A 72,089-nucleotide genomic window follows, 5' to 3' on the forward strand; every position below is an offset into this window, starting at 1 on the left:
GGAAATAGTGACTTGAAAAGCTCTCAGGCTGGTGTAAGAAGGCCAACTTAGGGTTTGAGATCTGGCTTTGGTCTGAAATTTCTCAACTGTTCATTAAGAAAGGAGACCCTGAATGCAGGAAGGATTGGGGGAGATTTGTTTTCTCATCATCAAGGCAGTGAGACAGTTGGGATAGCCAGTGGAAGGGCACCAAAGATGCATAGGTTCAAAGCAGAGACCTATGAAGTTCATGTTATTGTTAATGGTGGGGATTTGAGAACTCTTATTTCAATTTCTATTTTCCTCCCACACTGGTTCTATCTTCCTTGGGCCTCTTTTCCAGCAGAGCAGGAAATAGGTCTCCCTAAACTGTCCCTTCAGTTCTCCAGATGGTCATGAAGGTGATGGTGATGAAAATGATGACAGTAAACACATTATCACAAACTTACCTGGGATTCCATTTGCCAGGAGCTGAGCTAAGATTTTTCTGAAGCTTATTTTCTTTTATCTGCATTCCCACTCCCAGAACATGCGTTATCATCTCTTACAGTTGAGGATAGGAACACAATATTTTTATGTAATTTTTATCAGGCCCTATGTGGAATAGAAGAGAAGGCAATGGCACCCCACTCCAGTACTCTTGCCTGGAGAATCCCATGGATGGAGAAGCCTGGTGGGCTGCAGTCCATGGGGTCTCTAAGAGTCAGACACGACTGAGCGACTTCACTTTGACTTTTCCCTTTCATGCATTGGAGAAGGAAATGGCAACCCATTCCAGTGTTCTTGCCTGGAGAATCCCAGGGATGGGGGAGCCTGGTGGGCTGCCGTCTATGGGGTCACACAGAGTCGGACACGACTGAAGTGACACAGCAGCAGCAGCATGTGGAATAGAAAAGGGGTAAAGTCAGAGTAGAATGCAGGTAGGGAAAATTCATTCATAGGGTACTTATACAGTATAGGTGGTGGTGGTTTAGTTACTAAGTTGTGTCTGAATCTTGCAACCACATGGATTGTAGCCTGCCAGGCTCCTCTGTCCAGGGGATTTCCTAGGCAAGAATATTAGAGTGGGTTGCCATACCCATTTCCAGGGGATCTTCCTGATCCAGGGGTTGAATTGTCATCTCCTGCACTGCAAGTGGATTGTTTACACTTAGCCACCAGGGAAGCCCCTCTAGACAGTATTCTATCCTGATAACTCAGCCTGAGCATTCAGGGAACTGACCTTAGGAGAAATGCAAAGTCTCTATAAGGAAATATGGTCTTAAAAATATGGACTTAGAGTAAATAAGCTGGGAAAGGCGAGAGAAGGTGCTGTCTCCATCTTGTTGACATACGCTACTCCTGCGACATTGTGGAGATGGGGAGCGTCTTGGGGCTGTGCTCTATGGCGAGCTGGATACCATGTTTGTGTGGCAGTGCCCCGTGTTTGCTGTGCCGATGCTATCCTAGTGGAAATAACTCCACCGTAACTAGGTTGATCTATACACTTTTTTTGCTTGTTGGAATGTGTGTAGCTTGTGTGATGTTGATACCTGGAATGGGAGAACAGCTGAATAAGATTCCTGGATTTTGTGAGAATGAGAAATGAATGGTCCCTTGTAATATTCTGGTTGGCTATAAAGCTGTATACCGATTATGCTTTGGCTTGGCTATGTTCTATCTTCTTCTCACTCTCTTAATGATCAAAGTGAAGAGCAGCAGTGACCCTAGAGCTGCAATACACAATGGATTCTGGTTCTTTAAATTTGCTGCAGCAATTGCAATTATTATTGGGGCCTTCTTCATTCCAGAAGGAACTTTTACAACTGTGTGGTTTTATGTAGGCATGGCAGGTGCCTTTTGCTTCATTCTCATACAGCTAGTCTTACTCATTGATTTTGTCCATTCATGGAATGAATCATGGGTTGAAAAAATGGAAGAGGGGAACTCGAGATGTTGGTATGCAGATTTGTTATCAGCTACAGCTCTGAATCATCTGCTGTCTTTAGTTGCTATCATCCTGTTTTTTGTTTACTATACTCATCCAGCCAGTTGTGCAGAAAACAAAGCATTCATCAGTGTCAACATGCTCCTCTGCCTTGGTGCTTCTATAATGTCCATACTGCCAAAAATCCAAGAATCACAACCAAGATCTGGTTTGTTACAGTCTTCAGTGATTACAGTCTACACAATGTATTTGACATGGTCTGCTGTGACCAATGAACCGGAAACAGAATGTAACCCAAGTCTACTGAACATAATTGGATATAATACAACAAGCACTATCTCGAAGGAGGGGCAGTCTGTACAGTGGTGGCATACTCAAGGAATTATTGGACTAATCCTCTTTTTACTGTGTGTATTTTATTCAAGCATCCATACTTCAAACAATAGTCAGGTTAATAAACTGACTCTAACAAGTGATGAATCAACACTAATAGAAGATGGTGGAGCCAGAAATGATGGGTCACTTGAGGATGGTGATGATGTTCACCGAGCTGTAGATAATGAAAGAGATGGTGTCACTTATAGTTACTCCTTCTTTCACTTCATGCTTTTCCTGGCTTCGCTTTATATCATGATGATCCTTACCAACTGGTACAGGTATGAGCCTTCTCGTGAGATGAAAAGTCAGTGGACAGCTGTCTGGGTGAAAATCTCTTCTAGTTGGATTGGCATTGTGCTCTATGTTTGGACACTGGTGGCACCACTTGTTCTTACAAATCGTGATTTTGACTGAATGGGACTTGAGGCATGAAAGTCTCACTTTGATCATCATTTATTTGAAATCAGCAGTATTCCCAACTTTTGTGAAGTTGTGTGTGTGTGTGCTTCCCGTGTAACTTCTCCAGTCTTCTGGCATGAATTAGATTTACCGCTTGCCATTTTATTCATCATAGTCTTGCCAAGTGCATCAATATGCGTTTTAGAATGAATCAAGAGTTGTATGAGTATGTTGGTGGTAAGTTAAGAGAAGTGGACATTGTTAGGTTTATTCTCTGCTCTGTACCTATGAAAAGAGTAGAAACAAAACTGCTTGGCAGTTTGATTTTTAAATTGTGTTAGAACATAAGCTGTTTCAGAAAAATATGAAAAATGTATGGCTGCCTTTTGAAATATTTGATGCCTTGTCCTACAGGATACTGCAAAGAACATGGCTGTCCTAATATTGTAAAAATTGTATAGACAAGTCACAAATGCCAGTTTTCTAAAAACTTTTCAGATTTTTCCCTTGATATGAGGTAAGGAACATATACAGGTATGGAGTATTTGATTGAAAACAGTGTAGGTTACGGTGGAGACAGAGACACAGAATTTTCAGAGATTTTCTAGTGGTGGGTACTGAATTGAATACCCAGGTAGGCTGTAATGTTCCCTGAGTACAGATAGTCTTTCATACTAACATAGTGAACTTTGCTTTGGTCATTATAAACACATGCAGATGTGTTAAAATGTGTTCAGTGGAGAAGTTAGGAACTCTGAATGATTTGGACAAAGATTTTGAAAAGGATAATCATAGGTTAGAAGGAGGTTGAAAATCACTTTGAAAGTTTGTTTTGAAAATCAGAGCTGATAAACTGAAGGCTACTAAAGCCTATTTTGCAGTTTCTTCCTGTTCTGTCAAAGTTTAACAGTGAAGAAAGTGAAGCTCAGATAGCTAATCAGTGGCAAAACTGGGAAATCCCACATCTGTCAAACACAAATGGCATTTTTTCTGGAATTTAAAAATAATTTCTATTCAAATACATGCATAATAGATTTTGCACCATTGTGAGTGGTAGATCATTTATGTGATGTGAATTGCTGATGTCTAGTATGCCTTCTACACACAAACTGAGGCCAGGAGAATGATGGACTGCTGTAAAATAAACTCCTGCTTAACAGTATACTATTCAGCTCAAAAGATGCTTTTCTATTTGCCACCATCTAATTGAAATATATAGGTTATTAAAAATCTTTCAACTTGAAAATCAAGCCGTATCACTGTTAACTTAGATAGAAACTCTCAGTTGTGTCATTCGTGTCTTAAATCTTAAAATCTACATTTGCTTCTTTTAAGATATTTATTAATGTAAGCAAAATATAACAATTCCTCATCTTTTATTGTGTTGGTATCGTATTCCATGATCTCAAATGGCTGTTTTATCTTTAAATAAATGAATTCAGAGGAAAAAAAAATATGGACTTAAGCTGGCATAAGAAGGCCAACTTAGTGTTTGCGAGCTGGCTTTGATCTTAAATTTCTCAAATATTCATAAAAGGGTTGGATTTGATGAGAAATCAACCCCTTGGAAATGTTTAGACTTGGAGACATATAAGAAGTATTACCTAGCAACTAAAATTAAAAACAGCAAAAAAAAAAAACAGATATTTTATTGTGTTCCTGGATTTGTGATCTCAAAATGTCCTTCCTTCTCTAATATTCTTTAGTCCCATGTGTAAAATGTCATGGTCCGGGTGTGGGTTGGAAAAGAATTTCCAGACATGAGACAGAATGAGAGGGAAATAAAGTTTATTAGACTGGGAGATGCTGTTAGAACAGCAGGCCAGCTCAAGGGAGAACAGACGTTGAACAGGGGTCCTTAGTCCACTTTTATAGCCAGGGTACAAGAAGTGGGATAGAGGTCTTTCAGGTCATTTGCTGATTGTATGAGGCATGTATACTGGGTAGGAAGAAGAGTAGGGCAAACACCTTCTCCCTGTGGCGTAGGAGGGGAGACAGGTTATACTGTTCCATAATAGTTACAGCATGGAGGAGGGAAGGATGATAAGGGTTTGGTTTTTCTGTTCCTGCATTCCAAGACTCTCCTTGGTTTTGTCTGCTCTTTCATCCTTGGGTCACCACATAAATGGGTGCAAAGAAAGAGGTGACTATTTTGGTCATCAATAAAGACATGCTCACAACTGAGAACTTAGAAATATTCCAGAAGTACTGGGGTGTATATTCAAGTATGAAGACTTTATTTATGGGTTGCTTAAATCCAATGTATGAACACTTATCTGGATGCCTCTACATTTGTTTTGCTTATTTAACACTCTTCTTTTTCAAAAGATGCCCCATCAACATGGAACCACAGAATCTTACATGTGTCTCAGAATTCCTCCTGCTGGGACTCTCAGATGATCCAGAACTTCAGCTCCTCCTCTTTGGACTCTTCCTGTCCATGTACCTGGTGACCATGCTTGGGAACCTGCTCATCATCCTGGCTTTTATCTCTGATTCCCACCTCCACACTCCCATGTACTTCTTTCTCTCCAATCTGTCATTGACTGACATCAGTATCAGCACCACCACTGTCCCCAAGATGCTAGTGAACCTCCAGATGCACAGCAAATCCATCACCTATGCAGGATGCCTAGCTCAGGTGTCCTTCTTCTCTCTTTTTGCATGTTTGGAGAGTCTGCTTCTGACAGTGATGGCCTATGACCGGTTGGTGGCCATTTGTCACCCCCTATACTATCTGGTCATCATGAACCCCCGCACCTGTGGCTTATTGGTCCTGGCATCATTTTTCACCAGCTTTTTGACCTCCCAACTGCACTACTTGATGATGTCACAGCTTACCTTCTGTGCAGATATGGAAATCCCTCATTTTTTTTGTGACCTTTCTCAACTCCTCAAGCTTGCCTGTTCAGACACCTCCATCAATAACATATTAATCCTTTTTATTGGTACCATTTTTGGTGGAGTTCCACTCTCAGGAGTTCTTTACTCTTATTATCGAATTATTTCCTCCATTCTCAGAGTCTCATCATCAGGTGGGAATTACAAAGCCTTCTCCACATGTGGCTCTCACCTGGCAATTGTTTGTTTGTTTTATGGAACAGGTCTTGGTGTATACCTCAGCTCAGCTGTTTCATCTTCCCCCAGGAAGGGTGCTGTGGCCTCAGTGATGTATGCTGTGGTCACCCCTATGCTGAACCCCATCATCTACAGTCTAAGGAACAAGGACATCAAGAGTGCCCTGTGGAGGATTACCCATAGGATTGCCTAATCTTAACACCTGTTCCATTCTTTTCTTTTGGTTCAAAAGACTGGAAAAGGTGGTAAAATCAAATATGTGCAACGAGAAGTTCTGAATCTCCAGTTATATAGTGTATATGCATCTCTGCTTTCTGTTTGTTTCCAGGTCCAGACTTGCTTTACTTACTGCATTGGAAGCTAATAAATCAGGAGACAAGGTGTTGAGGCAAGAAATAATAATTTATTTAGAAACCCAGCAGATGGAAAAGATGGGAGGCTAGTGTCTCAAAACAGCCATCTTATCAGGGCCTGGCTGCCAGATTCTTTTATAGAAAAGGGAAAGGGAGGTAAGGAAGTAAAGTCAATTATCTCCTGAAATGACCAACCTCAGGGGAAGGGAGGTGTTAATTTCATTTTCCTTGCAGCCATTCACAGATGGATAGGGTCAGAGTGCTTCCCTGAACAAAGACGCTTTGGTTTAACATTCAGGCAGAGGATCAGGGTTCCGCAGGCAGGCCATTATGTATAGATTGTATCCTTTTCATGAACAAAAGCAACAGGAAGCAAAGGTTAAGTAAAAGAAATAGATCCAAGGTGTCGTCAGATTTTTTTTCTTTCTTATATTTTCCCTCTTAGAATAACTCTAATGGTTTGATAAATTATTTTAGACTCCCCCACTTAAATCATATTCCCACCTGGATTTTGCACAGCACATCAATATACCATTCTCACTTTTTTATGCATGATCCAGGACTCCTGGCCATGGGCAGTCTTGTTTCTATCATTACAAAATAATCATAGCCCTCTCATTTTTGCTATATTGTTTCTATACTTATGGCAGAAAGTGAAGAGGAACTAAAAAGTCTCTTGATGAAAGTGAAAGAAGGGAGTGAAAAAGTTGGTTTAAAGCGCAACATTCAGAAAACTAAGATCATGGCATCTGGTCCCATCACTTCATGGAAAATAGATGGGGAAACAGTGGAAACAGTGTCAGACTTTGTTTTTCTGGGCTCCAAAATCACTACAGATGGTGACTGCAGCCATGAAATTAAAAGACGCTTACTCCTTGGAAGGAAAGTTATGACCAACCTAGATAGCATATTCAAAAGCAGAGACATTACTTTGCCAACAAAGATCTGTCTAGTCAGGGCTATGGTTTTTCCAGTGGTCATGTATGGATGTGAGACTTGGACTGTGAAGAAGGCTGAGCGCTGAAGAAATGATGCTTTTGAACTGTGGTGTTGGAGAAGACTCTTGAGAGTCCCTTGGACTGCAAGGAGATCCAACCAGTCCATTCTAAAGGAGATCAGTCCTGGGATTTCTTTGGAAGGAATGATGCTAAAGCTGAAACTCCAGTACTTTGGCCACCTCATGCGAAGAGTTGACTCATTGGAAAAGACTCTGATGCTGGGAGGGATTGGGGGCAGGATGAGAAGGGGACAACAGAGGATGAGATGGCTGGATGGCATCACCAACTTGATGGACTTGAGTTTGAGTTAACTCCGGGAGCTGGTGATGGACAGGGAGGCCTGGCATGCTGAAATTCATGGGGTCACAAAGAGTCAGAAATGACTGAGCAGCTGAACTGAACTGAACTGAACTGACTGATACTGTTTTCAATGGCTTTTCCCCCACACTTTAATATGAGGGTCAAGACATTTAGTATATTTTTTGTTCATAATGATCTTGGTCTAATTTTTGAGAAAGTCACCAACTCAATGGACATAAGTTTGAGTAAACTCTGAGAGTTGGTGATGGACAGGGAGGCCTGGCGTGCTGCAGACCATGGAGTCACAGAGTCGGACATGACTGAGTGACTGAACTGAATTGAAGATGATGAATTTCCTATTTTAATCAGGGTGTTTTGAAATTGAAGTGAGAAACTATTAACTGAGTTTTCAACTGGAACTTTCCTTTGAAAACTGAGCGTATGCTTCCCAAAGAGTAGATAAGAGAGTACCTACCAGAGCAAAGTCAATTCCCAATTTTTCTGATAATTCTCTTTCCCATTCCATTTAACTTCTCCCCAATAATATTATATAGCCAGATGGAAAGGGGTAAAAATTGAATGATTCCACTGAAACGAGGACCTAAAGTAGTTGAACTGCCCCTGAGAGAGTGTAGAATGGCAGCTGCCAGAGGCTTTGGGAGGAAGAAAGGGGAGTTAGTGTTTAATGGGGACAGATTTTCACTTGGGGAAGATGAAATGGTCCTGAAGGTGAATGGTGGTGATGGTTGGAAAACATGTGATGGTACTTAAGGCAACTGAACTGTACAGTTAAAATACTTTAGATGGTAGGTTTTATGTTATGTTGTGAGACATGGAGTATTTCTTGCCATATCAGAAAACAAGGATGTCACAGTCACTAGTGATTCTAGCCCTCCAGTGTGAGATGGTGAGCCCTAAGGGCACTCAGGAAGGAGAAGAATGCTTGTGATCTAACAGCCATCAGACTGCAGCTACTCTATGGTGAGCCATAGGGAGCTCAGGATGTGAAAAACACAGGATACTGGCCTCAGATAGCTGAGATGCATATGAAAGGAATGGTTTCAGTAATGAGCCCAGACTCTTGAATCTTCCCATACACAGAAAAGCACTAAATTCCTTAACTTGGGATATCTGGTTTCCTTTAATTCACAAAAATAGTTTCAACATTCAGACTACTTGCCTTTGTGTAGAGAAACTTCTATATAACCCACCTCCTCCCTCAGCCTCCTCAAACCATTTCTTTCAGGGTTACTTGAGATGTCTCCCTGCTTAAGTCCTAAAAGTTCCTGCTGAATAAAGCATAACTCTCAACTCTTAGGTCATGAATATATTTTTAAAATTTAATTTCTATTGAAGGATAATTGCTTAACATTGTTGTATTGTTTTCTGCCATATGTCAACATGAATTAGCCATAGGTACACATATGTAAATATATGTCCTCTCCCTCTTGAACCTCCCTCTCACCCCATCCTACCCCTCTAGGTTGTCACAGAGCACCGACTGAGCTCCCTGAATCATACAGCAAATTCCCACTGGCTATCTATTTTACATATGATAGTGCATATGTTTCCTTGATATTCTATTTGTCCCACCTTATCCTTCCCCTGCCTTGTCCACAAGTTTGTTCTCTATGTCTGCATCTCTATTGCTGCCCTGCAAATAGGTTCATCATCACCATCTCTCTAGATTCCATAAATATGCATTAAGATATGATATTTGTTTCTGATTTACTTCATCTGTATAATAGACTCTAGGTTTGTCCACCTCATTAGCAATTGACTCAAATTGATATCAAAAGTGATATCTCCCTGTAGTTTTGATTTGCATTTATCTTATAATGAATGATGTTGAGCATCTTTTCCTGTGTTTATTAGCCATCGGTATGTCTTCTTTGGAGAAATGTCTGTTTAGATGTTTTGCCCACTTTTTGATTGGGTTGTTTGTTTTTCTGGTATTGAGTGCATGAACTGCTTGTGTATTTTGAAAATTAATCCTTTATCAGTTGTTTCATTTGCTATAATTTTCTCCCATTCTGAGGGTTGTCTTTTGACCTTGTTTATAGTTTCCTTTGCTTTGCAAAAGATTTTAAATTTAATTAGGCCCCATTTGTCTCTTTTTGTTTTTTGTTTTTTTCCTTTACTTTAGGAGATGTACTTACTTTTAGAGACGATCTTACTGTGATTTATGTCATAGACTGCTCTGCCTATGTTTTCTTAGGTATGAATATTTTTTAAGTTGACAGTTGTTTTACCACAATAAAAAAATCTCCTGCAGGAATGAAAGATATAGTGCTTAAACATTGGATGTTACTAAGCCATCAGCAATCAACTCCTAGAGGGATCAGCCTCAGCTAGAGGAGCCCCCAAGCAGTCCACTTTTGATGACTGTGTGATGTGGGGATGTAAGGATTTGGCTCCTTTGCCCCAACTCCAGCCAACTCTAAGGATCACTGTAGCTCCAGAGCTTCCTTGTGGTTTTCAGAGACCTTTGATGGGCTTCAACTTGGCTTGATGTTTTCTACTCCCTTCCTTACTACAAAGAGTTTGTGAATCGGCAGAGTCTAAGGAAACACTCACAAGACTGCCCTCTATCAGACACCAGCACAAGTTCAAGCATCTCCAGGGCCACCCTTGTTATAGGCCAATTTGCTACAAATTTGGGAACTTCCTCACATTCAATAATTCTCAAACATGATTCAAACTGAGAGGACTCCCTCAAGTTCTGTCATTCACTAGGATGACTTAGATCTCAGAAAAGCACTCTACTCATTATAATAGTTTTATTATAGCAAAAGGATACAAATTAGAACCAGCTAAAGGGAGGTACACATAGAACATAACTCACCTGAAGATAAAAAAAATTGAGCTAGAATGTTAAATTACTTTAAACTTAATATTCCAGTAAAATTAGAACTAGAATTGGGGCTGTCATTCAAAATACCAAAAAACATAAATCTCTAAGGCATAAAATCCTAAACCCAAAACCAGGGCTATGGATAAAAAAATAGAAAGTTCTCAGAGACATAAATCTAAACTGAGAAATTAGAAATACAATCAGAATTTTGGTATGGAAGACCTAAATCTCTCTCACTTACATGACCGATTCAATAGATTTGCAGATATAAAAGTCGTATATTGTTTTCTCTAATTTAAAAAATGTGTTTGAACTTTATGAGGTAAATAACTTGGAAATCAGAGGTGAGGCATAAAGGTCAGCCCCCTCCTGAGAAGAGGACAGGTTTATATCCTTCCTAACATATTCACTTTACTTCTTTTCCTCCACCATGATATTAGCAAATCCTCAGAGACAGAGAGACCATGGACCAAGTTGGCTAATTATCTGCTATGTGCATGGAAGTCTCAAGGCTGTATCACTATAAATAATCAGCTTGGGCTTCCCAGTCCTTTATATAGCCAGCTCCAGCCAGTGGGTTCCATATCTGTGTGTCTCATGCTCCTGAAGTTATTGTCTGTACCAGAAGGCACATACATGAATCTGTCTTACTGGAAGTCCTGAGGATAAAGCCTCTGTCCTCAAGTAACACCAGGTATGGGAGGGGCATTCCTGCTCCAGCAGAGACACGGCACAGCCCAGTGAGTGCCAAGTGCAGTGGGAGATACTGAATGCAGAAGGAACTGGGGAGACTTGTTTACTAATCATCAGAGTAGTGGGACAGTTGGGACAGCCAGTGGGAGGGCACCAAAATGCATAGTTCGGCTCGGAGGCCTATGAAGTGAATGTTGTTGTTAGTGATGGGGATTGTATAACTCACTTAAATTTCTGTTTTCCTCCCACACTGGTTCTATCTTCTTTGGTCATTTTTTCTACCTGATCAGGAAATAGATCTTTCTAAAACATCTAATAAGTCCTCAAAATGATCGTGAAGGTGATGATGATGAAAATGATGACAGTACGGGCTTCCTTGGTGGCTCAGGGTTAAGGAATTCACTTGGCCAATGCAGGAGACATGCGTTCAATCCTTGGTCTGGGAAGATCCCACACTCTGAGGAGCAACTAATCCTGTGCTCCACAACTATTAAGGGCACGTGCTCTAGAGTCCTGGAGCTGCTAACTATTGAGCCCATGGATAGCAAATACTGGAGTCCATCTCTGCAACGAGAAGCCTCTGGAATGAGAAACCTGTGCACTGCAATGAAGCATAGCCACCGCCCGCCCCCATCCGGCTGCAACTAGGGAAAAGCCTGCATAGTAATGAAGATCCACCATAGCCAAAAATAAATTTTAAAAATTATTTTAAAAAATCCTTTCATTTAAAAATATTTAAAAAAATGATAACAGTAACCACAACATCACAAAACCTTACTCAATGATTCTAAAAGCCAAGTTCTGATCTAAGTTTATTATGCAGCCTGTTTCCTATTATATGCATTTTCACCTCTCAAAGAAAGTCAGATGCATTCTCATTATTTTACAGTTAGGATAGAAACAGTTTTATTTAATGTAATTTTGATCAATCCCTGGGGTATAAAGTGTAAAGTCAGATTTGAAAGCAGAAAATGAAATTCCACCCATAGGGTGCCTAGACAGTATTCCTGTCCTGCTAACTCAACTTGCATTCAGGGAGCTGAATTTAGGACAAATGCAAACTCTCTGTTGGGCTTTCCTGGTGACTCAGGGGTAAATAATCCATCTGCCAATGCAGGAGACAGTGGTTCCATCCTTGGGTTGGGGAGATCCCCTGGAGAGGGAATGGCAATCCACTCCAGTATCCTTGCCTAGAGAATCCCATGGAGAGAGGAGCCTGGCAGGCTACAATCCATGGGATTGCACAGAGTTGGACATGACTGAAACGACTTAGCATACATGCATACGAACTCACTATAAGGGAGAAATTACTTGAAAGGCTCTAAACCTGACATTAGAAGCGTAACTTAGGGTGTTTGTGTTTGTGTGTGCATGTGTGTGTGTGCTCTCAGTCATGTCCAACTCTTTACGACCCCATGGACTGTAGCTAGCAAGGCTCCTCTGTCCATGAAAATTTCCAGACAAGAATACTGGAGCGGGTTGCCATTTTGTACTCCAAGGAATCTTTCCCACTCAGGTATCAAACCAACACTGGCAGGCAGATTCTTTATTGGAGCTGGTTGTTGCTGTTGTTCAGTTGTTAAGTTGTGCCTGACTCTTTGTGACCCTATGAACTGTAGCACTCCAGGCTTCCCTGTCCTTTACCATCTCCTGGAGTTTGTTCAAACTCAAGTCCATTGAGTCAATGAAGCCATCCAACCATCTCATACTTCTCCTCCTGCCTTCAATCATTCCCAGCATCAGGGTCTTTTGGCTATTTGCATCAGGTGGCCAAAGTATTGCAGCTTCAGCTTCAGCATCAATCCTTTCAATGAATATTTAGGGTTCATTTCCTTTAGGATTGACTGGTTTGATCTCCTTGCAGTCCAAGGGACTCTCAAGAATCTTCTCCAGCACCACATTTCTTTTTAATATTTATTTACTTAGTTGCATCTAGTCTTAGTTGTAGCACACAGGATCTTCTTTCTTCCATTATAGCATGAGGGATCTTCAGGTCCAGAACCACAATTTGAAGGCATCAATTCTTCAGTGCTCATTGGAGGTTGAGGGGTGGTTTCATTTTCTGCACCAAACCTGGGGGAACAGCTCCCTGCCTGGCACTCCTGTTAATTCTACTACACCTTTACTTCTTTACCAATGAGTTACCTGGGAAGCCTCCACATGTCCTACAAATGGATATTACTGATCCTACTTCAGTGTAAAGGATACCAGCATAGAAGTGGAGAGATTTACACACACTCCACCTTTAGAAGGCTGAAAGATGTGGGTCTCACACAAAGGCTTCTTAATTCCAGTCCCAGGTCTCTGTAGCTTCTGAGTGAATTATTTTCTTTTGAAACCTTCTTTAGTCCCAGATGAGCAAATGCAATTAGAACCATGGATTGTTTCTTCTGGGATCTGGTGAGTCTATCCGTGAATTAGTAGAATGGAACAAGTGATTTGCAGGGGGCTTTTATGTGAATATTATAGAGACAGGGTTTTCTATGGATAATAATGCATTTTTCAGACAATTTTGTAAATCTGAGCCATGGAAATATCATTCTTTTTGAAAAATGGAAATGTTCATATGACTCTATCATGAAAAGCCTTGCTAGTCAAATTTCAAGAACCTTTCTGATTTTATACCTTGACAATCAGAGTGTACATTTGCTTTTGTCTGATATTTCCATTAGGAAAATACGTAATTAATAGTAAAGTTGCACAAGTTTCCATCTTTAAAACTAAAACAGTACTCTTGTATGCATATATATTTTGGAAATCCTCACTTGTGTAGGATGGTGGGTGGCATGATAATTCACTTATCTGTGTCATAATAAGAAATTGAAAAAAAAAAATGAAATTTAACCTTCAGGTAATACTGTGCATCATTTTATGTGTTGAGAGAGAGATATATATATATATACTTCATATATGTACTTAAGAGATATAGGTACATAGATACATGTCCTTAAGTATATAGATATATGTACTTAAAATGCAATATTGTGGTAAATGACAACTTAATGTCAGCTGGAATCTAGGCCAATTTGCAAGAAAACTACTTATAAACACAGAAGTCAATAGAAACATTATGGACACACTGAAAGGAAAATACATCTATTGAATTCATGACAATGTTTATCCTGAACAACACTGAAATGCAGGGGAATAGGACCATATAGGGATAGCAAACCCTCTGTGGTTTTTTTTTTTCAGTAATAAATATAAGTTCTAATGCCAAGTATTGGCTTCCCTGGTAGTTTGGACGGTAAAGCGTCTGCCTACAATGCCAGAGACCCGGGTTTGATCCCTGGGTCAGGAAGATCCCCTGGAGAAGGAAATGGCAACCCATTCCAGTATTCATGCCTGTAAAATCCCATGGACCGAGGAGTACAAGGCTACAGTCCATGGGGTCGCAAAGAATCGGACACGACTGAGTGACATTATTAAATATATTTTAATATGTGAAGTGTATAATAATGATGTTAATAATAGGTAACATGAATGCAATATCAATTGACTGCCTGACAATGGTTCTCTACCCTGGCAGTATGTTAATATGCCAAAAGGACCTATGGGTAGAGATTCTGGTTTAATTGCTTCTAGGCTGTAGCCAGTCCATAGTTAAATTATAAAAGATCAAAAGGTAATTATAGTATGTGTATGGCTGAGTCCCTTTGCTGTTTACCTGAAACTATCAGAACATTTTATGTTAATCACCATATACACCCATGGCAGATTCATGTCAATGTATCACAAAACCACTACAATAGTGTAAAGTAATTAGCCTCCAATAAATTAATAAATTTATATTTAAAAATTTTTAATATTTTTTTAAAAAGTGAAAAAAATTCACCTATACACCAATACAAAATAAAAAGTTTTTAAAAAAGGTAATTATAAAGATGAACTAACACTGACACCACTGTTGAAGTACTTTATCTTTATTTTAATTTACTACTTTACAGTAACCTGGTTAGGTCTGTGAAACTAATATACTCATTTTATAGATGAATAAACTACCCCAGTGTTTGTGATATTAGTCTTTGGTTTTCTCCCTTTTGATTTTTCCCATATTATATCTTGTTTTGACCTGGCAGGAGAAATGAAGACCTGCATTGCCTTCAGGAAGTTCAATGTTGGAGAAACACAATTACTTGATAAGAAAGAATGACTTGAAAAGGCTTTTAAGCTGGCATAAGAAGACCAGCTTAGAGTTTGAGACCTGGCTTTGGTCTGGAATTTCTTGATTGTTCTTATGAGAGTTAGATTTGATGAGAAATCAACTCTTCATATATGTTTAGGATTAGAGACTTATTTAAGAAGTGTTACCTAGCCACTGCAAACAAAAACAAGAAAAAGCAAACTCAGCCTCAGATCTTTCTCCAAGAGTGTGTAACACTGATAGAAAAAAACCTGCAAAACAATAGGTATGCAGTGTTTATTAATTATTACTGAATCACTGGTGTATCATATATTAATGTTATCTTTAAGATCAGTGATGTCATATGATTTTGCGCTTTTTTAAAAAAATTTTATTTTATTTAACTTTACAATATATTGCCATATATCAAAATGAATCTGCCACAGGTATACATGTGTTCCCCATCCTGAATCCTCCTCCCTCCTCCCTCCCCATACCATCCCTCTGGGTCATCCCAGTGCACCAGCCCCAAGCATCCAGTATCATGCATCGAACCTGGACTGGCAACTTGTTTCATATATGATATTTTACATATTTCAATGCGAAGCCCATCAAGGCTAAATATTTGTGTTGGATGTGTATGTTAAGAGACATTGATCAGACAATCTGCACATTGGAATGAGCATTTTACTCCAAGAAAGACAGATGTCAAAATTAAATAAAAGGACTTCCCTCATGGTCCAGGGGCTAAGACGCCATGCTCCCAATGCAGGGGGACCAGGTTCAATCCCTGGTCAGGGAACTAGATCCCATATGCTGCAACAGAGATACCATGTGCTACAATTAAGACCTGGCACAGACAAATAAATAATAAATATTTTTTAAACCCAAATGAAGAAACATTCTAAAAGATAATTGATACATAAAAATGGTATCTGACTATGAATATTTGAGTTTAATTTATAGTCCAGTGATTATGGGTTTTAAGTATTTAGGATTACCCTATAAATTAAGGGAATTTTTGTACTGTATTTGAATGAGATAAAGTACATTTGAATGCTTTATAAGTGTACTTTAATTTTTTTACTAGGATATAGTTGATTCATGGTGTTGTGTTAGTTTCAGGTATACAGCAAAGTGAGTCTTTAATACATATCTGTACTTTTACTCTTTTTAAGATTATTTTTCCCATATAGGCCATTACAGAGTATGGAGTAGAGTTCCCTGTACTGTACAGTAGGTCCTTATTAGTTATCTATTTTATATATAGGAGTGTTATACCTGTCAATCCCAACCTTCCAATTTATCCTGTCCCCTACTCCCCAGTAACCATGAGTCTGTTTTCTACATCTGTAACTTTATTGCTGTTTTGTAAAGCAATACATTTGTACCCTTTTTTTTAGGATTCCACAAATATAATATCATATGATATTTGTCTTTCTCTGTCTGACTTACTTCACTCAGTATGACAATCTCTAGGTACATGCTGCAGGTGAAATTATTTTGTTATTTTTATGGCTCAGTAATAGTCCACTGTCAGTCAGTTCAGTTCAATTGCTCACTTGTGTCCAACTCTTTGTGACCCGATGGACTGCAGCACGCCAGTCTTCCCTGTCCATCACCAACTCCCGGAGCTTATTAAAACTCATGTCCATCAAGCCGGTGATACCATTCAACCATCTCATCCTCTGTCATCCCCTTTTCCTCCAGCCTTCAATTTTTCCCAGCATCAGGGTCTTTTCCAATGACTCAGTTCTTCACATCAGGTGGCCAAAGTATTGGAGTTTCAGCTTCAGCATCAGTCCTTCCAAAGAATATTCAGGACTGATTTCCTTTAGGACGCACTGGTTGGATCTCCTTGCAGTCCAAGGGACTCTCAAGAGTCTTCTCCAACACCACAGTTCAAAAGCATCAATTTTTCAGTGCTCAGCTTTCTTTATAGTCCAACTCTCACATCCATACATGACTACTGGAAAAGCCATAGCTTTGACTAGATAGACCTTTGTTGGCAAAATATGTCTCTGCTTTTTAATATGCTGTCTAGTTTGGTCATAGCTTTTCTTCCAACGAGCAAAGCATCTTTTAATTTCATGGCTGCAGTCACCATCTGCAGTGATTTGGGGGCCCAGAAAAATAGTCTCTCACTGTTTTCATTGTTTCCCCATCTATTTCCACTGTTCAGTTCAGTTCAGTTTAGTCGCTCAGTTGTGTCCGACTCTTTGCGACCCCATGAACTGCAACACATCAGGCCTCCTTGTCCATCATCAACTCCCAGAATACACCCAAACCCATGTCCATTGAGTCAGTGATGCCATCAATTATTTCCACTGTAATGTACTTTAATCAGAACTATATTTTTAAGAAGGAGAATACATTTTATTCTATATTTTCCCTTCAAAAGTAGGGGGCACATAATTTGCTGTGTGTATGGACTTGTTATTTCACAATCTCCTTACTTCACTCATATTCTTTGGCCCCCTGACTCTAAAATGGGTGTATAGACAAGTGAATATTCTTGGCATCAATAAAGAAGAGCTCTTAATTGAGAAATACTGCTGCATGTACTTCCGTGTTTGATACTCAAGCCTGAATACATTACGTGTGAATTGTTTGAATCCAAAGTATGGACATTTATTCAGGTTCCTGTATATTTATTTCCTGTATTAAACACTCTCTTCTTTTTCAAAAGGTGGTCCATCTACATGGAATCACAGAATCTAACAGGTGTCTCAGAATTCCTCCTCCTGGGCCTCTCAGATGATCCAAACCTGCAGCTCCTTCTTTTGGGGCTCTTCCTGTCCCTGTACCTGGTGACCTTGTTTGGGAACCTGCTCATCATCCTAGTCATCAGCTCTGATCCCCACCTCCACATCCCAATGTATTTCTTCCTTTCCAGTTTGTCCTTGGCTGACATCAGTATCAGCACCACCACCATCCCCAAGATGCTGGTGAACCTCCAGACATACAACAAATCCATCACCTATAGAGGGTGTCTGACTCAGTTAACCTTTTTTTCTCTTTTTGCATTTTTGGAGAGTCTCCTCCTGACAGTGATGGCCTATGATCGGTTGGTGGCCATTTGTAACCCTCTACACTACCTGGTCATCATGAATCCCCGTACCTGTGGCATGTTGGTCCTGGCATCATTTTTCATCAGCTTTTTGACCTCCCTGCTGCACTACTTGATGATGTTACAGCTTACCTTCTGCACAAATGTAAAAATCCCTCATTTCTTTTGTGATCCTCCTCAACTTGTCAACCTTGCCTGTTCCAACACCTCCATCAGTAACCTATTAATCTATTTCATTGGTACTATCTTTGGTGGAGTTCCACTCTTAGGAATCCTTTACTCTTATGCTCGAATTATATCCTCCATTCTAAGAGTCTCCTCATCAGATGGGAAGTACAAAGCCTTCTCCACCTGTGGCTCTCACCTGTCAGTTGTTTGCTTATTTTTTGGAACAGGCCTTGGGATGTACGTTAGTTCAACTGTCTTATCTTCCCCCAGGAAGAGTGCAGTGGCCTCGGTGATGTACACTGTAGTCACCCCTATGCTGAACCCCTTCATCTACAGTCTAAGGAACAAGGACATCAAGAGTGCCCTGTGGAGAATTATCATCAGAAAAGCCTAATTTCAATCCTCCTGTGGAGGGTTTTCTGCAGAATAATCTAATCTCAACACCTGTGCCATATTGTTTTGGGTTCATAAGACTGGAAAAGGCAGTAAAATCACATATATGCAACAAATGATTTGAATCTGCAGTTCCATAGTGTATATATACCTATCTGGCTTTCATCTTTCAGTCCACAAAAATTTTCCTCTTAGAATAGCTGGAAATAGTAGAATTACTTAGAATAGTAATTACTTAGAATAGTAATGGAATTGTAACATCATTTGGACACTCCATGTGAGTCATAGCCCATTCAGGATTTTGCATAGCACATCAGTATACCCTTCTCAATTTTCTTATGTATTATGTCGGACCCTTGGTCATGAGCAGTATTGTTTCTATGATTACAAAATAATCATAGCTTACTTTTTTGTTATTTTTTGTTTCTATAGGTTTCATATTATTTGCACCCCCACCCATTTGTTAGGTGGATTTAAATCCTACCTTAAGTATATTTTTGTTTCTTAATAATGTTGTTCAGATTTTTGAGCAAGTAGGTTGACTAATTTCCTGTTTAACCAGGATATTTTGGGACTGAATTTGGACACTATAACACTGAGTTTTCAACTAGTACTTTTGGGAAATAGGATTATGATTTCCCAAGAATGACGAGAGACTACCTTCTAGAGCAAAGACAATTCTCAATTTTTCTAATAATTCTCCTTGTCATTCCATCTAAATTCTTCCTGGTCATATTATATAGTCAGACATAATAGGGAAAAATAGAATGGTTCCAGTTCTAGAAGTTACCAAAAGTAGTCAAACTCATACAGATAGAGATTAGAATGGTCGTTGCCAGAATCTTTGGGAGGAAGAATGGGGAGTTAGGGTTTAATAGAGACAAATTTCAGTTGGGGAAGATGGAATAGTGCTGGAGATGAATAGTGGTTTATGGCTGCAAAACAAAAAGAGGAGAGAGCGTCTGAGAGAGGGCTCTTGTCTAACACTTGGAAATGCATTGTCCAAGAAGACACACATGCTGACAAAGCAAGAGGCTTTATTGGAAAAGGGTGCTTGGGCAGAACAAAGCAGAGTAAGGGAATTCAGAACTACTCTGCCACATGGTTCACAGTTTCAGGTTTTATGGTAATGGGGTTAGTTTCTGGGTTGTCTCTGGCCAATCATTCTGACTCAGGGTCCTTCCTGGTGGCACGCATTACTCAACCAAGATGGATTCCAGCGAGAAGAATCCCAGGAGGTCAGTAGGACATATAGACTGCATCCCTACCTACTTCTGACCTTTCCCATATTCTTTCAGTTGGTCGTAGCTTTTTAGTTCTACATCCCTTACCAGGAACTCCCACTGAAAGATAACCCAAACAAGTGGTTGCTGTCATGCTTGGCCAGAGTTGGTGGTTTCAGTCAGTGGTTCCCCTAAAAATCTGCCCCCCAACCCCCTCCCCTGCCAGGACTTCATACTGAAGATAACTTCTTGAGAATTGGAGCAGAGATCTTTCTTCTGTAACTACTTTCTGTTGAGAATGAACATTGTCCTGCTTAGTAGAGTAGAAGTTTCTCTCCACCTGTTCTAAATCGAGGTATCTTATGTCTGAAACTGACATCCACCCTTGTAGTAACAAAAATTTAGCCTGAAACTGTCAGAGATATAAGTACTTGTAACAGACAGGGGCCAAACAAGAGGCCTAACAGGATGTCATCACTGTGTCCAGAAAAGGAAGGAAAAATTGGGAGTGAGGGCTACAGAGTGTATGACTTTCTTCTGATCGTTTGGTGTTGAGGTAACAGGGCAGTGCTCCAGGAATCTTGCACTCAGCCTGAAGCTACCATCCTCCTCCTGGATCAGGGATACAGTTCTTCAGAACTCAAAGATAGTGTTATATATACTCCTTGAGGAGGAACCAGCACCTTGCCCCAAGTCTGCACCACCATTTGACTACTCCTTCCATGTTTCTGTTGGCTTTCCTTGTGGCCTAGATAGTAAAGAATCTTCCTGCAATGCAGAAGACCTGGATTCGATCCCTGGGTTGGGACGATCCCCTGGAGAAGGGAATGGCTACCCACTCCAATATTCCTGCCTGGAGAATTCCAAGGACAGAGGAACCTGGAGGATTACAGTCCAAGGGGTTGCAATGAGTCTGACATGGGACTGAGTGACTCACACTTTCACTTTCCCATGTTTCTGCATCCCCTCCCTTTCCTGATTAGCAACTGTCTGAATCTGCCCTTTGAAACTCAGGGAAGATCAAGGAGGCTGAATGAGCCTACAAATAAGAAACAGGGGATGCAGAAAGGATTTGTACTCTGGAGTCCCATAGAGTCCTCTTCAGTTTCAATTCAGGGAACCGTGCAACAATAGTTCTGGTCACTTCCTGCTAAAATGGGGCAGTTATTGTTGTTGTTGTTTACTTGCTAAGTCGTGTCTGACTCTTTGTGACCCCGTGAACTGCAGCCTGGCAATCTCCTCTGTCCATGGGATTTCCCAATCAAGAGTGGGTAAAATGGGGCATAGTTCTCCCTCAATTTGGAGAATATACACTGAATTGGAAATATTTCTGAGTTCCAAATCCTGGATCTAAGTCTTGTATGATCTCAATCCCACTTCCTTGGTTCACTATTTTGGTGTAAGATATTCAGTTAGAAGTAGTTGGAGGAGTGAAAACTGGAATTTTAACAGACAAAATAAAGTTCAATCCCTGAAATAAGCCTGAAACCCAGTCTGGACCTCTCACCTTGGGGAGAATTGCAGCCAGGTAGCCAGTTGTTTACTTTTATCTAAGGAGGTTTTAACTTCCAGTGTGGTATTAACATACACATATCAGAAACCATTAGCCATTACCTGTCTCCTTTTTCTACTAGTATCTGATCTAAAGCAATTTCATTTTCCAAAAAATTCTAGTTGCAAGAGGATACCTTGAACCCATAAGGTTGCAGCTACCAGCTGCCAGCAGACATTGTTTTGAGAATGGCTGGTGACATCCCAAGTCTGCCAAAGCTCAGAAAACTGAAGTTCTTAGCTATACAAGGACTTTTCAGAAACCATGTTCATAATGCCAACTAGTATTATTACTTTGGATGTCTGAACTACAGCTATTCCATTTTGACTTTCAATTGCATTTCTCTCCTTAATGGCCAAAACAGATGTTACCATTAACGACTTCAGTACTTTTTTCGTTATGAGAAGATACAAGAATTTGAGCTCATAAAATCTTTCCTGAAAGCAACTATCTGAAGGCCTGTTCTGCAGTTCTTCCAGAACATAGAGCACCTCATTCAAGTTCCCCACCTTGGACTCATTTCAAAATGTGTTGAAAGTCAGTGGCTGTAGTGGCCACTGACCTAATCCTTAGAGAGGCAGATGGGAAATGCCCAGTTTTCAGTTATCAGGGCCCCTTCAGGGTGATGAATTCAACCGTGGTTTGTGGGGGGCATTTCATGACTCTTTTGTCCCACAACTCTAGGAATGTTCATTCTCAAGTCTGGCAGAGATTTCTCTGATAGGCCACTCAATGTGCTATTACTGGACTAGGCCTTATTAACAGTAGCTGGAGGTCTCTGGACCACCTTCTTCCTAGTCTCTTTTGGTCTAGGAAAATATTCCCTCTTGTTACTTCTTCCCCTATCTAGAATTACACTATGACAATCATCAATCTCATATGAAGTTTTATATCATCATTTTATCAGAGGCTCAGTCACACATTTGGTAATGAAAGAAACAATTTTGTAAAATTGGGCAATATAAAAATAAGATAGCTAGCAATATTAATGTGGTCATAAGTAAGAATTTTGGTCAAGAATTGTCTTTAGAAGCAGCCCAGTATATTCGAGGTCATCTGAATTTACCTGTTCTATACCAATCCTTACCTTTAAGGGAAGCTATATATTGGCATTGCCCATAAGGCATCTAGCCCAATTTCCTACTGTTATTAGACTGATTACCCCCAGCATGGTTTAACTGTCCCCAGCCTAAGGGAGTCTTTAAATTTAAATGACCACGGCCTGGGTGTTAATCTCTTGGTTGTAGACCATGGGGCATCTGATCTTCATCCAAGGATACATTATTGGGTTAAGCTTCAGAAATAAACTTAGAGTATTCTTTTAATAATTTACTTAAATTTTGCACAATGTAACATAACAGAAAGGAATTATCTGAGAAGTGAGTCTTAGTGACTACTGACTTCAATAAACAGAATTAGAATTTGATATCCATTGAAACATCTCTGCTTCTCTAAAATTACCTTCATTTTTATCAAATATAACTAAATCAAGATTAACTCATCCACAAGTTAAGTCTGATTCATTGATATTGAGATATTTTCCCCTTCCTTTTTTCCTGTGTCTTTTCTACTTCTGTCTCTCTAATAAGGATATCTGTGACTACATTTAAAGGTTATCCAGATAATCTTGTATAAACTCTTTCACTGAAAAGACTTTTTCCAAATAAGTAACATTCACCCTGTTGTCATATAAAGTAAGATTCACAAGATAGGAAAAATAGGAAGAGGACATATTGTTTTGGGAGCTACTATTCAAACTCACTACAGAGATGTTCTGGCAGACTCACAGAAAGATCTATTAAAAACTGGCTCAGGGTAGGAAAGTCAGTTTTCTATCTTTGGGCTTCATGTCCAAGTCTAACATTTTAATTTACTGTCCCCATCTTTGTGGAGAACAATCTGAGGATAAGGGCACCTCATGCAGGAGTGGATGAGTACTTAGCTCTTGTTCCTGATGATCTCTGAAGTCTTTGTCATGAAAGATAACTTTCTTTATTGTTTAATCATATTAGACAAAAGTTTCCTTTTTCTTATTACAACTAAAGTCTCCTCACTGATAAATTTCAGATATCTCACAATCACCTCAACCACCAAGGATGATGACAATTCTATAGATATTGAAACTGATTATAGTGGATGCTAATTGTGCCTCAGAAGGATGCTATTCACCAGTGACTGGTCTTACTAATTACTGATATGTGATGTGAGCTCATTTCCCTTGCCTCATGGGAGGGATAATTCTGAGGTATGATTGTCATGGCCCTTTCCATAGTCAGACAGAAGCTAGTCTCAATTCAGGACCACAGCTTCCTTCATTCCTCCCTCAACCCCCACCCCAGCCCCCTGCCTCATCCACCTCCTACAACTTTCCTTTCCTGAGAGTCATCACAAACAAAAATCACTCAAACTAGAACTCCTGGGTCATACTGCTTCTATAGAACATGAGCAAAGAAATAGAGTATGGAGAATTGAAATGTTGTGACAAACATCCCAGAGCTAGACTAAAAGCAAAGTTGGGCTCTGAGTCCAAGTTGCAATAGTTTAAACATGACTCTATCTAGTCATTTTAGAGGAATTGTACAATGGAAGAATCAACTATTCTGGTTCATCTAGGGTGCCTATCATTTTGACTTGATAAAACCAAGCCCCACCCCCCCCACCCAAAGACAATGTAATCACAGAACAAAAAAGGCAACATATCAATGAGTTTCCTCAAGGATTCCTTCTTGTCCCTGTTTCTCAGGCTGTAAATAAATGATGTAAATAAATGGGTTCATCATTTAAGGACCACAGTGTACCTCAGTGAGACTACTGCAATTTTTCTGGGCAAGCCAGTAACTGCAGAACTAATGTAAACCCCATGAGCTGTTCAACAGAACAAGGAAACAACCAACAGATGAGACCCAAAGGTGGAAAAAGCTTTATACTTTCTATTCATTGATGACATTCTCAAAACAGGGGAGACAATTAGAGTATACCAGAAAATGGTCCCAGAGACAGAAACACCCCCAAATAAGCTACCCATGAAATGTATTAGAATGTTGTTGATGAGGGTATCAGAAAAGGCCAGATTGATGACCTGAGGAAACTCACAGAATGAGTGAATAATTTCCAGGTCTCTGCCGAAGGACAGCCTCAGTGCCATTGGACTGTGGAGCAGGGCATTCATAATGCTAAAGAACAGAAGGAATAGAATCAGCAGAACACAGAAAGGAGGGCTCGCAATAACTATGTCCCTTCTGCATGCATGTGTGCTAAGTCACTTTAGTAATGTTTGACTAAATGCAACCCCATGGACTATATCCTGCCAGGCTTCTCTGTCCATGAAATTCTCCAGGCAAGAATACTGGAGTGGGTTGTCATGCCCTCCTCCAGGGGGTCTTCCTGACTCAAGGGTTGAACTTGAGTCTCTTATGTCCCCTGTATTGGCAGGCAGATTCTTCACTACAGAGCCATGTGGAAAGCCCAAACATGTACCTTAGGGGTTGATAAATGACCACATAGCAATCATAGGCCATAATAGCAAGGAGAAAATTCTCCCAACAGGTCAAAAACAGGAAAAAAGCCATTTGGGTGAGGCAGCTTGCAGAAGTGGTGCTCTCATTCTGTGCTTACTTATTGACAAGCATCTTTGGGATGGTGGTTATGCTTAAACAGATGTCAGCAAAGGAAAGATTTGAAAGAAAGTAATACATGGGTGTGCAGAGGTGGGAGTCAGAGCTGACAGCCAGGATGACAAGCGGGTTTCCAAGAATGGTGACCATGTATATGGACAGGAACAGAGTGAAGAGGATAAGCTGGAGTTCAGGATCTTCTGCCATTTCCAGGAGAAGGAAATCTGAAACATCTGTTTGATTTCCTGATTCCTTGTTAGGAAGAAATCGGATGGAAAATATCAGGTGGAGAAACAATAAAATTTATAATCTATAGACTAGCTGCAGCATCAAAATTACTTTGGAACTTTTGCGAAATAACCATTCTTGGGCCCTGTTCTTGATTCCCTGATGACAAACACTAGAAATAAGGATTAACAATTAACATTTTTAATAAGGTCTCTAGATGATTCTGCCAAACAATGAATTTTGAAAGACACTTCTCTAGAAAAACACTCATCTATATAATGAACCCAAGAAAATAATTGAATCTTCTCCTCTGCCTATTTCTCCATCCACTTACTTTATTAGCCAAAATATTTTGTTAAGCACTGAAAACCTCACACACTGTGGCAAGTGCTGAGAGTAAAATAAAGAAATGTGTTTGTTAGCCATCTGTATGTCTTCTTTGGAGAAATGTATATTTAGTTCTTTGGCCCAATTTTTGATTGGGTCATTTATTTTTCTGAAATTGAGCTGCAGGAATTGTTTATATATTTTTGATATTAGTTGTTTGTCAGTTGCTTCATTTGCTATTATTTTCTCCCATTCTGAAGGCTGTCTTTTCACCCTGCTTATAGTTTCCTTTGTTGTGCAGAAGCTTTTAAGTTTAATTAGGTCCCATTTGTTTATTTTTGCTTTTATTTCCAATATTCTGGGAGGCGGTTCATAGAGGATCCTGCTGTGATGTATGTCGGAGAGTGTTTTGCCTATGTTCTCCTCTAGGAGTTTTATAGTTTCTGGTCTTCCATTTAGATCTTTAATCCATTTGGAGTTTATTTTTGTGTATGGTGTTAGAAAGTGTTCTAGTTTCATTCTTCTACAAGTGGTTGCCCAGTTTTCCCATCACCACTTGTTAAAGAGATTGTCTTTAATCCATTGTATATTCTTGCTCCTTTGTCAAAGATAAGGTGTCCATAGGTGCATGGATTTATCTCTGGGCTTTCTATTTTGTTCCAATGATCTATATTTCTGTCTTTGTGCCAGTACCATACTGTCTTGATGACTCTGGCTTTGTAGTAGAGCCTGAAGTCAGGCAGGTTGATTCCTCCAGTTCCATTCTTCTTTCTCAAGATCGCTTTGGCTATTTGAGGTTTTTTGTGTTTCCATACAAATTGTGAAATTATTTGTTCTAGCTCTGTGAAGAATACCATTGGTAGCTTGATAGGGATTGCATTGAATCTATAAATTGCTTTGGGTAGTGTACTCATTTTAACTATATTGATTCTTCTGATCCATGAACATGGTATATTTCTCCATCTATTAGTGTCCTCTTTGATTTCTTTCACCAGTGTTTTATAGTTTTCTATATATAGGTCTTTAGTTTCTTTAGGTAGATATATTCTTAAATATTTTATTCTTTTTGTTGCAATGGTGAATGGAGTTGTTTCCTTAATTTCTCTTCCTATTTCCTCATTATTAATGTATAGGAGTGCAAGGGATTTCTGTGTGTTTATTTATATCGTGCAACTTTACTATATTCATTGATTAGCTCTAGTAATTTTCTGGTGGAGTCTTTAGGGTACTCTATGTAGAGGATCATGTCATCTGCAAACAGTGAGAGTTTTACTTCTTCTGGGCCAAAGAGCTAAATAGACATTTATCCAAAGAAGACATACAGATGGCTAACAAACACATGAAAAGATGCTCAACATCACTCATTATCAGAGAAATGCAAATCAAAACCACTATGAGGTACCATTTCACGCCAGTCAGAATGGCTGCGATCCAAAAGTCTACAAGCAATAAATGCTGGAGAGGGTGTGGAGAAAAGGGAACCCTCTTACACTGTTGGTGGGAATGCAAACTGGTACAGCCACTATGGAGAACAGTGTGGAGATTCCTTAAAAAACTGGAAATAGAACTGCCTTATGATCCAGCACTCCCACTGCTGGGCATACACACTGAGGAAACCAGAATTGAAAGAGACACATGTACCCCAATGTTCATCGCAGCACTGTTTATAATAGCCAGGACATGGAAGCAACCTAGATGTCCATCAGCAGATGAATGGGTAAGAAAGCAGTGGTACATATACACAATGGAGTATTACTCAGCCATTAAAAAGAATACATTTGAACCAGTACTAATGAGGTGGATGAAACGGGAGCCTATTATACAGAGTGAAGTCCAGGTTCAATGCATGATACTGAATGCTTGGGGCTGGTGCACTGGGATGACCCAGAGGGATGGTATGGGGAGGGAGGAGGGAGGAGGGTTCAGGATGGGCAACACATGTATACCTGTGGCAGATTCATTTCGATATTTGGCAAAACCAATACAATTATGTAAAGTTTAAAAATAAAATAAAATTTAAAAAGAAAAAGAAAAAGAATACATTTGAATCAGTTTTAATGAGGTGGATGAAACTGGAGCCTATTATACAGAGTGAAGTAAGCCAGAAAGAAAAACACCAATACAGTATACTAACGCATATATATGGAATTTAGAAAGATGGTAACAATAACCCTGTATGTGAGACAGCAAAAGAGACACAGATGTATAGAACAATATTATGGACTCTGTTGGAGAGGGAGAGGATGGGATGATTTGGGAGAATGGCATTGAAACATGTATAATATCATATATGAAATGAATCGCTGGTCCAGGTTTGATGCATGATACTGGATGCTTGGGGCTGGTGCACTGAAATGACCCAGAGGGAGGGTACAGGGAGGGAGGTGGGAGGGGGGTTCCGGATGGGGAACATGTGTATACCTGTAGTGGATTCATGTTGATGTATGGTAAAACCAATACAATATTGTAAAGTAATTAACCTCCAATTAAAATAAATAAATTTCTATTAAAAAAAAGAAATGTGTGTGGTCAATCATGTCTGATCCCTCGAGACCTCATGAACTGTAGCCTGCCAGGCTCCTCTCTCCATGGAATTCTCCAGGCAAGAATACTGAGTGGGTAGCCATTCCCTTCTCCAGGGGATCTTCCCAACCCAGAGATCAAATCCACATTTCCTGCATCTCCTGTATTGAAAGGCAGATTCTTTATCACTGCACCACCTGGGAAGCCCCTAAACTGAAGAAGACATTGTTTCATTTCTTCTGAATTATTACACAACTTCAAACAAAAAGAAATATAAGAATAAAATTATGAATTATGTTTATTTATTCATAATTATGAATAAAATTATGAAGGAAGTTCATCCCTTAATCTGGTAACTGGCATATGATTTTTTTAAAGCTGAATATGACTGAAAGGAAAAAGCTGAATGCATAGCCTCCTAAAACATCCAGATTAAAATAGCAATAATTTGCTAGTATTTAGAAGATAACAAGAATACTACAAGATAACACTAAATGTCAAGCATCCTAGAAGGAGTGTCCCTGTAAGCAGAGGTTCTCCCTCTCCTAATTAGTTAGTGTTCGTGGTTTAGTCATGTCTGACTCTTTGTGACCCCATGGACTGTAGCCCTCCAGGCTTCTCAGTCCATGGAGTTCTCCAGGCAAGAATACTGAGTGGATAACCATATACTTTCTTCAGGGATCTTGAGAACCCAGGTTCTCCTACACTGCAGGCAGATTCTTTATTATCTGAGCCACCAGGGAAGCCCTCTCAGTCTCCGGGGGTGGGGATCCGCAGGGGTTGGGGAGGCAGACAAATGTGGTCTTGACAGCCCTTATTGCTTGGAAGAGTACTTAGAACTCTGAAATGAATGGAGTTAATTAATTAATGGAGTTAATTAATTAATGGAGTTAATTAATGGACTCAGACTCCACTACTTGTTTTATGAAAGCAGAAACTTGTCCAACTAAATGAGTAACCTAGTATCTTCATTGTGTAATGGGAATGTTTCCTCTTGAGAAATCTGTATGCAGGTCAAGAAGCAACAGTTAGAACCGGACATGGAACAACAAACTGGTTCCAAATTGGAAAAGGAGTACGTCAAGACTATATATTGTCACCCTGCTTATTTAATTTTCTTTTTTTTATTTTTAATTTTTTTTATTTTTAAACTTTACATAATTGTATTAGTTTTGCCAAATATCAAAATGAATCCGCCACAGGTATACATCATGCAGAATATATCATGAGAAATGCTGGGCTGGATGAAACACAAGCTGGAATCAAGTTTGCTGGGAGAAATATCAATAACCTCAGATATGCAGATGACACCACCCTTATGGCAGGAAGCGAAACGGAACTAAAGAGCCTCTTGATGAAGTGAAAGAGGAGAGTGAAAAAGCTGGCTTAAAACTCAACATTCAAAAAAGGAAGATCATGGCATCCAGTCCCATCACTTCATGGCAAATAGATGGTGAAATAATGGAAACAGTTCAGTTCAGTTCAGTTCAGTCACTCAAATCATGTCCAACTCTTTGCAACCACATGGACTACAGCACACCAGGCTTCCCTATCCATCACCAAATCCTGGAGACGTCTCAAACTCAAGTCCATTGAGTCAGTGATGCCATCCAATCATCCTATCCTCTGTCATCCCCTTCTTGTCCTGCCTTCAATCTTTCCCAGCATCAGGGTCTTTTCCAATGAGTCAGTTCTTCACATCAAGTGGCCAAAGCATTGGAGATTCAGCTTCAGCATCAGTCTTTCCAATGAATATTCAGGACTGAATTTCTTTAGGATTGAGTAGTTGGATCTCCTTGCAGTCCAAGGGACTCTCAAGAGTCTTCTCCAACACCACAGTTCAAAAGCATCAATTATTTGGTGCTCAGCTTTCTTTATAATCCAACTCTTACATCCATACATGACTTCTGGAAAAATCATAGCTTTGACTAGATGGACCTTTGTTGGCAAAGTAATGTCTCTGCTTTTTAACATGCTATCTATGTTGGTCATAGCTTTTCTTCCAAAGAGCAAGCATCTTTTAATTTCATGGCTGCAGTCACCATCTGCAGTGATTTGGGAGCCCCCCAAAGTAACGTCTCTCACTGTTTCCATTGTTTCCCCGTCTATTTGCCATGAAGTGATGAGACAGGATGCCATGATCTTCCTTTTTTGAATGTTGAGTTTTAAGCCAGCTTTTTCACTCTCCTCTTTCACTTTCATCAAAAGGCTCTTTAGTTCTTCTTCACTTTCTGCCATCTGCTTGTCTGAGGTTATTGTTATTTCTCCAGATAATCTTGATTCCAGCTTGTGCTTCAACCAGCCCGGCATTTTGCATGATGTACTCTGCATATAAGTTAAATAAGCATGGTGACAGTATACAGCCTTGACATACTCCTTTCCCTATTTGCAGCCAGTCTGTTGTTCCATGTCCAGTTTTAACTGTTGCTTCTTGACCTGCATACAGATTTCTCAGAAGGCAGGTAAGGAGATCTGGTATTTCCATCTGTTTCAGAATTTTCCACAGTTTGTGGTGATCCACACAGTCAAAAGCTTTGGCATAATCAATAAAGCAGAAGTATATGTTTTTTCTGGAGCTCTCTTGATTTTTTGATGATACAACAGATGTTGACAATTTGATCTCTGGTTCCACTGCCTTTTATAAGTACAGCTTAAACATCTGGAAGTTCATGGTTCACATACTGTTGAAGACTCACTTGGAGAATTTTGAGCATTACTTTGCTAGTGTGTGAGATGAGTGCAATTGTGAGGTAGTTTGAACATTCTTTGGCATTGCCTTTCTTTGAGATTGGAATGAAAACTGGCCTTTTCCAGTCCTGTGGCCACTGCTGAGTTTTCCAGATTTGCTGGAATATTGAGTGCAGCACTTTCACAGCATCATCTTTCAGGATTTGACATAGCTCAACTGTAATTCCATCAGCTCCAGTAGCTTTGTTTGTAGTGATTCTTCCTACGACTTTGCATTCCAGGATGTCTGGCTCTAGATGAGTGATCACACCATTGTGGTTTCTGGGTCATGAAGATCTTTTTTGTATAGTTCTTCTGTGTATTCTTGCCACCTCTTCTTAATAGCTTCTGCTTCTGTTAGGCCCACACAGTTTCTTCCTTTATTGTGCCCATCTTTGCATGAAATGTTCCCCTGGTATCTCTAATTTTCTTGAAGAGATCTCCCATTCTATTGTTTTCTTCTATTTATTTGCACTGATCATTGAGGAAGGCTTTCTTACCTCTCCTTGCTATTCTTTGGAACTCTACCTTCAAATGGGTATACTTTTCCTTTTCTCCTTTGCCTTTAGCTTCTCTTCTTTTCTCAGCTATTTGTAAGACCTCCTCAGAAACAGTGACAGACTTTATTTTCTTGGGCTCCAAAATCACTGCAAATGGTGACTTCAGCCATGAAATTAAAAGATGTTTGCTCCTTGGAAGAAAAGCTATGACCAACCTAGACAGCATATTAAAAAGCAGACATTACTCTGCTGACAGAGGTCTGTAGAGTCTAAACTATGCTTTTTCCACTAGTCATGTATGGATGTGAGAGTTGTACCATAAAGAAAGCTGAGAACTGAAGAATTGACGCTTTTGAACTGTGGTGTTGGAGAAGACTCTTGAGAGTCCCTTGGACTGCAGGGAGATCAAGCAAGTCAGTTCTAAAGGAAATCAACCCTTAATATTCATGGGAAGGATTGATGCTGAAAATTGAAGCTCCAATACTTTGGCCACCTGATGCAAAGAAGCAATGACTCATTAGAAAAGACCCTGATGCTGGGAAAGATTGAAGGCAGGACAAGAAGGAGATGACAGAGGATGAGATGTTTGGATGACATCACCGACTCAATGGACATGATTTGAGCAAGCTCCAGGAGTTGCTGATGGACAGGGAAGCCTGACGTGCTGCAGTACACAGGGTGGCAAAGAGTCTGACATGAGTGACTGAACTGAGCTTTCGTAGCACCAGAGTCTTTTCCAATGAGTTGACTGTGTGTATCAGGTGGCCAAAGTGTTGGAGCTTCAGCATCCGTCCTTCCAAGGAGTGCTCAGGGTTGATTTCCTTTAGAACTCACTGGTTTGATCTCCTTGCAGTCCAAAGGACTCTCAAAAGTCTTCTCCAGCACCACAAATCAAAAGCTTCAATCTTTCCATGCTCAGCCTTCTTTATAATACAAATTTCACATCTGTACAAGACTACTGGAAAGACCATAGGTTTGACTATTTGGAATTTTGTCAGCAAAGTGATGTTTTTGCTTTTTATTATGCTGTCTAGGTTTGTCATAGCTTTCCCTCCAAGAAGCAAGTGTTTTTTAATTTAATTTCATTCATATACTGATACCCTAATCTTTAGAATATGACTGTATTTGAGATAAGATCTTTGCATGAAATGTTCCCTTGGTATATCTAATTTTCTTGACGAGACCTCTAGTCGTTCCCAGTCTGTTGTTTTCCTCTATTTCTTTGCATTGATTGCTGAAGAAGGCTTTCTTATCTCTTCTTACTATTCTTTGGAACTCTGCATTCAGATGTTTATATCTTTCCTTTTCTCCTTTGCTTTTCGCTTCTCTTCTTTTCACAGCTATTTGTGAGGCCTCCCCAGACAGCCATTTTGCTTTTCTGCATTTCTTTCCATGGAGATGGTCTTGATCCCTGTCTCCTGTACAATGCCATGAATCTCATTCCATAGTCCATCAGGCACTCTATCTATCAGATCTAGGCCCTTAAATCTATTTATCACTTCCACTGTATAATCATCAGGGATTTGATTTAGGTCATACCTGAATGGTCTAGTGATTTTCCCTACTTTCTTCAATTTAAGTGTGAATTTGGTAATAAGGAGTTCATGATCTGAGCCATAGTCAGCTCCTGGTCTTGTATTTGTTGACTGTATAGAGCCTCTCCATCTTTGGCTGCAAAGAATATAATCAATCTGATTTCAGTGTTGACCATCTGGTGATGTCCATGTATAGAGTCTTCTTTTGTGTTGTTGGAAGAGGGTGTGTGCTATGACCAGTGCATTGTCTTGGCAAAACTCTATTAGTCTTTGCCCTGCTTCATTCCATATTCCACGGCCAAATTTGCCTGTTGCTCCAGGTGTTTCTTCACTTCCTACTTTTGCAATCCAGTCACCTATAATGAAAAGGACATCTTTTTTGGGTGTTAGTTCTAAAAGGTCTTGTAGGTCTTCATAGAACCATTCAACTTCAGCTTCTTCAGCGTTACTGGTTGGGGCATAGATAGTTGGATTACTGTGATATTGAATGGTTTGCCTTGGAAACGAACAGAGATCATTCTGTTGTTTTTGAGATTGCATCCAAGTACTGCATTTCAGACTCTTTTGTTGACCATGATGGCTACTCCATTTCTTCTGAGGGATTCCTGCCCACAGTAGTAGATATAATGGTCATCTGAGTTAAATTCACCCATTCCAGTCCATTTCAGTTCGCTGATTCCTAGAATGCCGACATTCACTCTTGCCATCTCTTGTTTGACCACTTCCAACTTGCCTTGATTCATGGACCTGACATTCCAGGTTCCTATGCAATATTGTTTACAGCATCAGACCTTACTTCTATCACCAGTCACATCCACAGCTGGGTATTCTTTTTGCTTTGGCTCCATCCCTTCATTCTTTCTGGAGTTATTTCTCCACTGATCTCCAGTAGAATATTGGGCTCCTATTGACCTGGGGAGTTCCTCTTTCAGTATCCTATCATTTTGCCTTTTCATACTGTTCATGGGGTTCTCAAGGCAAGAATACTGAAGTGGTTTGCCATTCCCTTCTCCAGTGGACCACATTCTGTCAGATCTCTCCGCCAATTAGAGATACCAATGGAACATTTCATGCAAAGATGGGCTCAATAAAGGACAGAAATGGTATGGACCTAACAGAAGCAGAGGATATTAAGAAGAGGTGGCAAGAATATACAGAAGAACTGTACAAAAAAGATCTTCACGACCCAGATAATCACGATGGTGTGATTACTGACCTAGAGCCAGACATCCTGGAATATGAAGTCAAGTGGGCCTTAGAAAGCATCACTACAAACAAAGCTAGTGGAGGTGATGGAATTCCAGTTGAGCCCTCTCAAATCCTGAAAGATGATGCTGTGAAAGTACTGCATTCAATATTCCAGCAAATCTGGAAAACTCGGCAGTGGCCACAGGACTGGAAAAGGTCAGTTTTCATTCCAATACCAAAGAAAGGCAATGCCAAAGAATGCTCAAACTACCGCACAATTGCACTCATCTCACAAGGCAATGGCACCCCACTCCAGTACTTTTGTCTGGAAAATCCCATGGATGGAGGAGCCTGGTAGGCTGCAGTCCATGGGGTCGCTAGAGTCAGACATGACTGAGCGACTTCAGTTTCACTTTTCACTTTTCATGCATTGGAGAAAGAAATGACAACCCACTCCAGTGTTCTTGCCTGGAGAATCCCAGGGATGGGGGAGCCCGGTGGGCTGCCATCTATGGGGTCACACAGATCAGACACGACTGAAGCAACTTAGCAGCAGCACATGCTAGTAAAGTGATGCTCAAAATTCTCCAAGCCAGGCTTCAGCAATATGTGAACCGTGAACTTCCTGATGTTCAAGCTGGTTTTCAAAAAGGCAGAGGAACCAGAGATCAAATTGCCAACATCCGCTGGATCATGGAAAAAGCAAGAGAGTTCCAGAAAAACATCTATTTCTGCTTTATTGACTATGGCAAAGCTTTTGACTGTGTAGCTCACAATAAACTGTGGAAAATTCTGAATGAGATGGGAATACCAGACCACCTGATCTGCCTCTTGAGAAATTTGTATGCAGGTCAGGAAGCAACAGTTAGAACTGGACATGTAACAACAGACTGGTTCCAAATAGGAAAAGGAGTATGTCAAGGCTGTATATTGTCACCCTGCTTGTTTAACTTCTATGCAGAGTACATCATGAGAAATGCTGGACTGGAAGAACCACAAGCTGGAATCAAGATTGCCGGGAGAAATACCAGTAACCTTTGATATGTAGATGACACCACCCTTATGGCAGAAAGTGAAGAGAAACTAAAAAGCCTCTTGATGAAAGTGAAAGTGGAGAGTGAAAAAGTTGCCTTAAAGCTCAACATTCATAAAACAAAGATCATGGCATCCAGTCCCATCACTTCATGGGAAATAGATGGGAAAACAGTGGAAACAGTGTCAGACTTTATTTTTTTGGACTCCAAAATCACTGCAGATGGTGACTGCAGCCATGAAATTAAAGGACACTTGCTCCTTGGAAGGAAAGTTATGACCAATCTAGATAGCATATTGAAAAGTGGAGACATTACTTTGCCAACAAAGGTCCGTCTAGTCAAGGCTATGGTTTTTCCTGTGGTCATGTATGGATGTGAGAGTTGGACTGTGAAGAAGGCTGAGCGCCAAAGAATTGATGCTTTTGAACTGTGATGTTGGAGAAGACTGTTGAGAGTCCCTTGGACTTCAAGGAGATCCAACCAGTCCATTCTGAAGGAGATCAGCCCTGGGATTTCTTTGGAGGGAATGATGCTGAAGCTGAAACTCCAGTACTTTGTCCACCTCATGCGAAGAGCCGACTCATTGGAAAAGACTCTGATGCTGGGAGGGATTGGGGGCAGGAGGAGAAGGGGACGCCAGAGGATGAGATGGCTGGATGGCATCCCTGACTCGATGGACTTGAGTCTGAGTGAACTTCGGGAGTTTGTGATGGACAGGGAGGCCTGGCCTGCTGCGTTTCATGGGGTCACAAAGAGTCGGACACGAATGAGCGACTGAACTGAACTGAACTGAGATAAGATCTTTGAAGAGGTAATTTGGTTAAAATGGAATCATTAAGGTGAACCTTAATCCAACAAGAAGAGATTTGGATACATGCATACAGAGGCAAGATCACATGAAGAGTATATGGCCAGCTACAAGCCAAGAAAAATGGCCTCAGAAGAAACCAGTCTTGCTGACACCTTAATCCAGGCTTCCAATCTCCAGAACTGGGACAATAACATTGTTATTAAGCCACCCAGTCTGTGCTACTCTGTTATGGCAGCACTAGCTTCCCGGGGGCTCAGATGGTAAAGAATACCTGCAATGCGGGAGACCTGGGTTCAGTCCCTGGATTGGGAAGAGCCCCTGGAGAAGGCAACGCACTCCAGTATTCTTGCCTGGAGAATTCCCATAGACAGAGGAGCCTGGTGGGCTGCAGTCCATGGGGTCACAAAGAGTCCAACATGACTGACTAAGCACACAGCACAGCAAACTAATACATTGTACAGACCCCTTCACCGCCAGCACAAGATTTCAAGTAAACATCTGAACATGTTATAGCACCCATGTTTGTGAGGGGGAGGATTTCTACTCAGGAGAAAAATGGGTCCTGCCATTATAGAGAGAGTGTATGATCCCAGTGGAAAAAGTCCTTGGTGAGAATTCATACAAACATATATGTGAACATGCCAAAAACAGAGTCAGAGTTTGTTGGGGGTCACGAGGGTCTTGGTTTTAATCTTATGTCTCTCCTCACTGCTTCTACTGTAAGAAATTTTAGTGTAACAATCTCAAAGAGACTTTGTGTTACCTGGCTGACGTCACTGAAGTATGGTGCTTGATATTAATATCTCCCATGGATCTTGAAGGCAGATCTGTCCTCAGAAGGACCAGACAAACTGATTGAAGCAACGGGCTCCAGGTCAAGAAAGATCATCTCTGGAAGGAGGTTCAGGTGTCCTGCTTCCTTACTGAGCAAGGAATGTTGAGTGAGGTGGTCACAGGCAGACTCTTGCAATCTCTGCATCCCTGGGGATCAATAACTAAAGCTCCTCATTAGACAAGCTATTTTAGTGTCATGCTGATCCCTGGACCTTCCAGATCAAGACTCTAGAATGGATGAGTTCACGATGGCCAATGTCTGACCCTCTGAGGCAAGGTAGCTGCACACCATCTACTTCTTTCCACTTCTGTTTGGACAGCTTTGTTTCAATCAACATAGGTAGTTAATTCCTTTTCAGAGTTCATATCCACCTTTTCCAATTTTGCCGCAATAATTTCATTGTACATTTCCTTTTTCTTAGTTTATTGAGAAATAATTAACACACATCATTGCATAAGTTTGAGGTATACAGCAGATAATTTGATTTACGTATATTGTGAAATGATTATTACAACAAGTTCAGCTAACAGTCATAATCAAGAGATACAATAAAAAGACAGAAAAAAGAAGGAAAATACATTTTCTTACTTTCAAGATTAACTACTTTCCTATATATCGTACGTCAATGTTAACTGTGTCATCATGTTGTACGTTGCACCCCTAGTGTTTATTTATCTTTTCTGAGGTGTAAATGATTTACATTATTAGATTAGTTTCAGATGTACAATGTAGTCATTCAAAATTTTTATAAATTAATCTGCATTTAAAGTTATTATATATTTTATGGGGGTATGTGTTGTGTTGGTTTCTGCTGTACAATGAAGTGAATTATCAAATATTGGCTACATTTACAATACAATACATCCTTGTAGCTAATTTATTTTATACATAGTAGTTTGTACCTTTTAATCCCTTGCCAATTTCTTGCCTCTCCTACCTTCTTCTTCCCACTAATAACAACTGGGTGGTTCTCAATATCTGTGAGTCTGTTTAATTTTGTTACATCCACTCATGCATTTTATTTTTTAGATTCCACATGTAAGTGATAGCATACTGTATTTGTCTTTCTCTCTGTGACTAATTTCACTATCATAGTAACCCCCAAGTCCATTAATGCTGTAGCAAATGGCAATATTTCATTCCTGTCTATGGCTGAGTAATATTGCATATATATATGCATATTAAGTATATTGCATATATATATGTATATATAAGTATATATATTGCATATATGCAATATATATACATACAATATATATTGCATATATATATATGCAATATATATACATGAAAGTGTGAAATTGTTAGTCTCTCAGTTGTGTCTGACTCTTTGTGACCCCATGCACTGTAGCTCACCAGGCTCCTCTGTTCATGGGATTTCCCAGGCAAGAATACTGGAGTGGGTTGCCATTTCCTTCTCCAGGGGATCTTCCTGACCCAGGGATTGAAACTGGGTCTCCTTTATTGCAGGAGTTTTCTTATATGTATTATTTATATATAACTCATTTATATACATGTAGTCAATTACCCATTACATATTCTTGCCTCTTTTGTTGTATATCAATGATCCACATATGATCTATGCTACAGAATGTCCATGCACGCTTGAAAAAAATGTATATTCTGCCACTTACAAATGGAATATTCTACATATATCTATTAACTATTATTTTGCCTCATTCTATAAACACAAGGCCAAGGTAGATGGCACAACCACAGAAAAGAAGATGTCCCATTGATGAGTTTTCTCAAGGCTCCCTTCATGTCCCTGTTTCTCAGGCTGTAGATAAAAGGGTTCATCATCTGAGAAACCACGATGTACATAACTGAAGCCACTGTAGTCTTCCTGGATGAGCCAGTCAGTATAGAACTTATATAAACTCCAAAACCTGTCCCATAGAATAAGGAAACAACTGACAAGTGAGACCCACAGGTGGAAAAAGCTTTCACCTTTGCACCCGCCGATGGCATTCTCAAAACAGAGGAGACAATTTGAGTATAAGAAAAAATGATCCCAGAGAGGGGAACGACACCAAATATGCTACCCACCAAATATAACAAAAGGTCATTGATGTGGGTATCAGAACATGTTAGCTTGACAACCTGAGCAAGTTCACAGAAAAAGTGAGGGATTTCCAGGTTCTTACAAAAGGACAGCCGCAATGCTGTCAGACTGAGGAGCAGAGCATTCAGAATGCTTAGCAACAGTGAGAATATAATCAGCAGGCCACAGGTTTGTGGGTTCATGATAACTGAGTATCTTAAGGGGTGACAAATGGCCACATAACGGTCATAAGCCATGACAGTAAGGAGAAAATTTTCCAGAAAGGCAAAAACCATGACGAAGCACATCTGGGTGAGGCAGCCTGAATATGTGATACTCTGATTTTGTGCTTGGATGTTGACCAACATTTTGGGGATCGTGGCTGTGCTCATGCAGATGTCAGTAAAGGACAGGTTGGAGAGGAAGAAGTACATGGGGGTGTGGATGTGGGGGTCACAGCTGACAGCCAGGATGATGAGCAGGTTTCCCAGGAGAGTGATCAGGTACATGGACAGAAACAGGAAGAAGATGTGGTGCTGTAGTTCTGGATCATCTGTCAATCCCAGGAGATAAAAATTGGAAACATCTGTTTGATTTCTGGTTTCCATATTGTTGATGAATCTGAAGGAAAAATGGAGTGAAAATAAAATAAAATGAAGGGTCCCCAGGTGAGCAGCAGCAGCCCTTGGGAGCTGATTAGAATTGCAAATTCCTGGTATCACTGTAGGTTTACTGCTGATAAACTCTAGGGGCAAGGGCCAGAAATTCAAGTTTCAACAAACCCACCAGATGAATTTGATATATGATAAAGTTTGAAAAAACAGTGCTTAAATATTGACTATAAAGAAATAAAATTCTATGTATATTGTAAACCCAAGAGATCATTTAAATATTTCCCTTTGCTAATTTTTCCCTCCATCATCACATTTCACACTTTGTTGACTTTTATTTCTATTGATCACCAACAGCCCTGGGGTTTCTTTGGAAGGAATGATGCTAAGGCTGAAACTCCAGTACTTTGGCCACTTCATGCGAAGAGTTGACTCATTGGAAAAGACTCTGATGCTGGGAGGGATTGGGGGAAGGAGGAGAAGGGGACTACAGAGGATGAGATGGCTGGATGGCATCACTGACTCGATGGATGTGAGTCTGCGTGAACTCCGGGAGTTGGTGATGGACAGGGAGCCTGGCGTGCTGTGATTCATGGGGTTGCAAAGAGTTGGACACGACTGAGTGACTGAACTGAACTGAACTGAACACTTTTTCACACCTTGGGCCAAATGCTGAGACTGAAATAAAGAATAAAATGTGGGAGCCAAGATGGCGGAGGAGTAGGACGGGGAGAACACTTTCTCCCCCACAAATTCATCAAAAGAGCATTTAAACGTCGAGTAAATTCCATAAAACAACTTCTGAATGCCGGCAGAGGACATCAGGCACCCAGAAAAGCAGCCCAACTCTTCGAAAGGAGGTAGGAAAAAATATAAAAGACAAAAAAAGAGACAAAAGAGGGAGGGACGGAGTTCCGTCCCGGGAAGGGAGTCTTAAAAAGAGAGAAGTTTCCAAACACCAGGAAACCCTCTCACTGCCGAATCTGTGCCGAGCTTTGGAAGCACAGAGGGCAACATAAAAGGGAGGGGAAAAAAAAAAATAAACAATTAAAAATCGCGGATTGTGAGCCCTACGGTAACTCCCCCAGCGGAGAAGCAGCGCAGACGCCTGCACACGGCATTAGCAAGCGGGGGCTGGGCAGGGAAGTGCGGCGCGGGCTGTGTCCCTTAGAGTAAGAATCGGGCCGAATGTCCTGAGCGCTATCTGAGCGAAATAATTTGGGCTAGCAAACCAGACTGTGGGATATCTACCACGCGAAAAGCCAGCCCTAACCTAAGACACCGCCAGGCCCGCACACAGAACAAAGGACTGAGCAGAGATAGCCGGCTGCAGACCTTCCCCCTCCGGTGACAGGCAGCCAGAGCCGGAAGGGGGCAATCGCAGCCCCAGAGAGACACTATCTATAAAACTGGAAGCAGGCTTCTTTGCTAACTAAAACTTCTTGGGGGTCTGGACGGTCAACATCTGCCTGAGAAGGTGCGCCGGTTTTACACCCAGATAACCGAGTGGCGGGGAGGCGATAAGTCGCAGCATTGGCGCCCGCCAAACACCTCATCACCTGAGCTGCTCGACCTGGGAAGTACACAAAACGCAGGCCCAACCGAGTCTGCGCCTCTGAGGACTACCCGAGTGCCTGAACCTGAGCGGCTTGGACCTGGGAGCTCAGTCCAGGGCCGGCCTCTGATTGTTCCCGGCGGAACAACCTAGAGCCCGAGCAGTGTGGGCAGGGAGGTTACACGCGCCGTGAGCGGGGGCAGACCCAGTGTGGCCGAGGCACTGCGAGCGCACGCCAGTGTTATCTGTTTGCAGCATCCCTCCCTCCCTCCCCACAGCGCGGCTGAACAAGTGAGCCTAAATTAAAAAAAAAAAAAAATAGGGTCCTCCACCGTCCCCTTTGTGTCAGGGCGGGAACCAGACACTGAAGAGACCAGCAAACAGAAGAAGCTATAACAGAGGGAAACGCCTTGGAAGCTACAGGCCATAGATTAAAACCCTGTGGTTACTACGGATTACATAGGAAGGGGCCTATAGATCTTGAGAAATATAAGTCGGACTAAGGAACTGCCAAAAATGAACTGAACCCACAATACTCACAACAAAACCAAAGAAAGACCTAGATATATTTTTACTATTTTTACGATCAATCTTTCTCTCTTTTTTTTTTAATTAAAAAAAAATTTTTTTAAGTCCTCTATTGTCCTTTAATTTTCACTTTTATAACTATTACTTTGCAAAAAAAAAAAAAAGACCCTTTTTTTTTTTTCTTCTTCAGCAAACTTCATATATATATTTTATAATTTTTTGACCGTGGTTTTTTTTTCTTTTTTCTTTTTTCTTTTTCTTCTTTTCTTTAACATTGCATTTTTGAAATTCCAAACTCTACTCTAGATTTTTAATTTTAGCCTTTTGATATATGTTATCAATTTTGTACCTATAGTTTTTTTCATAATTGCTGTGACTTTTTTTTCCCTCTGTTTCTTTCTCTTCTTCTTTTACATAACATCGTATATCTGCAATTCCAAACTCTACTCAAGATTTTTAATTTATGCTTTTTGGTATTTGATATCAATTTTGTACCTGTATTTTCTTTATAATTTTTGCGACATTGTTTTTGTTGGTTTGTTTGTTTTCTCTCTTTATTTCTCTTCTTCTTCTTTTTTTTTTTTTTAACGTTGTATTTTTGAAATTCCAAACTCTACTCTAGATTTTTAATTTTTGCTGTTTGGTATTAGTTATCAATTTTGTACCTGTAGTTTCTTTATTACTTTCACGACCTTGTTTGTTTTTCTTTGTTCGTTTTTTCTCTCTTTCTTTTCCTTCTCCTTTTCATTAACATCGCATTTTTGAAATTCCAAACTCTACTCTAGATTTCTAATTTTTGTTTTTATGTATTTGTTACCAATTTTGTACCTTTAAGAACCCAATCTTCAGGACCCATTTTTCACTAGTGTACGAGATTACTGGCTTGAATGCTCTCTCTCCCTTTGGACTCCCCATTTTCTCCACCAGGTCACCTGTAATCCTCCCTAACCCCTCTCTACTCTACCCAACTCTGTGAATTTCTGTGTGTTCCAGACGGTGGAGAACACTTAAGGAACTGATTACTGGCTGGATCTGTCTCCCGCCTTTTCATTTCCCCCTTTTATCCTTCTGGCCACCTCTGTCTCCTGCCTCCTTCTTCTCTTCCCTGTATAACTCCATGAACATCTCTGAGTGGTCCAGTTGTGGAGTGCACATAAGGAAGTGACTACTGACTAGCCCACTCTCTCCACTATTGATTCCACCTCATCTCATTTGGGTCACCTCTAACTCCCTCCTCCCTCTTCTCTTCTCCATGTAACGCTGTGAACCTCTCTGAGTGACCCTCACAGTAGAGAAACTTTTCATCTTTAACGTAGATGTTTTAACATCTTTAACGTACATCTTTAACGTAGATCTTTAACGTAGATCTTTTATCAGTGGTGCTGTATAGAAGGAGAAGTTTTGAAGCTACTGTAAATTAAGACCGATAACTGGAAGTAGGAGGCTTAAGTCCAATCCCTGACTCCAGGGAACTCCTGACTCCAAGGAACATTAATTGACAGGAGCTCATCAAACGCCTCCATACCGACACTGAAACCAAGCACCACACAAGGGCCAACAAGTTCCAGGGAAAGACATAACAAGCAAATTCTCCAGCAACAAAGGAACACAGCCCTGAGCTTCAAGATACAGGCTGCCCAAAGTCACCCCAAAACCATAGACATCTCATAACTCATTACTGGACATTTCATTACACTCCAGAGAGAAGAAATACAGCTCCATCCACCAGAACATCGACACAAGCTTCCCTAACCAGGAAACCTTGACAAGCCACCTGTACAAACCCACACACAGCGAGGAAACGCCACAATAAAGAGAACTCCACAAACTGCCAGAATACAGAAAGGACACCCCAAACTCAGCAATTTAAACAAGATGAAGAGACAGAGGAATAGCCAGCAGATAAAGGAACAGGATAAATGCCCACCAAACCAAACAAAAGAGGAAGAGATAGGGAATCTACCTGATAAAGAATTCCGAATAATGATAGTGAAATTGATCCAAAATCTTGAAATTAAAATGGAATCACAGATAAATAGCCTGGAGGCAAGGATTGAGAAGATGCAAGAAAGGTTTAACAAGGACTTAGAAGAAATAAAAAGAGTCAATATATAATGAATAATGCAATAAGTGAAATTAAAAACACTCTGGAGGCAACAAATAGTAGAATAACAGAGGCAGAAGATAGGATTAGTGAATTAGAAGATAGAATGGTAGAAATAAATGAATCAGAGAGGATAAAAGAAAAACGAATTAAAAGAAATGAGGACAATCTCAGAGACCTCCAGGACAATATTAAACGCTACAACATTCGAATCATAGGGGTCCCAGAAGAAGAAGACAAAAAGAAAGACCATGAGAAAATACTTGAGGAGATAATAGTTGAAAACTTCCCTAAAATGGGGAAGGAAATAATCACCCAAGTCCAAGAAACCCAGAGAGTCCCAAACAGGATAAACCCAAGGCAAAACACCCCAAGACACATAGTAATCAAATTAACAAAGATCAAACACAAAGAACAAATATTAAAAGCAGCAAGGGAAAAACAACAAATAACACACAAGGGAATTCCCATAAGGATAACAGCTGATCTTTCAATAGAAACTCTTCAAGCCAGGAGGGAATGGCAAGACATACTTAAAATGATGAAAGAAAATAACCTACAGCCCAGATTATTGTACCCAGCAAGGATCTCACTCAAGTATGAAGGAGAAATCAAAAGCTTTTCAGACAAGCAAAAGCTGAGAGAATTCTGCACCACCAAACCAGCTCTCCAACAAATACTAAAGGATATTCTCTAGACAGGAAACACAAAAATTGTGTATAAATTCGAACCCAAAACAATAAAGTAAATGGCAACGGGGTCATACTTATCAGTAATTACCTTAAACGTAAATGGGTTGAATGCCCCAACCAAAAGACAAAGACTGGCTGAATGGATACAAAAACAAGACCCCTGCATATGTTGTCTACAAGAGACCCACCTCAAAACAGGGGACACATACAGACTGAAAGTGAAGGGCTGGAAAAAGATTTTCCATGCGAATAGGGACCAAAAGAAAGCAGGAGTAGCAATACTCATATCAGATAAAATAGACTTTAAAACAAAGACTGTGAAAAGAGACAAAGATGGTCACTACATAATGATCAAAGGATCAATCCAAGAAGAAGATATAACAATTATAAATATATATGCACCCAACACGGGAGCACCGCAGTATGTAAGACAAATGCTAACAAGTATGAAAGAAGAAATTAACAATAACACAATAATAGTGGGAGACTTTAATACCCCACTCACACCTATGGATAGATCAACTAAACAGAAAATTAACAAGGAAACACAAACTTTAAACGATACAATAGACCAGTTAGACCTAATTGATATCTATAGGACATTTCATCCCAAAACAATGAATTTCACCTTCTTCTCAAGCGCACATGGAACCTTCTCCAGGATAGATCACATCCTGGGCCATAAAGCTAGCCTTGGTAAATTAAAAAAAATAGAAATCATTCCAAGCATCTTTTCTGACCACAATGCAGTAAGATTAGATCTCAATTACAGGAGAAAAACTATTAAAAAATCCAACATATGGAGGCTGAACAACACGCTGCTGAATAACCAACAAATCACAGAAGAAATCAAAAAAGAAATCAAAATTTGCATAGAAACGAATGAAAATGAAAACACAACAACCCAAAACCTGTGGGACACAGTAAAAGCAGTCCTAAGGGGAAAGTTCATAGCAATACAGGCACACCTCAAGAAACAAGAAAAAAGTCAAATAAATAACCTAACTCTACACCTAAAGCAACTAGAAAAGGAAGAAATGAAGAACCCCAGGGTTAGTAGAAGGAAAGAAATCTTAAAAATTAGAGCAGAAATAAATGCAAAAGAAACAAAAAAGACCATAGCAAAAATCAACAAAACCAAAAGCTGGTTCTTTGAAAGGATAAATAAAATTGACAAACCATTAGCCAGACTCATCAAGAAAGAAAGGGAGAAAAATCAAATCAATAAAATCAGAAATGAAAATGGAGAGATCACAACAGACAACACAGAAATACAAAGGATCATAAGAGACTACTATCAACAATTATATGCCAATAAAATGGACAATGTGGAAGAAATGGACAAATTCTTAGAAAAGTACAACTTTCCAAAACTCGATCAGGAAGAAATAGAAAATCTTAACAGACCCATCACAAGCACAGAAATTGAAACTGTAATCAAAAATCTTCCAGCAAACAAAAGCCCAGGTCCAGACGGCTTCACAGCTGAATTCTACCAAAAATTTAGAGAAGAGCTAACACCTATCCTGCTCAAACTCTTCCAGAAAATTGCAGAGGATGGTAAACTTCCAAACTCATTCTATGAGGCCACCATCACCCTAATACAAAAACCTGACAAAGATCCCACAAAAAAAGAAAACTACAGGCCAATATCACTGATGAACATAGATGCAAAAATCCTTAACAAAATTCTAGCAATCAGAATCCAACAACACATTAAAAAGATCATACACCATGACCAAGTGGGCTTTATCCCAGGGATGCAAGGATTCTTCAATATCTGCAAATCAATCAATGTAATACACCACATTAACAAATTGAAAAATAAAAACCATATGATTATCTCAATAGATGCAGAGAAAGCCTTTGACAAAATTCAACATCCATTTATGATAAAAACTCTCCAGAAAGCAGGAATAGAAGGAACATACCTCAACATAATAAAAGCTATATATGACAAACCCACAGCAAACATTATCCTCAATGGTGAAAAATTGAAAGCATTTCCTCTAAAGTCAGGAACAAGACAAGGGTGCCCACTTTCACCATTACTATTCAACATAGGTTTGGAAGTTTTGGCCACAGCAATCAGAGCAGAAAAAGAAATAAAAGGAATCCAAATTGGAAAAGAAGAAGTAAAGCTCTCACTGTTTGCAGATGACATGATCCTCTACATAGAAAACCCTAAAGACTCCACCAGAAAATTACTAGAACTAATCAATGACTATAGTAAAGTTGCAGGATATAAAATCAACACACAGAAATCCCTTGCATTCCTATACACTAATAATGAGAAAACAGAAAGAGAAATTAAGGAAACAATTCCATTCACCATTGCAACGGAAAGAATAAAATACTTAGGAATATATCTACCTAAAGAGTCTAAAGACCTATATATAGAAAACTATAAAACACTGGTGAAAGAAATCAAAGAGGACACTAACAGATGGAGAAATATACCATGTTCATGGATTGGAAGAATCAATGTAGTGAAAATGAGTATACTACCCAAAGCAATCTATAGATTCAATGCAATCCCTATCAAGCTACCAACAGCATTCTTCACAGAGCTAGAACAAATACTTTCACAATTTGTATGGAAAAACAAAAAACCTCGAATAGCCAAAGCGATCTTGAGAAAGAAGAATGGAACTGGAGGAATCAACCTACCTGACTTCAGGCTCTACTACAAAGCCACAGTTATCAAGACAGTATGGTACTGGCACAAAGACAGAAATATAGATCAATGGAACAAAATAGAAAGCCCAGAGATAAATCCACGCACATATGGACACCTTATCTTTGACAAAGGAGGCAAGAATATACAATGGATTAAAGACAATCTCTTTAACAAGTGGTGCTGGGAACTCTGGTCAACCACTTGTAAAAGAATGAAACTAGAACACTTTCTAACACCATACACAAAAATAAACTCAAAATGGATTAAAGATCTAAACGTAAGACTAGAAACTATAAAACTCCTAGAGGAGAACATAGGCAAAACACTCTCTGACATACATCACAGCAGGATCCTCTATGACCCACCTCCCAGAATATTGGAAATAAAAGCAAAAATAAACAAATGGGACCTAATTAACCTTAAAAGCTTCTGCACATCAAAGGAAACTATTAGCAAGGTGAAAAGACAGCCTTCAGAATGGGAGAAGATAATAGCAAATGAAGCAACTGACAAACAACTAATCTCAAGAATATACAAGCAACTCCTACAGCTCAACTCCAGAAAAATAAATGACCCAATCAAAAAATGGGCCAAAGAACTAAATAGACATTTCTCCAAAGAAGACATACAGATGGCTAACAAACACATGAAAAGATGCTCAACATCACTCATGATCAGAGAAATGCAAATCAAAACCACTATGAGGTACCATTTCACACCAGTCAGAATGGCTGCAATCCAAAAGTCTACAAGTAATAAATGCTGGAGAGGGTGTGGAGAAAAGGGAACCCTCTTACACTGTTGGTGGGAATGCAAACTAGTACAGCCACTATGGAGAACAGTGTGGAGATTCCTTAAAAAACTGGAAATAGAACTGCCTTATGATCCAGCAATCCCACTGCTGGGCATACACACTGAGAAAACCAGAAGGGAAAGAGACACGAGTACCCCAATGTTCATCGCAGCACTGTTTATAATAGCCAGGACATGGAAGCAACCTAGATGTCCATCAGCAGATGAATGGATAAGAAAGCTGTGGTACATATACACAATGGAGTATTATTCAGCCATTAAAAAGAATACATTTGAATCAGTTCTAATGAGGTGGATGAAACTGGAGCCTATTATACAGAGTGAAGTAAGCCAGAAAGAAAAACACCAATACAGTATACTAATGCATATATATGGAATTTTGAAAGATGGTAACAATAACCCTGTGTACGAGACAGCAAAAGAGACACTGATGTATAGAACAGTCTTATGGACTCTGTGGGAGAGGGAGAGGGTGGGAAGATTTGGGAGAATGGCATTGAAACATGTAAAATATCATGTATGAAATGAGTTGCCGCCAGGTTCGATGCACCATACTGGATGCTTGGGGCTGGTACACTGGGACGACCCAGAGGGATGGAATGGGGAGGGAGGAGGGAGGAGGGTTCAGGATGGGGAACACATGTAAACCTGTGGCGGATTCATTTTGATATTTGGCAAATCTAATACAGTTATGTAAAGTTTAAAAATAAAATAAAATTAAAAAAAAAAAAAAGAATAAAATGTGACATTTCCTTCAGAATTATTTCTCGCCTCAAACACGCAGAAAGATGAGAAAGCATATATCTAATCTGTCTTGTGGAGTGTGGTGCCCTGAACTTGACATACCTCAGAACGACTTGAGGGGCTTATCAGATTATAGATGAGTCATCAGATCTAAGTTACATTTATCATATCTGAGTTATAATATATCTCTATTCATCCATGTGAACACTTAGGTAAGGTGAGGTTATATCAAGGTCACAAAATACACAGTGGATAGAAAATATTAAGTCTGAGCTCAGATCTTCTCACCACTGAGTTGACTCTGGCTAGAACAGAATTAGCATTCCCAAACCAACACTCAGATTTTATAATTTCCCTTTAACAGTTTAATATTTTCATTTTGAAAACATGCCAGATCTTTTCTCCTGCCTATAACATATGTTCATCTCTACCCATGAAGTATTGTGTAGCAGGTCACAGCATCTATACAGGTATATGCTTTGCACCTGAGCAAAGACTAGAAATGATATATATCCTCACCCATAACAATTTTTTACTTGACCTTTTCATAAAACCAGCTTTTTATTTTTGGTAGTTTATAAAGGTCAAAAGATTTGGCAAAACTAATACAATATTGTAAAGCTTAAAAATAAAATAAAATTTAAAAAAAGAAAATAATAAAATAAAGCTAATAACAACAACAACAAAGTAAGATTCATATACAATAGTAACAAAATGGAATACTTTTAGAAAAGATGTTAATTATGTTTGAGTTTGATGTTTTATTGTATCAATTTTCACTTTAAAAAAGAAAATGTCATGTAGATTCCTTCATGATATGTAACTCATCTGCATTAGCAATTAATTCTAACAGAAGCTGGACAAATATCACATTCTGTGTTTCATCCTAGGGGGATTTCTTCCCCTAAGATGATAGGTGAGATATCATTTAAAAAAAAAAAACAACTAGATGAGAGAGAATTAAATGCATAAGCTTCAAAAAATAGATTAAAATAGGAAAAATTTGGGCTTCCCAGTTGGCTCAGTGGTTAAGAATCTGCCTGCCAAAGCAGGAGCTGTAGGAGATGTGGGTTTGATCTCTGGATTGGGATGATCCCTTGGAAGAGGAAATGGCAAGCCACTCCAATATTCTTGCCTGGGAAATCCCATGAACAGAGGAGCCTGGTGGGCTACAGTGCATAGGGTCACGAAGAGTCAGACACAACTGAAGAGACTGAGCATGCCTGCAGAGCAACAATTTTTGATCCTTAGAAGACAGGAAACTACAAGATAAGACAGATATATGACACTTCAAAAATCTTCAGGCATTGAGACTTCCCTAGTGATCTACCTCCTAATGTAGGGGATGTGGGTTCCATCCCTGGTCTTGGAACTAAGATACATCACGCCATGTGGCAACTAAGCCTGTGCACCATCACTCCTGAGCCCACCGCCTCTAGAGCCTCCTGTTGCAACAAGCAAAGTTTGTGCACCACAGGGTGAAGCCCACATGCCACAACTAGCAACAAAGAGTCCAGCACTGCAGCAAAGACCCAGTGCAGGCAAAATAAAAATTGTATAGCTGAGCACCAAAGAATTGATGCCTTCAAACTCTGGTGCTGGAGAAGACTCTTGAGAGTCCCCTGGACAGCAGGGAGATCAAACCAGTGAGTCCTAAGGAAAATCAACACTGAATATTCATTGGAAGCTCTGATGCTGAAGCTGAAGCTCCAATACTTTGGTCATCTGATGGAGTCAACTGGTTGGAAAAGACCCTGATTCTGGGAAAGATTGAGGGCAAAAGGAGAAGAGGGTGGCAGAGGATGAGATGGTCAGATAGCATCACTGACTCAATGGACATGAGCAAATTCCAGGAGATGGTGAAGGACAGGGAAGCCTGGAGTGCTGCAGTCCATGGGGTCACAAAGAGTTGGATACGACTGAGTGACTGAACAACAACATATATATTCAGGCACCCTACAGGACTATAAAGCAATAGTCCTCCACAGCTGGGGGAGACAGAAGTGGCTATGTCAGTCCTTATTAACTGGTATATTATTTAGACTCAAATACTATGAACTTAATCCAGGACCAGCACTTTCTTTAAGAATTCAAAAATTGTTCAACTGTGTAAGAAATGTCAATGTACTCATTTGTTTAATGGGAGCTATTATAAAACATTATGAAATATTAAAATGATGAGAAATGAATAAAGAGCCATCAGCATAATACTCAGCATATGAGACCCTTGTAGTCACCTATCCTATTTTAAAATTTTCTTCGTGAACAAAGGCACCTGGCTAATTACACTCCTCAGAAGGAAGCAGTGATCAGATTGAAAGAATACAATAGAAAGGGGGAATGAATATTTTTTCATGGCAACTGAAAATTTCAGAGATGTGTTATGAGCTTAAACTCCAGTTAGAAATCATTATCACATAGAAAAGATATGAAGGAAATATTGATGATATCCACGTTCATTGGCCATGGACACATGATAAAATAGATAGAAATTAAAATGAAATAAATGATAAAATAAATCAGATACACAAATCAGTACCAATTATAAAAATGGTAAGATAATTTTTTTGAATGACAAAGCCTACAATTTTAGAAAATTTAAAATATATATCAAACACTTACAAGTAATAATCCACAACGAATATAAACCTGGAGGATTATTCAGGCAAAGAAATACAGAAATGAGTACAAGCAGCATTCCCGTCTTGTGAAAAGTACCAAATTCCCACACATCACAGTCCTCATTCTAGGTGTTTTATTGCAATAAATAACACAGATGTATATGGAGTCCCCACATCATGCATTGGCAAATCTTGATGCTTTTCCTTCCTCAAGAGAACCACTAAATGAATTACATATACATTATTCTTCAACAATTTTTACTATAAGCAGGGTTATTGTTTTGTGGACAATTGCATCGTACTGCATTTTGGAGTTTTATATAGTTAGGACCACATAGTATATGTCATTTACAATTGGTGTTCTTGTGTAATTTATCTTCTCTTTGTTGTTGATATTTTTAATCCCTCTTCATTAATTTTAATTACCAGAGAGTATCCCACTATATTGTTGTGTGTGTGCTCAGTCATGCAGTCGTGGCCAACTCTTTGAAAATCCCATGGACTGTAGCCCATCAGGCTCCTGTGTCCATGGGGATTCTCAAAGCAAGAATACTGGAGTGGGTTGCCATTTCTTCCTCCAGGGGATCTTCCCAACCAGTGATCAAAACCAAGTCTCCCACATTGCAGGCAGATTTTAAGACTATATTATTACATCATGCTTTATTTCTCTGTTTCCTAACTCATAGGTGTTATGGTTAATACATTTGTCTTACGTATGTTTGTGAACACATGCACAATATAAAACAATGCAAGGGGGAACACTATCACATTCAAGATGATTTTGACTCTCAGGAGGAGGGAATAAGATCTGAAGGGGATACAAAACAGATGCCTTTTGCATGTGTATTATTTTCTTACATTATATTTAAGACCTGAAGTTGGGAACAGAATGTCACCATTTTAAAGTTTCAAAGGAGTTTAAGGATTGTTATATTTTTTAAAAGGTATTATACTATCTTTGCTGTCCATGTATTAAATTCTTGGAAATTTTATAGATACAGGTTTTCTAGGAGGACAGCCAGCTAAAGCTCCATGTGTCTCTACTTATCCCTTGTGTCTTTGCAGCCCAAGTACAGCAATAAAGGAAACAAACTCCTGTGCAGTGGTATTTGAAGAACCAGAAAGGGAAATAAAGGAAAAACTGACCAAATCTCTTTCCCACAACCACCACGGTATTCAAGCAAATGTCAGAAAGTTTTATGAGGCATCAGGTTTGAGAAAGGGCATATTTCTGCTTAGGAGCATAAAGAGTAGATAAAGACTTCTTCCATTTTTAGAGGAAATAGAAGACCAGCAGATTGAGAACTGGGTGAGCACTGGTACAAACTTGTCAACAAAAAGACAGGTTGTCTGGAATCTCATAGGACACTTCATTCTGACCGTTACATGCTTGAACTCTGCTCATCGTGTCCCTTAGATAAATTTTTAGTAAAACACCTTTTCCTGTTACCAAAAAAGAAAAAAAAAATCTCCAAATCATTAACTGAGGGACTTTACCTGACTGGCATCAGTGTGTAACGATGCTTGACATGACATGATGCTTGGATATTGGAGACAGACGATCCATCCTCAGGAAGGGCAGACAGAGCATGTGAGACCTTGGACTCCTGGTCAAGAAGGATCACCTCTGAAAGCCGGTTCAGGTGTGCCTTTTCTAGGAAGGCAAGTGCTGTTTCATATCACAGGCTGACGGCTAACCATAGCTATACCCCTGGGGATCAATAACCAAATTCCTCATTAGACAAATATTTTTGGTGCCATTCTGATCCCTGGGCTGTACAAATCCTTAAAGACCACAGCAGTACAAGAGAGAATTTCATGATGGATAATCCTTGACCTTCTTAGGCCAAGTGTATGCTATGTATTCTATCCACCCATTCATATACACCTGCATTTCACATATAAACATTCTTTTTCTAATTAATTCCAGGCTTTCTTCCTATTGTTTGCTGGGGGGGAACACAGAATTTTGTTTTATTTATTTATTTTTTCATGGAAAGGCATTATATTTTAAATATAGCAATGTGTACCTGTCAATCCCAAACTCCCAATCTATTCCTTATTAATGTTACATACAAAGGCATCTCTATTTAATTTATAAAATCAGAAAGCCTGATTCCAGTTTTAAGTGTAGAAACCTATATTACATATTGGCCAAATAATATATTTATAAACAATTAAGATATCAGAAATCAAATTGCCAACATTCAGAGGATCATAGAGAAAGCAAGGGAATTTCAGAAAAACATCTACTCTGTTTCACTATAGCCTTTGACTGTGTGTATCATAACAAACTGTGAAAAGCTCTTAAAGAGATGGGAATACCAGACCATCTTATCTGTATCCTAAGAAACCTGTATGCAGGTCAAGAAGCAACAGTTAGAACCCTGTATGGAACAACTGATTGGTTCAATATTGAGAAAGGAGTAAGACAGGGCTGTCTGCTGTCACCCTGTTTTTTTAACCTATACACTGAGCACATCATAAGAAATGCCAGGTTGGATGAGTTACAAGCTGGAATCAAGATATGCAGATGATACCACTCTAATGGCAGAAAGTGAAGAGGAACTAAACAGCCTCTTGATGAAAGTGAAGGAGGGTGAAAAAGCTGGTTTAAAGCTAAATATTAAAAATCTAAGATCGTGGCATCCAGCTGCATTACTTCATGGCAAATAGAAGAGGAAAAGGTGGAAGTAGTGACAGATTTCCCCTGCCTGGGCTCTAAAATCACTGTGGATGATGGCTGCAGCCATGAAATCAGAGGACGATTGTTTTTTGGCAAGAAAGCTATGACAAATCTAGGCAGGGTGTTGAAAAGCAAAGACATTACTCTGTTGACAAAGGTCGGTATAATCAAGGCTATGATCTTCCCAGTGGCCACGTACGGTTGTGACAGCTGGATGGTAAAGAAGGCAGAGCGCCAAAGAATTGATGCCTTCAAACTGTGGTGCTGGAGAAGACTCCTGAAAGTCTCTTGGACACCAAGAAGATAAAACTAGTCAGTCTTAAGAAAAATCAACTCTGAATACTCATTAGAAGAACTGATGTTGGAGATGAAGCTCCCATATTTTGGTCATCTGATGCGAACAGCCTACTCATTGGAAAAGTCCCTGATGCTGGGAAAGATTGAGGGCAAAAGGAGAAGAGGGCATCAGAGGATGAGATGGCTGGATGGCATCGCTGATGAAATGGACATGAACTTGGGCAAACTTTGGGAGACGGTGAGGGACAGGGAGGCCTGGTGTGCTGCAGTCCATGGGGTCAAAAAGAGCCAGACATGACTGGGTGACTTAACAACAACAACAAGATGTTGTAACATTCAAACAATTAGAGATATTTCATCTTTAGATACATTGATGTTTTCTTAATTTTTGTTGTCTGTATTTTACCCAGCAAAATCTGATCTATTCTCAGTGATGCATTGTGACTGTGATCAGTATATACAGATTTCATAATCTCTTTTTAGACTTTAATAACCAATCTTTCCAATTTTCACACAAGAGAGTCAATGTATTTTCCTTTAGTTGAATTGTAGTTCTTCATTTTCAATTGTATTGTGATAAAAAACAAATTACTGAAAGGCATTAGTGTGCAGTTTTGTCTATTAGTTCACATGAGATTTCACCCATTACTTGAGTTGTGAATGGTGCTCCATTCAATATTCACTTAAAAACATTTTTCTTTAGAAACTTCCGTATTTTCCTTTGTTCATTAATTTATCTTCATTCTAACTCTTTCTATATGAATTTACTTCTTAATTTTAATTTTATATTTTAAAAGTTTTATTGGAGTATAGTCAATTTACAAAGTTGTGTCAGTTTCAGGCATACAGCTGCTGCTGCTAAGTTGCTTTAGTTGTGTCCGACTCTGTGCGACCCCATAGACGGCAGCCCACCAGGCTGCTCTGTACAGCAAAGTGATTCAATTATATCAGAGCATTGAATTCAGAAGGTTGGGTATGGCACTCAAAAATGTGCCCTTCTAGGGCTTTCCTGGTGGCCTGGTGGTAAAGAATACGCCTGCCAGTGCAGGAGACACAGGTTTGATCCCTGATCCAGGAAGATTCCACATGCTGTGGAACAACTAAGCCCATGCGCTACAGCTACTGAGCCTGTGGTATACAGCTTGGAAGCCACAACAACTGAACCCAAGTGCTGCAGCTACTGAAGCTTGTGCACCATAGAGCCTGTGCTCTGCAGCAACAGAAGCCACTGCAATGAGAAGCCTGAGCATCACAACTAGAGAGTAGTCCCTGTTCACTGCAATCAGAGAAAAGCCGACACACATCAGCAAAGACCCAGCACAGCCAAAAATAAACAAACAATTTTTTTTTTAAAATGTGCCCGTCTAAAAATATTTCTAAATATTGAGGTTGCTACTGTAATGGTCACACATGAGGACCACTCTTCAAAAGCATTGACCACTATGGAGCATGGATAATTAACTCATCCATTGGTTTTTACATACCCAGTACACTTCCTGAGCAGATGGTGACCCAGATCATCATAGCTCTGCTGGCAGTTCAAATCCATGAGTGAATTAAGCCTCTTCATTGTCAATGGATCCTTAAAAATCTGCTCTTCTAACTTTATTTTCATTTCTATGTCCTACCATTTGAGTTCTTATCACAAAATCTGTGTTCTAAATTTTCTGATTAACAGTAAAATTACTAGAAATCATAATACTGAAATGGGCTTCCCTGGTAGCTCAGCTGGTAAAGAATCCATCTGCAATGCAGGCGACTTGGTTTGATTCCTAGGTCAGGAAGATACACTGGTGAAGGGATAGGCTACCCACTCAGCATTCTTGGGTTTCCCTTGTGGCTCAGCTGGTAAAGAATTCATCTGCAGTGCAGGAAACCTGGGTTTGATCCCTGGATTCGATCCCTGGGTTGGGAAGATCCCCTGGAGAAGGGAAAGGCTACCCACTCCAGTATTCTAGCCTGGAGAATTCCAGGGACTATCCATGGGGTCACAAAGAATCAGACACGACTGAGTGACTTTCAATTCACTTTCACTTTCATAATACTGAAATAATCATTATTATATTCTACCACCATCACTAATAACAGTTATCACTATTGTTAGGCAGCTATCTCAGCATCTACTTATGTTAGCTAAATTCATTCTTTCCAAACACCTATATGTTGGGTGCTTTTCTCATGCCCCACTTTACCATAATTTCACTTAAGTATAAGGTAAGTTTAAGTTATACATACATGGATTCATGGTGCTTTTGTAAGAGGTGGTGAAGGGATTTGAATTCAGGCTTCCAAACTTTAGAGTTGACCTCATGCCACCATGTAATATGACCTCAGAGTAGAAAAGGATTATGTGACTTGAAGAGTCGATCAGATTCCATCACTTACCTTTTGAAGACTTCCAATTGAATAAAGTGTCAAATAGTTTTTCTGATTTTCAAGATCTCATTCCTGACCACAAAGATGTTGAGTTATTGACCTGAAAGCAACCAACAGGATTCACACTCAGGACCTGAGGTCAAGATTAGAATATGTTACCTGCAACTCCAAGCTCTTATGACTATGGTCATAATATATGTGAGATAAACCACATGACTTTGTTAATGAGACTATCTTTCCCCCCAATTACTTGAAGATAAAAATATTTTTCTCATGATGTGAAAAAGTAGCACATTTTTTTTTCTTTTCAAAACACAGCAATTGGAGAAGGAGCAACATGCATAGGGTTTTGGGGGGAAACTGAAGGAAAAAAAGCAATAATTTGTTAGTTTCTAATTTCTTAAAATGAAAAAAACTCAATCTGCCAACACAAACATCCAGAAAGGCTGAGATTTTTTTTTTCTTTTCCATTATTGTTTTTTAAGGGATATTGAATATAGTTCCCTGTGCTACACAGTAGGGCCTTGTTTATTCATTCTATTTAATATATACACTAGTTTGCATCTGCTGATTCAAAATTCCCAATCCATTTAGAAAGATGGTAACAATAACCCTGTATACGAGACAGCAAAAGAGACACTGATGTATAGAACAGTCTTTTGGACTCTGTGGGAGAGGGAGAGGGTGGGATGATTTGGGAGAATGGCATTGAAACATGTATAATATCATATATGAAACAAGTCGCCAGTCCAGGTTTGATGCACGATACTGGATGCTTGGGGCTGGTGCACTGGGACGACCCAGAAGGATGGTATGGGGAGGGAGGAGGGAGGAGGGTTCAGGATGGGGAACACGTGTATACCTGTGGCGGATTCATGTTGATATATGGCAAAAACAATACAATATTGTAAAGTTAAAAATAAAATAAAATTAAAAAAAAATAAAAGAAAAAACAAACAAACAAAATTCCCAATCCATCCCTCCTCATCCGGCATCACCAGGATTCAGATTTCATCTTGCCAGCCCTCTCTTGACATCTCACCACCTTGCACTGATAGAAGTCAGTTGTCATGTTGTCAGAAGCCCATTTGATAAGAAACTAAGGGAGTCCTCTGGCCCACAAAGGACTCAATCTTACCAATAGCCATGTAAGTGAGCTGGCATTCAGATACTCTTCCAGTCAAGATTTGACAAGACTATATAGCCCAGGCCCACATTTTGAATGTAGACTCTCTGACACGCCTAGAAGTATTTAAGCAAAGTAACAGAATGCATCACAATAAACAGTGTGCAATATAACAACATACACCAACTGAGCAGAAAAAGTAGAGCTAAATTTTATTTGTTATTTTTTTATTTTTTTCCAACCACAATTTTATTTTATTTTTAAACTTTACAAAATTGTATTAGTTTTGCCAAATATCAAAATGAATCCGCTACAGGTATACATGTGTTCCCCATCCTGAACCCTCCTCCCACTCCCTCCCAATACCATCCCTCTGGGTCGTCCCAGTGCACCAGCCCCAAGCATCCAGTATCATGCATTGAACCTGGACTGGCAACTCGTTTCATACATGATATTTTACATGTTTCAATGCCATTCTCCCAAATCTCCCCACCCTCTCCCTCTCCCACAGAGTCCAAAAGACTGTTCTATACATCAGTGTCTCTTTTGCTGTCTCATATACAGGGTTATTGTTACCATCTTTCTAAATTCCATATATATGCGTTAGTATACTGTATTGGTGTTTTTCTTTCTGGCTTACTTCACTCTGTATAATCGGCTCCAGTTTCATCCACCTCATTAGAACTGATTCAAATGTATTCTTTTTAATGGCTGAGTAGTACTCCATTGTGTATATGTACCACTGCTTTCTTATCCATTTATCTGCTGATGGACATCTAGGTTGCTTCCATGTCCTGGCTATTATAAACAGTGCTCTGATGAACATTGGGGTACACGTGTCTCTTTCCCTTCTGGTTTCCTTGGTGTGTATGCCCAGCAGTGGGATTGCTGGATCATAAGGCAGTTCTATTTCCAGTTTTTTAAGGAATCTCCACACTGTTCTCCATAGTGGCTGTACTAGTTTGCATTCCCACCAACAGTGTAAGAGGGTTCCCTTTTCTCCACACCCTCTCCAGCATTTATTACTTGTAGACTTTTGGATAGCAGCCATTCTGACTGGTGTGAGATGGTACCTCATAGTGGTTTTGATTTGCATTTCTCTGATAATGAGTGATATTGAGCATCTTTTCATGTGTTTGTTAGCCATCTGTATGTCTTCTTTGGAGAAATGTCTGTTTAGTTCTTTGGCCCATTTTTTGATTGGGCCATTTATTTTTCTGGAATTGAGCTGTAGGAGTTGCTTGTATATTTTTGAGATTAGTTGTTTGTCATTTGCTTCATTTGCTATTATTCTCTCCCATTCTGAAGGCTGTCTTTTCACCTTGCTAATAGTTTCCTTTGATGTGCAGAAGCTTTTAAGGTTAATTAGGTCCCATTTGTTTATTTTTGTTTTTATTTCCAGTATTCTGGGAGGTGGGTCATAGAGGATCCTGCTGTGATGTATGTCAGAGAGTGTTTTGCCTATGTTCTCCTCTAGGAGTTTTATAGTTTCTGGTCTTACGTTTAGATCTTTAATCCATTTTGAGTTTATTTTTGTGTATGGTGTTAGCAAGTGTTCTAGTTTCATTCTTTTACAAGTGGTTGACCAGATTTCCCAGCACCACTTGTTAAAGAGATTGTCTTTAATCCATTGTATATCCTTGCCTCCTTTGTCAAAGAGAAGGTGTCCATATGTGCGTGGATTTATCTCTGGGCTTTCTATTTTGTTCCATTGATCTATATTTCTGTCTTTGTGCCAGTACCATACTGTCTTGATAACTGTGGCTTTGTAGTAGAGCCTGAAGTCAGGTAGGTTGATTCCTCCAGTTCCATTCTTCTTTCTCAAGATCGCTTTGGCTATTCGAGGTTTTTTGTATTTCCATACAAATTGTGAAATTATTTGTTCTAGCTCTGTGAAGAATACTGTTGGTAGCTTGATAGGGATTGCATTGAATCTATAAATTGCTTTGGGTAGTATACTCATTTTCACTATATTGATTCTTCCAATCCATGAACATGGTATATTTCTCCATCTATCAGTGTCCTCTTTGATTTCTTTCACCAGTGTTTTATAGTTTTCTATATATAGGTCTTTAGTTTCTTTAGGTAGATATATTCCTAAGTATTTTATTCTTTCCGTTGCAATGGTGAATGGAATTGTTTCCTTAATTTCTCTTTCTGTTTTCTCATTAGTGTATAGGAATGCAAGGGATTTCTGCGTGTTGATTTTATATCCTGCAACTTTACTATAGTCACTGATTAGTTCTAGTAATTTTCTGGTGGAGTCTTTAGGGTTTTCTATGTAGAGGATCATGTCATCTGCAAATAATGAGAGTTTTACTTCTTCTTTTCCAATTTGGATTCCTTTTATTTCTTTTTCTGCTCTGATTGCTGTGGCCAAAACTTCCAAACCTATGTTGAATAGTAATGGTGAAAGTGGGCACCCCTGTCTTGTTCCTGACTTTAGAGGAAATGCTTTCAATTTTTCACCATTGAGGATAATGTTTGCTGTGGGTTTGTCATATATACTTTTAGTATGTTGAGGTATGTTCCTTCTATTCCTGCTTTCTGGAGAGTTTTTATCATAAATGGATGTTGAATTTTGTCAAAGGCTTTCTCTGCATCTATTGAGATAATCCTATGGTTTTTATTTTTCAATTTGTTAATGTGGTGTATTACATTGATTGATTTGCGGATATTGAAGAATCCTTGCATCCCTGGGATAAAGCCCACTTGGTCATGGTGTATGATCTTTTTAATGCATTGTTGGATTCTGATTGCTAGAATTTTGTTAAGGATTTTTGCATCTATGTTCATCAGTGATATTGGCCTGTAGTTTTCTTTTTTTGTGGGATCTTTGTCAGGTTTTGGTATTAGGGTGATGGTGGCCTCATAGAATGAGTTTGGAAGTTTACCTTCCTCTGCAATTTTCTGGAAGAGTTTGAGCAGGATAGGTGTTAGCTGTTCTCTAAATTTTTGGTAGAATTCAGCTGTGAAGCCATCTGGACCTGAGCTTTTGTTTGCTGGAAGATTATTGAATTGAAATATTTTAAATTCCAACAGAATTAGAACTAGAATTGGAACTGTTACTCAAAACAGCAAGAACCATAAATTTCCAAGGCATAAATTCCAAAACCCCAAAACAGGACTATTAAAAAAAAAAAAAACAGTAGCAAGCTCTCAGAGATATATATCTTAACTACGGAAATGGAAATACTATCAGAATTTTGGTATGAAAGACATGCATATGTGTGGGTGAAGTTGCTTGAATAGTGTCCGACTGTTTGCGACCCCATGGACTGTAGCCTTCCAGGCTCCTCTGTCCATGGCATTCTCCAGGCAAGAATACTGGAGTGTGTTGCTTAGCCCTCCTCCAGGGGATCTTCCCGACCCAGGATTGAACCCGCATCTCTTGCGTCTCTTGCATTGGCAGGCTGGTTCTTTACCACTAGCACTGCTTGGGAAGCCCATGGAAGGCATAAATCTCTCTAAATTATATGACTAACCAAATATTTACAGATATAAAATCACATATTGCTTTCTCTCATTGAAGAAATAAGTGTGTGAATTTTATAGTGAAATAAACAACTTGGAACTCAAAGGTAAAAAGTAGAGGTCAACCTCTTCTTGGGAGTCGGAAGGGTCTAGGTCCTTCCTTATACATTCACTTTTCTCCTTTTTTTCTTCCATGAAGTTAGCAAATCCTCAGAGACTGAGAGGCCATGGGCCAATTTGGCTAATTATCTTCTAGCTGCATGGAGGTCTCCAGGCTGCATCACTGTAAATAATCAACCTGTGCTTCCCAGCCCTTCAGTTAGCCAGCTCCAGTCCAGTGGGTTCTATATCTGTGTGTCTCATTCTCCTGGAGATGTTGTCTGCACCAGGAAGCACATACCTGAGACTGTCTTCCTGCATGTTCTGAGGACAAACTCCAAGCCCTTATCCAACACCAGGTAGGGGAGATGTAAGACATCTGCATCCGTTAGTCCTGCCCCAGCAGAGACACAGCACAGCCCAATGAGTGCCAAGTGCAGTGGGAGACACTGAATGCAGGAGGGATTGGAGGAGCCTTGTTTTCTCATCATCAAAGCAGAGGACAGATAGGATAGCCAGTAGAAGGACACTAAAATGGATAGATAAGCTCAGAAGACTATGAAGTTGATGTTGTTTCTGGTGGGGATGCTAGAACTTTTATTTAAATGTCTATTTTCCTCCCATAATTATTCTGTCTTCCGTAGGCATCTTTTTTTTTTTTTTTTTTTTTAACTCGAGGAGGTAATCGTTTTCTCTGAAGTACCCTCTGGGCTTCCCCAGTGGCTCAGTGGTAAAGAATCTGCCTGCAAATCAGGAGCCTCAGGAGACGCAAGTTTGATCCCTGGGTCAGGAAGATCCCCTGGAGGAGGGCATGACAATCCACTCCAGTATTCTTACAAGCAGAATTCCATGGACAGAGGAGCCTGGCGGGCTGCAGTTCGCGAGGTCGCAAAGAGCTGGACACGACTGAAGAGACTTAGCACAGCCCAGCAAAGTGCCCTTCAAGTGCTTCAAATGATCGTGAAGGTGATAGTGATGAAAATCGTGACAATAACCACAAAATATCACAAAGCCTTATGTAGGAATTCATGTGCCAGGCTCTGAACTAATGTTTTTCTGTGACTTGTTTTCTTTTACCTGCATTGCTGCTGCTGCTGCTAAGTCGCTTCAGTCGTGTCCGACTCTGTGCGACCCCATAGATGGAAACCCACCAGGCTCCCCCATCCCTGGGATTCTCCAGGCAAGAACACTGGAGTGGGTTGCCATTTCCTTCTCCAATGCATGAAAGTGAAAAGTGAAAGGGAAGTCGCTCAGTCGTGTCTGACTCTTAGCGATTATTACCCCCCAAAAGAGAGCAACACGCTTTATTATCATTTTACACTTGAGGATACACTTGAGCACATCTTAGGATAGGTATTTTAATGTAATTTCAATCTTGCCGTGTGGTAGAGAGGAGGTAAAGTCCGATTTGAATACAGACAGTGAAATACCATTTTGTTTGTTATTATTCAGTCGCTAAGACATGTTGAGCTCTTTGAGACCACAAGGACTGTAGCCCATCAGGCTCCTCTGTCCGTGGGGTTTTTCCTGCTAAGAATACTGGAGTGGGTTGCCATTTTCTCCTTCACGGGATCTTCCCAACCCAGGGATTGAATCCCATTGCAGGCGGATTCCTTAACTGCTGAGCCACCAATGAAGCCCAAAACTCCCATTTACAAGACACCTAAACAGATTTCTCTCCTGCCAACCCAAACTGCATTCAGGGAGCTGAATTTAAAAGAAACACAAACTCTCTGTAAGAAAGAATTTATACCTATGGCTGATTCATGTTGAGGTTTGACCGAAAACAGCAAAATTCTGTAAAGCAATTATCCTTCAATAAAAAAATAAATTAATTAAATGAGAAAAAAAAAAGAATTGGCTTGAAAAGCTCTTAAACTGGCATGAGAAGCCCACTTAATGTTGAGAACTTATTTGGTCTTAAATTTTTTGATGGTTCATAAGAGGTTGGATCTACTGAGAAATCAACCCTTCACAAACCTTTAGGATTAAAGATACATCATAGTTAAGAAGTGTTACCTAGCCACTACAAACAAAAAAACAGCAAACAGTAATCTCAATTTCAGAACTTTCTCTGAGACTATTATAGTACCGATAGAAAAATATTCTGTAATAAGAAAAGCAAATTCAGGGTCTTAATTAGAGTTTATTAACTAATCATTGGTCCATAATATATGAATGCTATCCTCAGGATCAGTGATAGTGTATGATTTTATGCTTTAAATTTTTATAAAGCAATTATCATTCAATTAAAAATAAATACATTTTTTAATTTTAAAAAATAAATAAATTTTTAAAAAAGAAAAAAAATGTAGTCAGTAAGAATTTGCTGTGTGAGGTATTTGCTGTATGACTCAGGAAACTCAAACTGGGGCTCTGTGACAACCTAGAGGGGTGGGAGGTGGGAGGGAGGCTCAAGAGGGAGGGGACATATGTATACCTATGGCTCATCCATGTTGATGTATGGCAGAAACCAACACAATATTATAATCATCCTTCAATTAAAAATAAATAAATTAAGGGGAAAAGAGATATTAAAAATACATTTATAGAAATATGAAGTCCACTAAGAGCAAATATTTATATTTGAGTTATATGTGTGACCACAACACACATTTGAGTGAACACATATTTCCATGGAAGATAGATGTCGTAAAACCAAATAAATATGAAAAATCTCTAGAAGTTAATTTAAAAAATAGAAATGCTATCTGATTAGGAATTTTTTAAAATTTATACCCCAGAGAGTGGTTTTAGCTGTTTAGGACTACATTACAAATCAAGAGTTTCTTGTACATCATTCAGATAAGATACAGTATATTTGAGTGTTTTTTAGTGTCCTTTAATTAGAATGACTTTTCTAAGAGAGAAAAAACTTTTACTATAGATTTTTCCTTCAAAATTGAGGGGACACATATTACATCATGTTCATGAATTTATTATGTCAAAAAGTCCTTACTTCTCTTGCATTCTTTGGCCACATGCCTCTAAAATAGGTAAGTAAAGAAGCAAATGAGTAATTAACCTCCAATTAAAATAAATAAATTTTAGAAAAAGAAGCAAATGATATTTGGGGCCTCATTAAAGATGGGCTCACAACTGAGAAATATTGCTAAAGTTGCTAGGCCATGTGGTCATCAAGTGTGAATATTTTATTTGTTAATTGCTTAAATCCAAAGTATGGACACTTCTCTGGGTGCCTCTACATTTGTTTTGTTTATTCAACACTCTTCTTTTCATAAGGTGCCCCATCTACATGGAAAAAAAGAATTTAACAGGTGTCTCAGAATTCCTCCTCCTGGGCCTCTCAGATGATTCAGACCTGCAGCCCCTCCTCTTTGGGCTCTTCCTGTCCATGTACCTGGTCACTGTGCTTGGGAACCTGCTCATCATCCTGGCTGTCAGCTCTGATTCCCACCTCCACACCCCTATGTACTTCTTCCTCTCCAATTTGTCCTTGACTGATGTCAGTTTCAGCACCACCACCATCCCCAAGATGCTAGTGAACCTCCAGACACACAGCAAATCCATCACCTATGCAGGCTGCCTAACTCAACTGACCTTCTTTTCTCTTTTTGCATTTTTGGAGAGTCTCCTTCTGACAGTGATGGCCTATGACCGGTTTGTGGCCATCTGTCACCCTCTGCACTACCTGGTCATCATGAACCCCCGCTTCTGTGGCTTGTTGGTCCTGGTGTCATTTTCCATCAGCCTTTTGACCTCCCTGCTGCACTACTTGATGGTGTCACAGCTTACTTTCTGTGAAGAAGTGGAAGTTCCTCATTTCTTTTGTGATCCTCCTCAACTCTTCAACCTTTCCTGTTCTGACACCTTCATCAACAACATATTAATCTATTTCATTGGTGCCATCTTGGGTGGAGTTCCACTCTCGGGGATCCTTTACTCCTATACTCGAATTATTTCCTCCATTCTAAGAGTCTCATCTTCAGGTGGGAAGTACAAAGCCTTCTCCACCTGTGGTTCTCATCTGGCAGTTGTTTGTTTGTTTTATGGAACTGGCCTTGGGGTGTACCTCAGCTCAGCTGTCTCATCTTCCCATAGGAAGGGTGCAGTGGCCTCAGTAATGTACACTGTGGTCACCCCTATGCTGAACCCCTTCATCTACAGCCTAAGGAACAAGGACATAAAGAGTGCCCTCTGGAAGATTATTATCAGAAGAACCTAATTTCAATACCTGTGTCATATGTACCTATATGTGTGTGTGTATATGTATATGTTCCTAACCTTTACTGGTAAAGGCAGTAACAACAAATATGTGCACCAAGTGATTCTGAATATTCAGTCTCACACCATATATGTACCTCTCTGTTTATATATTTTTCCTATTAAAATAGCTCTAATGAAATTGGAACATTATTTAGTCACCCAGTGTGAGTCATAACCATTCCAAGATTTTGCATACCACATCACTACACCTTTTCAATTTCCTTATGTATTCCACAGAACCCTTGGTCCCTGGCAGTCTTGTTTCCATAGTTACAAAATAAATGCAGCTCTTTGTTGTTGTTGTTGTTCAGTATCTCCGACGTGTCCGACTCTTGCAACTCCATGGACTATAGCATATCAGGCTACTCTGTACTCCACTATCTCCTGGAGTTTGCTCAAATTCATGTGCATTGATTTGGTGATGCTATCTAACCATAGCATCCTCTGCCACCCACTTTTCCTGCCCTCAGTCTTTCCCATCATCAGGGTATTTTCCAATAAGTCAGCTCTTTGGATCAGGTAGCCAAAGTATTGAAGCTGCAGCTTCAGCATCAGTTTTTCCAATGAATATTCAGGGTTGATTTCCTTTAGAATTGACTGGTTTAATCTCCTTACAGTCCAAGGGATTCTCAAGAGTCTTCTCCAGCACCACAATTCAAAAGCATCAATTCTCTGGTGCTCAGCCTTCATGGTCCAACTCTCAAATCTGTACCTGACTACTAGAAAAACCATAGTTTTGATGATATTGACCTTTGTCAGCAAAGTGATGTCTCTTCTTTTTAATAGGCTATCTATGTTTGTCATAGCTTTTCTTCCAAGGAAGGAAACACAGCTCTATTTCTTGTTATATATTGATTCTATACTTTTCCTTTTATTATTCCCTATTTGTCATATGTATCTATACTCTACCATAATGATCAACACATCCAATATATTATTGCTCGTTAATAATCTTTTTGTGAAAATAGAATGGGTATTTAATTTCCAAATCAGAGAAATTTGAAATTAAAATAGGGCACTATGAATACTGAGTTTACATAAGCAGTTATCAATTGGGACTTCCCTAGGAAAACTGGGGTATATGCTTCCTAAGGAGTAGAGAAGAGACTACCTACCAGAGAAAAATTGATTCCAAAATTTTCTGATAAATCTCCTTCCCATTCCGTCTAACTTCTCCCCAATCATATTACTTAGTGAGACATAAAGGGACAAAAAACTGAATGATTCCACAGATAAAGTAGTCAAATTTAAAGAGAATGATGGTTTTGGGATCAGGAAAAGGGGAGTTAGTTTTTAATGGGCACAGAGTGTCCATTAGGGGAAGATGAAATAGTTCTGGAGACAGATAGTGGTGATGGTTGCTAAACAATGTGAATGTACTTAATGCTGCTGAATTGTACAATTAAAAATGGAGAGGTAAATGTTATGTTTATTTTTTTTCTTACCACAACAAAAAAAAATCTCCTGTCAGAAATAAGAGATGAATTGCTCCAAATTTGGGTGTTAACCCTCAGGAATCAACTCCTAGAGGTATCTGCCTCAGCTTCAGAGAGCCCACATCTGATGACTGCATAATGTGAGGTTGTAAGCATTGGGCTCCTTTCCCCCAACTGCAGCCAACTCTAAGGGATCATCTTTATAGCACCCTGGTGGTTTTCATAGAACTTTGAGGGTCTTCAGCTTGGCTTGACTTTTCCACTGCCCTGTCATGCTACAGAGAGTTTGCCAAACCACAGAGTCTAGGGAACAGTTCTCACAAGATTGTCCTCATTTCAGACACCAACACAAGTGCAGTGGTTCCCAGACTCTCACTTTGGGCATCTTGGCTCCAAATTCAAAAACTATAATAACAAAAAACATAAATCTCCAAGACAGAAAGCCGAAACCTTGAGACCAGGACTATAGAAAGAAAAATACAATAATGCCAGAGACAGAAAACTTAACCATGAACATAGAAATACTATCACATTCTTGGAAGAGACCAACATCTCTCTAGATTTCATGATTAATTAAGTGAATTTACAGACATAAAATCATGTATTGCTTCCCCTAATTGAAAAAAAAAGTGTGTCTGAATTTGATGATGAGAAAATAAACTGGAAGGCAGAGGTGAGGAGTACAAGTCAGCCACTTCCAGGCTCTACGGGATCCTTCCTAATACATTCACTTTTCTCCTTTTCCTCTTCCATTAAATTAGCAAATCCTCAGGGATTGAGAGACCATGGACCAGTTTGGCTAATTATCTGCTCTGTGCATGAAGTTCTCCAGGCTGCATCACTGTAAATAATCAGCCTGTGCTTCCCAGCCCTTCAGTTAGCCAGCTCCAGTCCAATGGGATCAATACCCATATGTCTCATCCTCCCAGAGTGGTTGTCTGCACCAGGAGGCCCACACCTGAGTCTGTCTTACTGCCTGTTCTTAGGACAAAGCCTCAGCCTTCATCCAATAGCAGGTAGGGGACAGGCAGCCAATCTGCAACACTCAGTCCTGGTCAAGCGGAGGGACAGCCCAGCCCAGAGAGTGCCAAGTGCAGTGGGAGATACTGAATGCAGGAGGGATGAGGGAGACTTGTGTGCTCATCATCAAGGCAGTGGGAGTTATGATAGTCAGTGGGAGGCCACCAAAATGCAAAGATCAGCTCAAAGCCTACAAGGTTTACGTTATTGTTAGTGGTGGGGATGGTAGAATGCTTATTCAAGTTTTTGTTTTCCTTCCACACTGGTTCTATCTTCCTTGGGCATCTTTTCTACTACCAGGAAACGGGTCCTTCTAAAGTGTCACCTAAGTTCTCCAGATGATCTTGAAGGTGATGGTGATGAAATGAGGACAACCACAGTATTACAAAGACTTATGTAGGAATTCATACACCAGAGGCTGGAGTAATTTTTAAATGTAGTTTGTTATTTTATTTGCATTGAAAGTGTGAATGTTTTAGTCACTAATTCATGTCCAATTCTTTACAACCCCATGGACTGTAGTCTGCCAGGCTCCTCTGTCAATGGAATTCTCCAGGCAAGAATACTGGAGTGGGTTACCATTCCCTTCTCCAGGGGATCTTCCCAATCCAGGGATCAAACCTGGGTCGCCTGCATTACCAGCAGATTCTTTACCATCTGAGCCACCAGGGAAACTACAAGAATACTGGAGTGGGTAGCCATTCTGTTTTCCAGAGGATCTTCCAAACCCAGGGACTGAACTAGGTGTCATCTGTTGCAGACAGATTCTTTATTCTTTGAGGCAACAGGGAAGCTCTGTATCTGCATTCCCATCCCCCAAAAGAAAGCAACATGCATTATTATCATTTTCCACCTGAGGATAAGAATTTTAACTTTAATGTAATTTTGTTCAGGCTCTGTGGTAGAGAGGAGAATAAAGCCAGATTCGAATGCAGACAGTGACACTCAATTTACAAGTCACCTTGACAGTATTCTATCCTGCCAATCCAGCCAACATTTAGGGGGCTGAATTTAGGAGAAACACAAACTCTCTATAAGTAAGAATTGTCATGAAAAGCTCTCTTAAGCTGGCATAAGGAGGACAGCTTGGTGTTTGAGACCTGATTAGGTCTTAAATTTTTTGACTGTTCATAAGAGGTGGGATTTGATGAAAAATCAAGCCTTCATATATATTCAGGAACAGAAGGATATTAAAGAAGTTTTACCTGGCCACGACAAACATATACAGCAAAATGTAAACTCAACCACCAATCTTTTTCTGAAAGTATTTGATACCGATTGAAAAAAAATTCTGTGTGTCTCTGGAAACATGCTATGTAGGCCTTCCACCCACTTTTATTGATTTTTTTTTTCTGATATTGAGTTTCACAAGCTGTTTATGTATTTTGGGGCTTAATTATTTGTCCATAGCTTCATTTGCAAATATTTTTTCCTATTTTGAGCTTTGTCTTTTCATCTCATTTATGGTTATCTTTCCTGTGCAAAAGCTTTTAATTTTAATTGGGTCCCATTTTTGTTGTTGTCATGTTACATTTTATTTTCATTACCCTAGGTGGTGGGTCAAAAAAGATCTTACTGTGATTTAGATCAAGGAATGTTCTTCCTATATTTTTCTTCTAGTACTTTATTTGTGAATTGATTAAATTCAGTTTGGACACTTATCTAGGTGCCTGTACCATTGTTTTGTGTATTCAACACTCTCTACTTTTTTTTGAAAGGTGTCCCATCAACATGAAACCACAGAATCTAACAGATGTCTCAGAATTCCTCCTCCTGGGCCTCTCAGATGATTCAGACCTGCAGCCCCTCCTCTTTGGGCTCTTCCTGTCCATGTACCTGGTCACTGTGCTTGGGAACCTGCTCATCATCCTGGCTGTCAGCTCTGATTCTCACCTCCACACCCCTATGTACTTCTTCCTCTCCAATTTGTCCTTGACTGATGTCAGTTTCAGCACCACCACCATCCCCAAGATGCTAGTGAACCTCCAGACACACAGCAAATCCATCACCTATGCAGGCTGCCTAACTCAACTGACCTTCTTTTCTCTTTTTGCATTTTTGGAGAGTCTCCTTCTGACAGTGATGGCCTATGACCGGTTTGTGGCCATCTGTCACCCTCTGCACTACCTGGTCATCATGAACCCCCGCTTCTGTGGCTTGTTGGTCCTGGTGTCATTTTCCATCAGCCTTTTGACCTCCCTGCTGCACTACTTGATGGTGTCACAGCTTACTTTCTGTGAAGAAGTGGAAGTTCCTCATTTCTTTTGTGAACTTTCTCAACTCCTCAACCTTTCCTGTTCTGACACCTTCATCAATAACATATTAATCTATTTCATTGGTGCCATCTTGGGTGGAGTTCCACTCTTGGGGATCCTTTACTCTTATATTCAAATTATATCCTCCATTCTAAGAGTCTCCTCATCAGATGGGAAGTACAAAGCCTTCTCTACCTGTGGTTCTCATCTGTCAGTTGTTTGCTTATTTTATGGAACTGGCCTTGGGGTTTATTTCATCTCCACTGTCTCATTTTCCCACAGGAAGAGTGCAGTGGTCTCGGTGATGTACACTGTGGTCACCCCTATGCTGAACCCTTTCATCTATAGCCTAAGGAACAAGGACATCAAGAGTGCCCTGTGGAGAATTATCATCAGAAAAGCCTGATTTCAATACTTGTGTAATTTCTCTGTTGTTGTTTGTTAAGACTGTAAAAGACAGTAAAATCAAATATGTGCAACAAGTAACTGAATCTGCAGTTCCATAGCATATATGTAGCAATTTGGGTTTCTGGTTACATTTTTTTTTCCTCTTAAATTAGCTCTACTGAGATTGGAACATTATTTGGGGTCATAACCCTTCCAAGATTTTGCACACCACCTAACTGTACACTTCTCAATTTCCTTATGTATTACCCAAAGCCTTTGGTCACAGGCAGTCTTATTTCTATAGCTTCCAAATAAACACAGATCTATTTCTTGTCATATACTGAATCTTTGGGCTTTCCTGCTGGCCTAACAGTAAAGAATCCTCCTGTAGTACAGGAGATGAGAGTTCAGTCCCTGGGTTGGGAAGATCCCATGGAGAAGGAAATGACACCTCACCCCAGCATTCTTGCCTCAGAAATCTCATGGACAGAGAAGCCTGGCAGGCTACAGTCCCTGAGGTCCCAAAACATCTTAGTGACTAAACAACAACTGATTCTATGTTTTCCTATTGTTATTCCCAATCTGTTATGTGTATTTAAACCCTACCTTAATGACCAAGACATCTAATATATTTTTGCTCCTTAATGAATTTTGGCAAATAGGATGGGTATTTCATTTCATTTCCAAACCAAAGTATTCTGATATTAAAATAGGATGCTATGAATACTAAGTTTGAATAAGAAGTTGTTAACTGGGAATTTACTAGGAAAACTGGGATGTGTGCTTCCTGAGGGGTAGATATAGAGTACCCACCAAAGTAAAGTCAATTCCCAATTTTTCTGATAATTCTCCTTCCCATTCCATCTAACTTCTCCCCAGCTATATTACATAAGTAAAGTTGCTCAGTTGTGTGTGACTGATCTTCACAATCCCATGAACTGTAGCCTACCAGGCTCCTCCATCTGTCAAATTTTCCAGGCAACAGTACTGGAGTGGGTTGCCATTTCCTTCTCCAGTGGATCTGCCCAACCCAGGGATTGAACTCAGGTCTCCCTCATTTCAGGCAGACGCTTTACCCTCTGAGCCACCAGGGAAGCCCAATCATATTACATAATCAGACATAAAGTACGGGGAGGGAGGTGGGAGGAGGGTTCAGGATGGGGAACACGTGTACACCCATGGCAGATTCATGTTGATGTATGGCAAAACCAATACAATATTGTAAAGTAATTAACCTCCAATTAAAATAAATAAATTTATATTTTTAAAAAATTGAATAAAATAAAAAAAGACCAGAAGTTGAGTAATTCCACTGATATGAAGTACCTAAAGTAGTCAAATTCCTATAGACAGAGAAGAGAATGATGGTTGCCAGAGGCTTTGGGAGGAGGAAAGTGGAGTTAGTGTTTAATGGGCACAGAGTTTCAGTTGGGGAAGACAAAATAGTTCCGGAGATGAATGGTGGTAATGGTTGCAAACAGTATGAATATACTTAATGCCACTT

The 72,089-nt window shown here is 39.7% G+C and overlaps 6 protein-coding genes and 1 pseudogene across 6 annotated transcripts; 5 read left to right on the top strand and 2 right to left on the bottom strand.

Moving 5' to 3' along the window:
* Nucleotides 1–1,336: 1,336 nt before the first annotated feature.
* On the top strand, nt 1,337–3,847 carry LOC102403760 (serine incorporator 1-like). The gene is given in 1 exon segment (XM_044948166.2): nt 1,337–3,847. A coding segment is annotated over 1 exon segment (1,362 nt). The 3' UTR covers nt 2,699–3,847.
* Nucleotides 3,848–4,967: 1,120 nt separating this feature from the next.
* Nucleotides 4,968–5,954, top strand: LOC102409274 (olfactory receptor 7E24-like). Its single transcript, XM_006057454.3, has one exon. The coding sequence runs from the start codon at nt 5,025–5,027 to the stop codon at nt 5,952–5,954; it is 930 nt and encodes a 309-aa protein (XP_006057516.3). The 5' UTR covers nt 4,968–5,024.
* Nucleotides 5,955–17,769: 11,815 nt separating this feature from the next.
* LOC102408959 (olfactory receptor 7E24-like) lies at nt 17,770–18,714 on the top strand. The gene has a single exon (XM_006057453.3). It carries the CDS (start codon nt 17,785–17,787, stop codon nt 18,712–18,714), a length of 930 nt encoding a protein of 309 aa, XP_006057515.2. The 5' UTR covers nt 17,770–17,784.
* A 5,550-nt stretch (nt 18,715–24,264) lies between these two features.
* On the bottom strand, nt 24,265–36,495 carry LOC102408648 (annotated as a pseudogene).
* A 1,974-nt stretch (nt 36,496–38,469) lies between these two features.
* Nucleotides 38,470–39,462, bottom strand: LOC102408305 (olfactory receptor 7G2-like). Its single transcript, XM_006057452.3, has one exon. It carries the CDS (start codon nt 39,460–39,462, stop codon nt 38,470–38,472), a length of 993 nt encoding a protein of 330 aa, XP_006057514.2.
* Nucleotides 39,463–64,507: 25,045 nt separating this feature from the next.
* On the top strand, nt 64,508–65,446 carry LOC102407991 (olfactory receptor 18-like). The gene has a single exon (XM_006057451.3). The coding sequence runs from the start codon at nt 64,517–64,519 to the stop codon at nt 65,444–65,446; it is 930 nt and encodes a 309-aa protein (XP_006057513.3). The 5' UTR covers nt 64,508–64,516.
* A 4,158-nt stretch (nt 65,447–69,604) lies between these two features.
* Nucleotides 69,605–70,604, top strand: LOC102407650 (olfactory receptor 18-like). The gene has a single exon (XM_006057450.4). It carries the CDS (start codon nt 69,675–69,677, stop codon nt 70,602–70,604), a length of 930 nt encoding a protein of 309 aa, XP_006057512.2. The 5' UTR covers nt 69,605–69,674.
* Nucleotides 70,605–72,089: the final 1,485 nt, after the last annotated feature.

This window comes from Bubalus bubalis, chromosome 9 (assembly GCF_019923935.1).
Source record: "Bubalus bubalis isolate 160015118507 breed Murrah chromosome 9, NDDB_SH_1, whole genome shotgun sequence".
NCBI classification, from domain to species: domain Eukaryota; kingdom Metazoa; phylum Chordata; class Mammalia; order Artiodactyla; family Bovidae; genus Bubalus; species Bubalus bubalis.

Excerpts from the sequence above, each read along its gene's own strand:
- LOC102409274 (XM_006057454.3), top strand. The coding sequence starts at position 5,025 with ATGGAACCACAGAATCTTACATGTGTCTCAGAATTCCTCCTGCTGGGA.
- LOC102408959 (XM_006057453.3), top strand. The coding sequence starts at position 17,785 with ATGGAATCACAGAATCTAACAGGTGTCTCAGAATTCCTCCTCCTGGGC.
- LOC102408305 (XM_006057452.3), bottom strand. The coding sequence starts at position 39,462 with ATGGAAACCAGAAATCAAACAGATGTTTCCAATTTTTATCTCCTGGGA.
- LOC102407991 (XM_006057451.3), top strand. The coding sequence starts at position 64,517 with ATGGAAAAAAAGAATTTAACAGGTGTCTCAGAATTCCTCCTCCTGGGC.
- LOC102407650 (XM_006057450.4), top strand. The coding sequence starts at position 69,675 with ATGAAACCACAGAATCTAACAGATGTCTCAGAATTCCTCCTCCTGGGC.